Source organism: Nicotiana tabacum, chromosome 1 (assembly GCF_000715075.1).
Source record: "Nicotiana tabacum cultivar K326 chromosome 1, ASM71507v2, whole genome shotgun sequence".
NCBI classification, from domain to species: domain Eukaryota; kingdom Viridiplantae; phylum Streptophyta; class Magnoliopsida; order Solanales; family Solanaceae; genus Nicotiana; species Nicotiana tabacum.
Window position 1 is genome coordinate 89832894 of NC_134080.1, and position 72089 is coordinate 89904982.

General features: G+C 42.1%; 2 protein-coding genes across 2 annotated transcripts; both read right to left on the reverse strand.

The window, feature by feature from the left end:
- Nucleotides 1-45578: 45578 nt before the first annotated feature.
- On the reverse strand, nt 45579-46000 carry LOC142163026 (uncharacterized). Its single transcript, XM_075220277.1, has 2 exons — nt 45996-46000; nt 45579-45888 (listed from the first exon to the last, which is right to left on the reverse strand). The coding sequence occupies exons 1-2, from the start codon at nt 45998-46000 to the stop codon at nt 45579-45581; spliced, it is 315 nt and encodes a 104-aa protein (XP_075076378.1).
- Nucleotides 46001-48106: 2106 nt separating this feature from the next.
- Nucleotides 48107-48997, reverse strand: LOC142163034 (uncharacterized). Its single transcript, XM_075220284.1, has one exon. It carries the CDS (start codon nt 48995-48997, stop codon nt 48107-48109), a length of 891 nt encoding a protein of 296 aa, XP_075076385.1.
- Between the last annotated feature and the right edge of the window lie 23092 nt (nt 48998-72089).

Below are 72089 nucleotides of genomic sequence, written 5' to 3' on the forward strand. Positions count from 1 at the left end.
TTGGAGGACTCTCGATCTGTCTATCGGGACCTGCGGGCATGAAACCCAACGTTCCCAGGCAAAAGGGACATCAATACAAATAATGTACCGAGTATGTAAGGCACATAAAGAAGTATATGAAAGGCATGGAAGAAACATGGAGTAAATCATCAACGTATACCAGTTGATCATGTAGTGGTACGTATATATATATATATATATATACACACACACACACACATACACACACACACACACACACACACACACACACACACATATATATATATATATATATATATATATATGTGTGTGTGTGCCATTTGGTCATGGGTCAATGTAAATGAATGCAATGCATGAGAAGTACGTCAATAAAATCTTTCGGAGTAACATAAGACCATTATGCCTCTGATTAATATCATGAACTAGACTGTATCAACTTACGTATTTTTGAGACCTATTAACAGATGATAAAATAATAGGACACATGGGAAATCAAGAATATGAGCATCTCTAACATTTCTATGAATAGAGTCATTTATGGAAGTTGTGCATTTACTCATTTTGTTTGTCGTACAAATCATGCCAAAAGGAAAGAAGGGATAACCTTAACATACCTGAGTCAATTCTCTTGACAATCCCTCTAACACACGTCAATTGCGACAGCATGTAACGACGGATCAAATTATGGGGGAAATTCGTATAATATTCTTGAGAAAAATTGCAATGTGCTACCTTAGAATCGCAAAATCCCGTTGCTATTATGCAGTGTAACTTCGTATGAAAGTCTTTGAAGAAAATACCGTTGCCTAAGCTTTGTAAAGGATTTGTATACGACAAATTCGGGGAACCGATTTCCCCGTCATAAGGTCGTCTCGATATCATGCTCCTCGAAGTTCGAAGCCAAGTTCGAGACTCACCCTCGGGGGTCGTGAGGTACCGGTCCGGAGGGCATCGCATTCCAACGGCTATGGCAGGCTATAGCAGGCGAGAGGGGAGTTCCAAAGGCACGTGGCTTAACCTAACTGGAGTGACCTATTCGCGTCCTATTTCAAGATGTCATGTTCAGCCATCCTATCTCCACGCCTTTATAGCTAACACATTTTGTACTATAACAGATTTCCCTCTTATAAAAAGGGGATCCCCATCACTTTGTAGGGCTCGGCTGTTGCTCCAACTATTCGATACAAGATCAATAATATCTCTCTCTCGTTTCTCTCTTACTTGCTCGAGGCCACTCTTAACATTTATTGCTTTAATATTTGTTCTTCATTTATTGCTGGGTATTGGCCATAAAGAGACTTCCTTAATTATATTCTAAACTTTTATCCCTTTCCCGGTTACCCCCGATAGCTCAAGTTCGAGCCGGATATCAGCCCTGAGGCCCTTCATCGACCAGTCTGAAGCCCGGGTAGCAAGCCCCTCGGTTTGATTTCTACCCCGTTTTAGCTTGTATCTCTTCATTAAACTCCATATTTTTAGCATCAACTGCTCTAACAACTAGCATAAAAATAGATCATGTATTTTTAGAGTCCCATTTACAAATTTAATTGTTGTTACCATTTTCACAATAAACAGATTGGCGCCCACCGTGGGGCTAAAATTAATAGTGATTATTTTTTTACTGGTTTCATCACAAAAATGCAAGTCATCTTTTCAAGGCATCCAATAAGAATATAAAGAAGATACTTCGAAAAATGGTGGAAGGTTCTAGACAATGGCATGAGAAGTTAGCTTTCGCATTGTTGGTTTATCGCACTACTGTTCGTACGTCAGTAGGGGCCACTCCTTATTTATTGGTGTATGGCACGGAGGCAGTAATACCCGCAGAAAGTGAAATCCCATCCCTTCGGATTATCGCTGAGGCAAAAATTGATGACGTTGAATGGGTCAAAACCCGCTTGGAGCAATTAAGTCTGATTGATGAAAAGAGATTGGCAGCAGTATGTCACGGCCAATTGTACCAACCGAGAATGGCGAGGGAATATAAAAAGAAGGTACGTCCACGGAAGTTTGAAGTGGGTCAGTTAGTGTTGAGACGTATTTTGCCGCATCAGGCTGAAGCAGAAGGAAAGTTCGCCCCAAACTGGCAGGAACCATTTGTTGTATCCAGAGTATTGTCCAATGGCGCATTGTATTTGACAGATATAAAAGGTAAATGTGTAGAAATGGCTATCAATTCCGATGCAGTCAAAAGATACTATGTATGATTCTTCCTTTGATTGTACTTGTTTGTATTTGGCATATTTTGAAGATTGAAATGATGAAGGCGTTTTGTTCTGCTATCTAAACACTTTAACCTTTGTTACCCCCTTTTGAGCCTTATTTATTTTCTTCCATACCCCTCTTTCGGAATCAGCAGCGAATATCAGAAGCACAAGCATGAAAGAGAAAGAAAAGGAAAGAAAAAAAGGAAAGCAAAAGAGGAAAAAAAAAGAAGAAAAGAAGAAAAAAAAAAGAAAAAAAAGAGAGAAAAAGAGAAAGAGAAAAGCAAGAGAGAAACAAAAGAGAAGAAGAAAGAGAAAAGAAAAACAACAACAACAAAGTAATTCCTATGACATGAACTACGTTCGACCTGATTCCTTTTAAGGATACGTTGGCTGCCTCACGGTTCGGTACCATCAAAACCAAATCCAAAAGTCCCCATGCAAGAAACTGGGGCAGAAGTTGTGGTTGTTGTGAAACCTGATTCCGAAAGTTGTAATTTTAACCCAGTTGAATTGTTTTGATCCTTTTATACCCTTTCTTCCTAACCCTATCCAAAAGCTCGCATTACGGTCGAAAGAAAGACCTTCTGATCAGTCTTTGAGAAATGCCAAGTCGAGCAGGTAAATGTAATTCATGTCAGGGGCAACACTCTAGTTCAAGCAGGAAAAATAAAAATGAGAGAGTCTTATTGGTGAAAACCTTCATAGGCATCGTAAGGCGACGAGAGTTGAGAGAAATAAAAATGAGAGAGTCTTATTGGTGAAAACCTTCACAGGCACCGTAAGGCGACGGGAGTTTGAGAGAAAAAAATGAGAGAGTCTTATTGGTTAAAACCCTCACAGGCACCGTAAGGCGAAAGTGAGTTAAGAGATGAACGAATGAAAGAGGTCTGCTGGTGAAAACCTTTCAGGGCACCGCAGGATGAACAAGGTCAAGGGTTGGGTAAAGTAATCAGGTCATGGAAATCCTGAGGCAACAAAGTACGACAACTAAAAGTTGATTGGTTGGACAGATTAGGCCGATTAATCTGAAATGCATGTCATGATCATTGGTACTAGTTGTTCCACTCAGATAAGTTTCCTTTTCTTTTTTCTTTTGTAGCAGTCATCTGGTTTTGGATTCTTCTTATCCTTAACCTGCAAAGTCATTGCATTTCATTTTCTTTTGGGTATTTATCTAAAGATGTTTCAATGTCAGTCTTGTTCAAATCAAGGGAAAAGTATTTCAATGCTCACTACCAACTTCCAAAATTGCAAAGCACGGAGTGGTCAAATCATACTAAGGATAACATGATGTAAGAGAGGGGTACAAGGAATCACTGGAAGTTTCATCGGTGGAATGGATTGGTAATGTCATGGGAGATGCAAAGTTTCAGATAAAAGGTCAGAGGTAAAACAACAGCGGGGGTATAGAACACTCAGCTCGTCAAATGTCATGGGGTTTGAAAGTCTGTCAGAAAGTCAAAGCGGTTCAGGGCCAGTTCGGGGAAGCCAATCAGAACAAAACAATGCAGCGGAAAGATCTTCAGCAAGAATGCCATCGGCTAGCCACCATTTTAAACTGACAATTTTTCTTTGATTGGAACAGGGGAAGAAAAGTTCATTTGTTTCAGAGGAACTCTCCGTGGAGAAAGGCAGTCACCAAACAGGTTTGATTTTTGATATTCAGGACACTCCTGGAAAATGGGACCTAGTTTAAAGTTCAGAAATAGCATAATCTTGCATAAATGTATCCCAAAAGAATATAAGTTAGCTTAGAGTTTGCATGTTCGAGATAGGATTCAATTAGGAGTTTCCAGGACCCCCCTGAATAATGGGACTTAACTTTAAGATTTCGATTAGATAACAACATTTAGCGTAAATTCTGCCGTAGGGTAGTATAATTCAGACATGAAAGTTGTCACCCTTAAGATAAAGTTTGACCTTTGATTTTCAGGACCCTTCTGGATAACGGGGATTAGTTTAAAGATCCTCTTAGATAGCAAGATTTAGCAGAAGTCACACCTGTAGAATATACAACTTAGATTTTAAATTGTCGTTTCGTTAAGAGTTTTCATAACCCCCCTCTGAATAATGGGACCTAGCTTTCAAATCCTTAGTAATACTTGGTAATATGATTTAGTTTTACAATCACATCTGTCCCCAGCCGCCAAACTAGGGTAGAAAATTTTCTTTGTTTTTGTCAATTTTGTTGAAGTCAGGAGCCCGCCTGGAGAGCAGGGAATACATTTCAAGTTGAAGTCAGGAGATCGCCTGGAGAGCAGGGAATACATTTCAAGTCAGCAAGTAGGAGTCCTCCTAGAGAACAAGGGAGTACAATTTATGTTTTAGTTTTCAAATTCTTTGTTCTGTCTATGTTGAAGTCAGGAGCCCGCCTGGAGAGCAGGGAATACATTTCAAGTTGAAGTTAGGAGCCCGCCTGAAGAGCAAGGAATACTTTCAAGCGCAGTAGTCAGGAGCCCGCCTAGAGAACAAGGGAGTACAATTTAAGTTTTAGCTTTCAAATTCTTTGCTTTGTTTATTTTGAAGTCAGGAGCCCGCCTAAAGAGTAGGGAATACATTCCATGTGAGCAATCAGGACCCCTCCTGGAGAACAAGGGAGTACAATTTAAGTTTTAGCTTTATTATTCTTTGCTTTGTTTATTTTGAAGTCAGGAGCCCGCCTGAAGAGCAGGGAATACATTTCAAGTAAGCAATCAGGAGCCCGCCTGGAGAGCAAGGGAGTACAATTTAAGTTTTAGTTTTCAAATTCTTTGTTCTGTCTATGTTGAAGTCAGGAGCCCGCCTGAAGAGCAGGGAATACTTTCAAGCGCAGCAGTCAGGTGCCCGCCGGGAGAACAAGGGAGTACAATTTAAGTTTTAGCTTTCAAATTCTTTGTTTTGTTTATTTTGAAGTTAGGAGCCCGCTTGAAGAGCAGTGAATACATTTTAAGTCAGTAGCCAGGAGCCCGCCTGGATAGCATGGGAACACATTCACGTTTTGAAGTCAGGAGAACGCCTAGAAAGCAGGGAATACTTTCAAATGTAGCAGTCAGGAGCCCGCTTGAAGAGCTGGGAATACATTTCCAGTCAGTAGTCAACAGCTCGTCCGGATAGCATGGGAATACATTCACGTTTTGAAGTCAGGAGCCCTCCTAGATAGCATGGGAATACATATCAAGTTCAGCAGTCAGGCACCCACTTGAAGAAGGGGAAAACACCTCAGTTTACAATTCAAGGTGGCAACAAATAGATGTTTCCGAGAGAATGGAGGACAACAAGGCAACAAGAAACACAAGAGCAAGCTTGAAGATATAGATAGGACTTTTGTAATCCATAGATCATAGTCTAGTCTAGCTTCTTATTTTATTTTGACGGTGTAATAAGGGGTTCAGTGAGCAGCAGCAACAGCCATGAAATCACATCTCCATGGTAGTCCCAGCTACCAGACATTCCTGAACTATACTGACCTGATTCCTTTTTAGCCAAGGATATGTAGGCAACCTCGGAAGCAGGGTGCGGTCAAATCATTCAAAAATGCTTCCCACGTAGTATTCAAACGGGCAAAAATCGCTCGTATCTGCTCACTTATCTTTGCACAAAAACTCTTCGTGTTTCCGGGCAAAGAGGGGCAGCTGTGAGCACGTGATTTTTGCCCTATATGAATTACTCCAACAAATTCAAAACAAAATAATTTCTTTCAATATTTGCAATTTTGTTGGATTTTGTGACATTTTCTGTTAATTATTTGCATTTGTCTGTGCATGTTTATTTTATTTAATTCATGAAAAATACAAAAAATATATATGTTGCATCTGCATTTTGGATTTGATTTTATATTTTTAGATTAATTAGCAAATTAGTTTATTTTATAAAAATGAAAATCTCAAAAATAATTCATTTTGCATTTTACTTTTTAATTTTGAATTGTATAATTTTTCTTTAAATTTAGGATTTAATTAGTTATTGTAAATACCATGATGAGTGATTAATCTAATTGGGTAGGATAATTTAGTTTAAAAATTATTATTAATTAATTTAGGATTTATTTTAATTTTGGAAAAAGGTAAAGAATTGTGGAATTGAAAAAGAAAAAGAAAGAAATAAGAAGACCTAAATCTGGGCTCAAACCCAATCCAACCGTCCCAACCCAAATGGAAACTACCCAATACCCGGCCCAACCAACACCTGACTCGGTCCGGACCCCCCCCCCCCCCCAAACGAATTAACGTCGTTTCGATCAGTATTGATCTGAGCCGTTGATCTCCCCTTGATCAAACGGCTCAGAACTGACGCCCTGGGAGTATATAAATGTCTGAAACCTTCCCCCTTCCCCCCTCAGAACCCCTTCTGCCCAACACCCTCACCAGAACACCCCGAAACCCTACCTGAGCCACCCCCAAATACCTGGCCTCCGATGGCGGCACCACCTCCAAACGCCACCAAAATCACACCACCGAACGCCCATGATCCCCTCATACCAAATGCACAACTACTCTCCTTCGAATCTGCCCAGATCTCCGCGAATCTTGAATTTGAGATCAACCCCCAAAGTCAAAATCATTTTTTCATCAATCCTGGTAGCATGCATGTTCGGAGAGCGCTATTCTATCAAGATTTGAGGTTCGGACTCGGCAAAACGGATGTCGCTCAGTTGTTCTTGTCAAAGAACAAAGGATCGACATAAGTTTGGCTTAGCTCTTTGTGTCAGTCCAATTTCTTGTTTGATTGGTGAGTTTCTATCCCTCTGCGTGACCAATTGTGTTTTAGTTCACCTTTTCATCCCACTTCTTTTCTTTTCCTTTTCTCTGTTTGAAGATTTGACCTATTTTCCGATGTTTTGAATTGTTTTTTGTTCCCTCTATTTTTCTTTCAAATCCTTTTAAAAAAAATGTGTGTGTTCTTGATTTGTTGAGTTTTATTAAGGTTATAGTCAAGCCTCTGATTTTCTCCCGTTTTATGTTGGCCTCATTAATTTAGTTTAATTAGTTTATTCTGGTCTATTAATTGGGTTAGTTAATTCCTTGTTTGTTTGTGTTGGCTAATCAATAAATCAGTTTAGTTTTAAGAAATCGTTTGTGTGTTATTTTTGTTATTACCAATTTAGTTGGGTTTATTTAGCTGTTTGGGCTTTGGGTCTGTCCCATCTATAAAGGAAGGGCAGCACATTCACTTGGTTAAACCGCCGGGTCAATTCGACCCATGACTCATTTTGGGTTCAAAGTAATTTTCAGGGGTGAGAAGGGTAATATGGGTATTATAGGTAGGGGAATCTTATATAACTGAACTAGGAAGCTTCCTAGAAGCTGGGGTGGGGGCTATTTTGAAGTTCTATGGTTTACACTAGGGATTTCTAAGATAAAATAAAAATTTCAGAAGGTTTTAAGTGCAAATTTTGAACTCTTTGAGGCAGCCCTAGTAGCTTGCCTATAAAGGCATTGTTACTTGAGGCTCAATGGAGATTGGAGAAGAGAAAAAATCTAGAAAATAGAAAAAAAATCTACTGTTTCATTGAATTCCAGTGATTTTCTGATTCTTTTTCGAAAGTCTGAAAACAGTAGTTACTCATTGTGTGATTCAAAAGGGTTTAAGTTTGGGTTTATGAAAGGCTGGATTGAAGTCTGCTGGATTACAGCTTAATTGAAACTATTTTCGACCTGCTGTCTATCATTTCGATTTGAACTTGGTTTTCATTGTTACACTGCTGCTGTGAGCTGAAGCTTTGACCCTTAATCATCTCTCTTCTTTTGTTTTGACTGTTGTATCCAGGTATTCCCTTCACACCATGAATGAGAAATGAAGTTCTGGCTAAACTATGATGTTGTTTATGAATTCGAGTTGAGGAAGTCGATCAATGCTAACACTCTGTTACCTATTGGCTATGTGACCTTATCTTATTTTGGTTTGATGTCCATTTTTTATTTATTTAGCTTCTTAAGTGTAATCATTCATGTCACCTGTTCTGTTTTAAGTATTGGATTTGAGTTTGTTTGAGCATAGTCGCTTCAGGGACTATTTTAAACCTTTAAATGGTATTGTTCAAGGCTATTAAGCCTGCTATATTGTGGATCTTGAAGTGGACTCTTGTGTGTTGAAGTTCTTAATGAACATTATGCTTGAAAATTGCACTTCTTAGCTTCAGATTGATTATGCGTTCAACTAGTAGTGATTTTCCTCTGTTTTCTGTTTTTGCTTCTTAAGCTTTAGTGTTGTTTGGAAAACTCAAGTTTTACTAGGTGTTGAACATGCTGGTTTAATGCAAGTTTTTCTAGAAACTAGAAGACTGCTATGGCTAATGGTGTCTGTTGTTTTACTCTCAGCTTATCACTTCGATTCTTAAAGGTTGGGATGGGTTTAGTCGAAAAGGTTGATTACTTAGTTCAAAAATTGATGTTTCGTTATTGCTATCTTAATTAGTGCAATTTGTTGAATTCTTATGCTAATGGAGTAAAACTGAATTGGTTCACTCCTGTTACGTAATGCATTATTCCAATAACGCATTGAAGTGGTATTTGAGATCAGGTGTAGGGACTGGAATTTTGAAACTAACACTGAAGCTTGAAGGTAATAAATTTTGTAGAAATAGTGAAAAATGGATGACTAGTTTATCTTCTGTATAAACAACTGCCCAATGCAAACTGTTATCTTTATTGATGGGTTTAGCAATTGTACGATGGAAATTTCTGATGTAGAAGATGGAATTTAGAGGAGTAGAATTACCATTTTGTTCGTGGGCAGAGGGTACGCGGATTCACGCATCAATGCTTTAGAATTTAGGAATGCATGCAGTGTTTTCTTTTTAATTCATTTTTCTTGTTTGGCGTCAAGTTTAGAGAGCTTTTAGATCGTATTCTTGGTAATACGATCATGCTTGCTATTAAAGTATTTCACTGTTCAATTGCAATCTAAGAAGGACCACTACTATGGGTACGGTTCCTGCGACGTAGTCGCAATGATTAATTTCAAATTAGCTTTAAAAGTAAGTATTCATAGCTACTAAAATTAGTCGAATAGTTTTGAGGTGCACCGTGCCGAAAAAAATCTTAAAATACATAGCCCTCATTTGATTAATATTCAAATCTTTAGGAATCGAGGCGTGCCATTTAGTCGAATTTCTATGGCCCTCGCAAAGTTGCAACGCGAAACTGCTTTAAGCACGTTAGTTTAATAATATTATTTTTCTAAACTCGGGTGCACATTTCATGTGACCCAAATCCCAATCCTAAATGTTGAATAAGATGTGTTCCGGATTGCGGGTACATTTCATGTGGCGCAATCCAAAGGCACGTTTTAAACGACATTCAATCTTCTTTAAGAATCAATTAAAAGCGGTTAAAAGGTTAAGTTTGCACATAGGTTCAAAATGTTCTAAATTTAGATAATTAAGCCAATTATAACAGTTGAGCGACCATGCTAGAACCACGGAACTCGGAAATGCCTAACACCTTCTCCCGGGTTAACAGAATTCCTTACTCGGATTTTTGGTTCGCGGACTGTTAAACAGAGTCATATTTTTCTCGATTCGGGATTCAACCGGTGACTCGGGACACCATAAATCTCCCAAGTGGCGACTCTGAATCTTTTAACAATAAATCCTGTTTCGATTGTCCTTTAATTGGAAAAACTGATTTATATTTTAGCCCTTTATAGGGTGTAGGCAAAAAAGGAGGTGTGACACACTTGGAAATAGACACTTTTGGAGTTATCACCAACGTGTAACACATGTAAATCTGGAGATGATATAATCTATAGAAACCTACGTGTAAATCATCATAAATGTATTGGTAAAACACGTGCATAACACATGGCCGAGGCAAGAGATAATACATAGAAAATATTATCTAGTCAGTTCAAGGTCATTTGTAGATACTTAGATAAAAAATTGAGAATCAACAAGATAGTTGTTGCTCCCAAATGCATAGGCAAGTATACATGGTCGACAAGTAATATAGAATTGTTAGTCCATATATCGTACCCACAAGGACTTGTGATTAACTGTCAACTAAATTAAACCAAATAATTAATCTATTCAAGCAAATCCTAACGTATGAATATTTAACTAAAATTAATCTAGAGTAACAAATTAAGAAATTAAAGAAAACAAGTTGGTGAATTATAGAGACGAAATCAATATGAGTGACTATTCTAGAGCTATGGGTTAGCAAACAATCCCGTTGAGTATTCCACTTAAATTATCTAATTAATTTATCTGGTTTATTGGTTGACAGGGTTAATATTGCTCATAGCCTTCTCCCGAAGTACAACTCACCTATTCAAGCTAATCTAACACCTATATTCCTATGCAATTAGAAATAACAAGAACACATTAATAATTCCTATATTGTAATCAAGCAAGGCGATTAGGTATATTACTATCCTAACTGCAAATCCCCCCCCCCCCCCCGCTCAGAGTTAAGTTCTTGCTCTACTCAATCTTATATGCAATCTAGAATTCCCTCTCCCGAGTTCATTCCTAGATTCATAGATAGTATTCAATTGGTGTTCAAGAAATCAAATAATTAAGCGCAAGATTGAATAAATAAACCAATATGATAAAATAATAAGAACAATTCAAGCTTCAAACTACAATATTCATGTTGCACCATAAACTTTAGAACAAATAAACTATGAGATTAAAGGAAGAGAAGAGAAGAAAAACTAGTTAGAAGCCTCCTCCAAGCGTGGTGTGTGTTCTTCCACGTGAATTTCCCTTCAAAGTGTATTAGATATCTTCTAAAATAGGTTTAGAACTCCTTTTATACGAGTTGGAGAGGTCTTGGTCCGAAATAACCTTGTCCCGAACGAAGAAGGAAAATCTCGCAACATAGTGTCCAGGCCAGTAGTAGGCGCTGAACCTGGCGCTGAAAAAGTGTGATGTTTTAAACGTCAATACCACACAAGAGGGGGGGTGATTTGTGTTGTACCCAATTTTCAGTTAACTGATCTATAGAAGGACCTGGTTCTTTTATGTGTTCCAACTACTACTGTTTGCGGAATAATAAGTAAAGAAAATAAAGAACACAGAGATTTTTTCGTAGGAAACACCTGGCTCAAAATGTGAAAAAACCATGACCTACTACTCAGTAGGATTTTCCCAAACATCCACTAAAATCACTGAGCCAAAACAGCATTTACAAAACTCTTTGTAAACCTAAGGATTAACTCTAATCCCGTTGTGGCACACGCCCTCAACTACTGCGACAACTTCAAGTTAACTATAACTTGAACACTCTAGGTACTTAATACAATTGCATCTATAAAAGATGAAAGGTACAATGTAAAATTACCTACTACAATTGAACTAAAATAAAAGATAGATACTTGGAACTGGTTCTTCTATCTGGTTTAAGTAGCTTCGGGATTGCACACTCGAATCACACATAAATTGCTTGCAAAATCGCATTGATCTTTTGCTTTCAATTTAAGTTTAACTTATGCTTTTGTGCATCAACTATAAATGTGAAGAACACTGATATTTAAATGAGTTAGTAATTAGAGATTGACTAGGATTCAAATGCTACTCTTCTATCGTAGAAGAGTTCAAGGTGATCTCAAACTCTAACACTATCTTTCTTCGTAAACTATGTTCTCTTCATGTAAGGAGTCTTCCTCTCCTTATCCAATATGCAACCTTTTCGATCAGATCAGGAGATATTACGTCTTGATAAGTTAGATTTATCTCCTTCACGTGCATCTCACATGTACAAGTTGATCATGACTATGCTTCACAAGATGAACCTAGTCCATGTTTGAGTTCTTTTGTCAGTCTTCAAAACTTCACCTGTTCTTAGGCCAACAAATTCCCCCCTTTTGATGATGATAAACTCTGTGCTTTTTACTTACTTGGATCCTATAAGAACTCATCTTAACCATCAATATAAATTTTAGAAAATTCACTTATCATCAAGGACCAGGTTTATTAGGTTATAAATATCACTTATTCAGAATATGTAAAACATAATATCTCTTCCCCCTTTTGGCATAATCGAAAAGTTGCATACAAAGTATGAGTCTCATATTTTAATAAGAACTCATGGCCACTGGGACAACTTCAAGTGCAATCATGGTTTAATCATCAGTAATTAAGCAAACATATTTAAACTATCAAGGAAGATTAACATTGAACAAGAGCAAAAAACAGTAGATATCATTGATAGAAGATATGTTACTACCACAGTCCACAACCAAAAAGCAAAAAACATTTAAAACATGAGCAAAAAGAAAGAAAAATCCCTAATCCACGTCACTGAAGGTACTAGACAGGGTCAACAAATAGAGGCTAGAAATCCTATAGCTTAGGAGAGCTAGAGGGTTGATTTTGGGCTTGGAGAGGATTCAACATATTTTGAAGAATTCTATCATTCTTCTCCTTTTCCTTGGTAAGCACAGTTCTAAGAGCATCCCTCTCAGATTCCACCTCTGTCGCACGAGCCTTTAGCCTAGAAATCTCAGCATCCTTGGCTTCACGTTCCAGAACAAGAGCCCTGACTTTACTGTTGATAGGAGTCTTTTTGGATGAACCAGATTCATTTGGGATGGAATTGACTAAATAATCATAAGCCAGCAGAGTATTAATGCCAAAGTGGGCCTTGCTTGAGGCCTTTTCCCATTTCTTCAAAGGCACATTGCACCTATCCAGAACTATAGTTAGAATAAAGCCATAGGGGGTAGCATGAGCCTTGGAGCCATTGATGACCTTGTCCAGCAGCTTGATGATGAATGAAGGCCAATTAATTTTCCTTCCACTTTCCAGGCACTCCATCAGAACTAAGTCCATATAATTTGCAATATGCCTTCTCTCCTGCCTGGGCAATAGGCACTTGTTGACAAATTCAAACAAGACTTTGTGTTGTGGCCTCATTTTACTCTTCTAAATAGCCCTAGCCTTATTTACATCTGCATCATCATAGAACCTCCTGGTAATTTCAAGGGCAGTAGGAAGGGAGTCCAAACATGGACACATTTGCTTGTATAGTCATCAAACCCTTCAGAGGGTATGTCAAGGATCTCTCCCAGTTTTACTGCATCAAATGTCAGTTGAACTCCTTTCACCAGGATGCTAACTCTTCCATCCTTAGCCTCTGCATTTGCCATGAACTCAATGATCTCATTCCTATCTAACCTTACATCCATCTGAAGGACCATGTCCTTCTAGCCCTGAGCAGCTAAGGCATCCACCAGTCTCATCATTCTTGATTCTACCAGGTCTTTCAGCAATCCCTTCAAAATATTTCTTTTTCCAGACATGGCAACCTTGTCTTGGTCACCATTAGACTCACCTTCTTCTTCTTCCCCACTCTATTCCTCATCTTCAGAAATTCTAACTTGTTTATTTTTCACTGCAGACCTTGTGCTCTTGGATAATGAAGGTTCATCAGCCTCAGTCACAAAGGAATACTTATTGGAAGAAGTCTTGGGCTTTTTGGGCTTGGGGGTCTGAACATCCACTATTGTAACTTTTTCCTGATGGACTTGTTCCATCTCCTCAACTTCCACAGCTTCTAAGGACTCTGCAACCTTCCTTTTTCCTTTATCCATCATTTGTTTTCTTACTCTCAGCCAGAGCCTTTTGTTGATCACTCTCACTCTGTTTCACCCTGCTTCTTGTGGCTCTTCCCTTTCGCAAGGAAGTTTCAGTAGGTGTTAGGGATGAAGTCTTTCTTTTCTTGGAGGGTTTAGGAGCACTGGGGCTTTTGGTGTGGGCATTCTTCTTTTCTTTGGATCATAGCTTGCCCCAACCTTTTTTCAACAGGTTTGCTAGGGTCTCTTCAGTTGATGAACCAGGTTCATCTCCTTGTGCGCTTAGATTAACTAACCCTTCAGCAGCTTCACCAGAACCACGTCCCCCTGATTTCTTGCCACTCTCTTCAATATTTTCTTGTTCGACCCCACAAATAGCATGTATAGATAATTAGCAGTGGGTGAATGATCAACCACTCTTTTCCCTTTTCCCCTCTCGTCACCACATGCACCCTCTCTCTTTTTCTTTTTCAGATTTTTGTTTACCTCTACTCCTTCATAACTCAGGTAATTCCACATCCCTGATAGGCCCAACCAGAACAAACCCAGTTTCTAAATTCTCAGTCAAAGAAGAACTTACCTTAGAAGGGGATTCTTGAGCCTTCTCCGAGTCAGAAGACCCAAGTCCTTCCCTCTCACTAGCAGATTTGTACGACTTAGAATCATAGTTAGAGTAAGAGTCTTGGACTTGACTTGCCTTTAATGTTTCATTCAATTTCTTTGAAGGAGCCCGAGAAGCTATTATTTTTTTAGAAAGCATTTTTGTCCTTCTCAGCCTGGGTTTGGGAGATGTGCTAGGTGGAGGAGGGGTAGATTAATTTGAGGGAGTGGGTGGTGGAGGTGTTCCAGGGTTGTCTTGTGGTTTTGTCATTATCGCTGATTTCTTGAGAGAATTGGTGAGTTAGAACTTTGGAGAAGAAAGCAAGTGAAAGTAAAGAGGGGTTTTTGACAGTTTAGAATTATGAAGATGGTAGGAAGTAATGATGTATATTTAAAAAGAAATACACATTTAATGTATAACAGTAGCTTTAGTAGTGGTCAACTAGAAGTCTAATCAACCTGAAATTTCAGGTTTGAATGAACGGTTAGGCTTCCCTAGATTTTAGGAAATTTTTGTGGTTTAGAGTTCTAAGGCTGACAGAACCGGTTCAAAAACAAATGGATAAAAGTTTCTAAGGAGTTGAACAATTGTAAGACTTCTGCTCATGATTTAAATATTTATATTTCTAATTGTGCAGAATATAGAAAACATACCTTAGCATTCAGATGAACCCATATTGTTGAACTGGGTTCTTTGTTTAGAATTCTCTTGACCATGCCTCAATTTACCATAATAGAGAAAATTTTGTAAGAGATCAGTGAGTCATATTAACACATGTCACAGGAGTGTACTAATTACAGTATGAAGCTAAGTAAAAATTAATCTAGATATTTACGCAAGTTCTGATTTCCTAGCCAAAACATTTTTTTTTCATTTTTCATATATTTTTTTTAATTTTTTTCATTGTGCATTCTAAGCTGGTCCTATTAGGTGATCTTAATCATCTCTAACTCCAACCTGTTCCCCTCAAAGTTTTCTCTACTCAGCGCTTTAGTAAAGATGTCAGCAATTTGTTTATCAGTAGCACAAAAATCTATGGAGATCAATCCTTTCTCATAGTTATCTCTTAAGAAGTAGTGTCTAACATCTATGTGCTTAGTCCTCTTATGATGAACAAGGTTATTTTTCATACTTATAGCACTAGTGTTATCACAGAAGATAGGAATGCAACCAACTTTAATGTTAATATCTATCAGTTGCTGTTTGATCCACAGTAATTGAGCACAAGAAGAGGCAGCAACAACATATTCAACCTCAGTAGTGGATAAGGCCACTGAATTCTGCTTTTTAGTAGCCCATGCTACAAGACATGAACCAAGAAAATGAGTCATACCTGAGGTGCTCTTCCTGACCACAAGGAAACCTGCATAATCAGCATAAGCATACCCTACTAGATTGAGATTACTACCTTTAGGGTACCAAAGACACAGATCAATAATGCCTTTCAAATATCTCAGTATCCTCTTGAGAACGGTCAAGTGAGATTCCTTTGGATTAGCCTGAAAACGAGCATAAAGCCCTACACTGAAAACTATGTCAGGTCTACTGGAAGTAAGGTACAAAAGTGATAAAATCATACCCCTATACAACTTCTAATCATTAGATGAACCAGGTTCATCTATGTCTAATTTAGTGGCAGTTGTAATGAGGGTGTCTATTTCCTTTGATTCATCCATTTTAATATTTTTAATCAACTCTTTTGCATATTGTTGCTGATTGGATCATGCTTATATTTGGGTTTATTTGACCTGTAAGCCTAAGAAAAAGTTATGCTCACCCATCACACTCATTTCAAACTCACTCCCTATTAATTTGGCAAAATCCTTACTTAGTTCGTCAATGGTTTCCCCAAAAATTATGTCATCAACATATATTTGCACCACAAGAAGATCCTTACCCTTTTCTTTCATGAATAGAGTGCTATCAATTTTACCTCTTTTGTAGCCATGTTCAAGCAGGAATTTGGACAATCGTTCATACCATGTTCTAGGAGCCTACATGAGTCCATAGAGAGCCTTGTCTAATTTGTACACATGTTCAGGACATTCCTTGCTCTCAAACCCTGGAGGTTGTTTAACAAACACTTCTTCTTTTAGGTAGCCATTCAGGAAGGCATTTTTGACATCCATCTCATGAAGACTGAATTGCATGTGTGATGTAAAGGATATGAGGAGTCTTATTGCCTCCAATCTTGCAACTGGAGCAAAGGTCTCATCATAATCTATACCCTCCTCTTGGCTATAACCTTGGACCACAAGTCTTTCCTTGTTTCTTTGTAACTGTTCCATCTTCATCAACTTGTTTCTGAAGACCCATTTTCTGCCAATTACTGATATGTTCTTTTGTCTTGGAAGTAGATGCCAAACTTCACTTCTCTCGAACTGATTGAGTTCATCTTGCAATGCATTTACCCAATCTGCATCCTGCAAAGGCTCAACAACATTTTTAGGTCCAATAAGGGATAAGAAAGCATCAAAAGCACAAATATTCTTTAATTGTGATCTAGTTTTAACTCCAAAGGTTGGATCAATAATTATGTTCTTAATAGGATGAGAACTTTGATACATATGAGTATATGCGGCGAAATCAGAGGGCTTAATTTCTTGCTATCAAAGCCACTTTGGAAGAATATCTCGGACCCCAGGACGTGGACTTGAGACCAATTCCCCTCCCCCGGGACTCGTCGAGGCCCGACTCAAAGAAGTCTAAGATCGTGGCTGGAATAAAAAGCGGAATTCCCAAGGGGCGTGGGTAAGTCTCACAAAGCCAGCCTACCTAGAGCATGTGTCGAGGCATCACATCTAGCCATCCCATCTCCATGCCTTTACAATTAATATAAGTTGTACTATAACCGGATTCCCCTCCTATAAAGAAGGAATTTACACCACTTTGTAAACGGTGGTTGTTTCTCCAAGTATTCTACACAAGATCAATAATATCTTTCTCTCTCTCTCTCTCTCTCTCTTTCTCTCTTTCTTCTCTCTAACTTACTCGCTCGAGGCCACTCTTAGCGTTTATTGATTTCATACTTGTTCTTCATTTATTGCTTGGTATTGGCCATAAAGAGCCTTCTCTAATTATATTCAAATTGTTATCCCTCTCTTGGTTACCCTCGATAACTCGAGCTCGAGCCAGATATCGACCCCGAGGCCCCTCATCGACCATTTCGAAGCCCGGTTGGCAAGCCCCTCGGTTTGATTACTGTCCTTTTTTAGCTCGTATCTCATCATTAAAATTCACATTCTTAGCATCAACTACTCTAACAACTAGCATAAAATAGATCACGTATTTTTAGAATCCCATTTACAAATTTAATTGTTGCTATAATTTTCACGGTAAATAATTTGGTGCCCACCGTAGGTCTCAAAATAATAGTGATTATTTTCTTGCTAGTTTCATTGCACAAACGCAAGTTATCTTTCACAATTTTTCTTGTGTAAGATCTCTTGATTTCAGGTCGAAATTTCTGGCTCGATAAACAGGGTTGGGAACGACTTCCTCCAAAATCACGGCGAAAACGGTGTGGTCGTTCCAGTCGTTGGCGCGCCATTGCAGAACCCCGATAACGCACCTGGATCGATTCTAGCGGACGCATGTTCGCAAAACACGCAGCAGGTCGACGAAACCTCACACACCAATGGAAGCATATAGCATGGCGACCAATAGGAAGCCCAAAACACCGCGGCTTGGGAAGCACAAGAAGTTTGTCTTCATGATATTTTTGAAATGTCGCAGGCAAAGGAATCGGCTATAGCCCGGTGCATAGCCACCCGACGACTCCCAGCACAGTAGTGCCGAAAACTATTCCCCCAGCCGAACAAATACTGGAAAGGTCAAGCAACGACGGATCAGTAGCCGATCCTTCCATCGTGAAAATGGTGGAGGACCTCACCAAAAGGATTGAGTCAGGCGAGAAAATGATAGCAGCCAACGATAAGAAGGTCGAAACTTACAACTTCTGAGTCGACCAAATCCCAGGCGCGCCCCCGATTTAGAAGGATATAGATTCGTGGAAGTTCGTACAACCACCATTCCCCAAGGAAGTAGCCCCAAAAACCATTCCAAAGAAGTTCAGAACACCGGAACTCCCTAAGTACAATGGGACCTCAGATCCCAACGAACACATCACTGCCTATACGTGCACAGTAAAAGGCAATGACCCAAAAATCGATGAGATCGAGTCTATCTTATTGAAGAGGTTCATGGAAACACTCTTTCAAGGGGTCATGATGTGGCATCATAACCTAGAGCCCAACCCCATAAACTCACTTACCGTACCGGCAGATTTCTCCATAAAGGAACATGTCGGTGCCATCAAAGCAACGGCGAGAATGCCCGACACATCCAGGATCGAGCAAAAGGATAATGAAATGCTGCGAGAATTCGCATCCCATTCCCAGATGGAACAAACGGGATTACCCCCTATCTTGGATGATCGGGCGGCACAGGCCTTCACCCAAAGCCTAAACAAACCAAGCCCGATGATTTCAAGGCAGTTGAAACAAAACTTGATCGGGTACTCAGCCGAGATCTGGTCGAATGCCCATATCCGGCACCAGTAACAAACTAGGGTCATGGATGACCATCCAGGAGCCCCCTGGGGCTCAGTATACCCGAGCAGGCTCCTAGCAAAAAAACCAATGCCAAACAGAGAAAGGTACTGCCTGTACACCGCAGATAGGAGGAATGCCCCGAGATGCAATCTACCTCGCAAAGATCAGAGAATGGATTGAGGACAATATCCTCGAGGAATCGTTAATAGAGACATATTTTACGGAGACACGAGACTGGCGAGGGTGCCTCGCTCGTCGGGATACAATTTCAACATCGATGTATCAGACATCATGTTCACCGTCAGCAAAACTAGGGATACCAGATGGCCCAAACCTATTCAACAGAATCCCTCTCAGAGGAATCACAGCTTGGTGTGTGAACTGTATAACACACATAGCCACGGGGCCAAAAATGGCCACCAGCTCAGAAGGAAAATGGTCAGGCTACTTAATAAAAATCACCGCCGAGAACTATCGAGCGATCAAGCTCGAGTTCAGTTCCGAGTAAGGAAGGAGGCCAAGAAGGACGAAGCAAATGAGACGCGTCATATTGCCACGATAGTGGATGAGCGACGACACTCTCCAAGAAGTCATAAAAAGGAGAGTAAAAATGCTCGTCACCCGAGAAAAATGGATATGGGGATATATTCCCGAGGATGCCCTCACACTGAGCAAAAAGGACACCGAGACCCCGTCTCGGCCTCACACTAACGCATTGGTAACCTTCTTCCTTATTCCATTTATTTCAAATGAAATGTATGCTCATGAATTTAGGTGGCTCGATCGACAATGTCGGGCCGAGGATGATAGGGCGGTTCGGACCGCCTGGTCGAAACACGACCACCTCTCGAATCTTTGGCGGATTCCAAATGGCAATCGCAACGATAAGGAGAAAGACTATTCTCTCAGTATAGAATGACTAGCCCAGATTGGAGCACCGAGTTCCATATCATCAAAGGAGGTGCATGACACGGATGCCTTATTCAAACAACCGCGGACGCACCGCGTGTCACGCCCCAAAATAGAGGAGCGTGACCGGCGCTCAACCGAGTAAACCCGACTGAGCAAGCCTGTTAGATTTCATTCTACCCAAAGTCATCCTTGAATAAAGAGGAGATATACTTCATTATTCAAACTCTGAAAATATTTCATTAACAACTTTAACTTTGGTTCTATTAGCAGTTTCAACCATAATATCAAAAATATTAGAAATATATAGTTTCTTTAACAACACATGATTTCGAAATACCAACATTTCTACTTAAATCCCCAACATCAAACACCATCCACAATCTATCTACGGAGCCTCTAAGTAAAATTGAAGGTTAATATGGAAATACCGGCAACAAGGCTCTGGCTATACCTCAAAATATAATGTACATGATAAACAGATAAAACATGACCCCAAAACGGAGTGAGGCTCACCAGGTCAGCTGAAAGGATGATGAGGCACTAGCTGCGACCAACTAAACACCATCTCGTTAGAAAGAACTTTCATACAAGAATAAAGAGGAAATCATAAAGACAATGAATTTTTAAATAAGCACCATGTCAACAATATAAGGAGGTTCATATGATTTTCACATAGTTTCTAAAATTTTAGATTGGAGCATCCCACACTGTTGCATCATTATTCACTTTGCCACCGGTTCCTTAAGCGGAGTCCGATCACGGCCCGATCGGCTAAGCCATCTCCCGAAGAAGTTACCATTATTTAATTCACACTTTCCAGTTTCAATCATCAATACATTACCACCATGGGTATATATCATGGCGTCCGATCACGGCCCGATCGGCTAAGCCGCCTCCCCAAGACGTTACCATTTTCCGTTATTCGTCTCATTTCACATATATCAGTTCATAGGCACTTGGGGCCACAATTATCACATCATACTTGGCACTAGGGCACATTTCATAGTTCAAACTCTTTTCCTCCACATCTCACATCAATGTCAATTTCAACATAAAGCCTTTCAACCCAAGATGTCAAGTACACATGAGAGGAATCATGAATCATGGGCATATACACTATTTCGGAAATCATACACCTTAAGTTTATTAGCAATGGAACTTTAAACACAACAGATTCTTCCAAAAGGGAGGGGACACACCAAACCACAATAGAAACACATATCAAAGGCCTAAACAAGCAATTACACCATTTATTCTTGAATTATTATTTTCCAATCATGACAATATATAATTTCAACATCGAAGTATGTAACAACTTCGATCATATTGAATGGACTTATAAGGCAAAATATTATATCGAACAACCGCTTATGGGAATAAATTGTGTACAAAGCCTTTAAGGCACTTTATTATTGAAGTCATTTATGGAAATCAGAGGCAAGGCTCATTTCATAATCTGTTTCATATTTTCTCATGGCATAGGCATCACCATGTACAATTATAATTCAAGTTCGGCACATTGGCCACACTTTATTTCCCAAATTCATTTGATGACTTCAACCATCTCTATACACAAGGGATTTCACATAGTTTGGCATAATCTATGCAACTCAAAACTCAATTTAAGGTCTTAGCATATCAATACATGATTCATATTCCTTGCACCCTTTTTAAGTTATCAAGAATAGCACATTGATCATATTGGAATGCATCTTTCACAAATATAGGGTCACATCACCAATTTAAGTAAAGCATCAATCAAATCAAGAAACCAAAGTTCAGTCTTACCACATTTACACAAACATCAATAGAGCTCAATTTCTAAAAGACGAAGTTTTAGCCATACATACCTGAAATTTGCCCCTTAATGATACTACAATGATCAAATACACTTAATCAACTTAAATCTACAATACAACATTCAATAGGGCCAATATTAGTAATAAATTCCACAACTCATGCCATTTAGGCATATTATCAAACACCTTGTAGGTATAGATCTTTACATCTCATAACTATAGTATTGGTTCATCCAACTATCACCATTAACCAACAATTCAGCCCACCATTATTCTTTAACAATTTATAACTTCCAACAACATATGTATGACCATCCATTCACACCCAACCATCAACCTCCTTAATTAACCCATTTCACAATCTCTACAACACCAACACAACCTAGGTTAGGCACTTATGGCTTCCAATCACCATCCCATGAGTTGTAACATATATATCATACATAAATAATCACCATATAGTTAGAGATCTTCTACTAGCGCGCCCGCGCTCAGAGGCAGAATACTTCCCTATATGCGCGGTCACGCTTCCGCCACGCACCTGGGAGCACATATGATACATGCCCAGTAAAATGGTCGTAACTTTCTGTATAAACCTCCAAATGACGAACGGTTTGATGCGTCAAAAACTAGACTCAAAGAGATTTAATTTGATAGGGTGTGCATCACACACTACCTTATATAACTGGAGATATGATTTTCCAAAGTGAGGTCTTGTGCGTGCTCATTTAGAACTTTAGTCTATTATGAAATTTTTCTAGCTTGGCTTAGACTTCGACCTCTACATAGACTCCAAATCACTTATAATATGAAGTATACACTTTTTAACATATCCAATTGATATCCATTATATCACGAATCCTAACTTGCACACAAAATAAAATAATTAGCCTACCTTGGCACCACGAAATATTAAATTACTTAGCAAAATTTTCTGGGGCTTTACACCGCGCGAGGGCAGTACTGTCCCCCTTTGTCAAAAAGATGGAATTCCACGCAAAAGATGGACTTAAAACTATCAGCAGAAAGCAACACATGGCAATGGGAAAGTTCGCATCGCGTAACGCATCGTCGGCACCAATATCTCCATTGTCGAAAAAATCAAAGGGTAAACGAACCATGTTTTCGGCCGATCCCGATTAAACACAATGGAGGACTATACTAGAGTCCTTGCTCCAAAATGGCAGGGACATATCAGTCGTCGGAACATCGCCTGCGCACTCTGTGGTAAGGTAAAACTGCACCCCCTTCTTCGTTATTTTACACTAACCTGTATGCAGACACCCGGCCAAGACGTCCAAAAGTGTTAACTCCACCCAAAGATCCCAAGGCTATAACAGCACCCGTCGAACTCTTTCCCCTCGGCCGAACTTCCGCCCCGAAGAGGTTCTCGCCAGCGAGGTTCTTAGCAGAGCAACATGCCTCATGGGAACGATTCAACAATCCTACCGGACTTTCTTCGCAATCAACCTCATACCGGGAAATAACAAACGAGGTTCTAATAGGAAATGATGTACCGGGCCAAACGGTCGAACAAACCTTATCCATATCTGTCGGGCTTACGGCAACCCAACGGAAAGTATTCACGCCAAGAAATCAAAGAATATCTTTCACCAAAAGCATCTCGTACTCCATAAGAAAGTTCAGCATGCTCACGGCAGGGGTCCCTCCACCAAATATGTACCAAAATACTCGGAGACTTAGCATCAACAATTTGGCACCCACACAACCTCAAGGTAGGAACTCCAGACTCATAACGCCCCAATGAGGAAATTCCGAACTCACGAGTAATGGTCTTCGGGCCTAAGCAAACTCGATGACTCGGAGATTGTCGTCAATTGCCATACACTAGAAACCTGAGGCCGTAAGACCCCGAGCGGGCAGCCTCGGTCTAGCCTGATCTATTTCACATAGCAACAAAAACTATTAAACTTCAACAGGCATGACAAACTGTAAGACCTCAACAGGTATGACAAACTGTAAGACCTCAACAAGCATGAAAATTTTGTAAGACCTTACTATAAGCATAAAACTCAATCCCGAAGTTTAGGCTATATGTCGCATTTGTAAGACTCCCGAAAGGGCTACCCTTGATGTAGACACCTAAACTATTGCTCGGGATCAAAAACTGCTCCGACCAAACACATATGACTACGGTCAAAATGGCTGCACCAGCCAAATTAATGTGACTCGGGGACGCTCGACCGTCGCTAACAAAATCACAGGACATTACTTCGAATCTACTTTGGAAAAAACCGGTTAAAATAGGCTACCCTCAATAGTCAAACGAGCTTCGACCATGTCAGCCCCAAATCACAAGGCTTCTAGCTACTCAGCCTACGAGCTAAACCTTCCGAGGTGCTCGAACATTGCCGCTAATGACTTGAATCGAGGTTATTCCCGAACCTACGACGGGTCAGGCAAAATTATTTCAAAAAGACCTTAACGAGAGGAAAACAAAGCCTACAATATGCCCACAGGAAAAAGCGTAAGAGCCATTGTCGCCAGCCAAATGAGCCTCCAGGTTGTACACTAAAAGGTCGCAATGACCAACAGCTTAAGAGCCACTGTCGCCAGCTTGAAAATTGAAAACATGAGGAAACGAGCTCGAGTCGTAACCCTATTCGGAGACCGGATCCAAAATAGTTAACTACACATGCCTAAGGGTTCAACGTAAGTACCATTGTCGCCAGCCAGACGAGCCTCAAGGCCACACATTTAAAAGGTCGCTTCGACCGAAGGCATATAAAAGTCATTTTTGTCCACCCATGCAGGCACAAAAAACATGAGGATAATTAATCTCAAGTCGCAACACGACTCGGAGACTGAACCCAAAACAGTTAAAATGCAAATGCCCAAGGGCAAGGGGCAAGAACCGTTACCGTCCGCCCGTACAAGCACGGGGGATTGAAGGTCAGGTAATCTCGATTCAAAGCCTAACTTAGAGACTAAACCCAAAACAGCTGGGCAAAGCACAAAATCTCTAACTCCTACTCGTGCTAAAAATCACACTTCACTGAGCATGAAAGAGCCTCCGAACCTGTCTAATGAGCTCCAGATCCGTAGGGCTCCCACAAAACGTTGTAACCAACCCGTTTGGTCGAAAGCAATGCAGAAAGAGATACAAAAGAGATAAAGCTTCAAGTATTCTTTTATTCACATACGCAAAAGGTGCATCCTCCATCTACAAACATGCTTTGCAAATGTCAAATACAAAATGGCGAAATCTACGCTCTGCTCCAAAAGGCTATGACCTACCAGCCCTAGCTTCGCCCTCCGTGAAATCGGCAAGAAGTGACCGAGCATAACACTCGTCCGCCCGCTCGAGCCAACTCTTCTAAGAGGACAAAACCCCTGGAGCCAATCTCTTCGAGTATCTCTCTTCGGGATCTGCAACGAACATATTGCTCGATCCTTTTTTCACGATCGAGGGCCCGCTTCAACTCGGCTTGGGCATCAGTAGCGTCCTTCAAATGAATCGCCATCTGCTGATCAGCCTTTGTCCGACTCAATGCTGCTTCAACCCGAGCATCGATTATCTCAGCCCTGACCTTCGAGATATCGGACTCGAGCTTCGCAATAATATCCAATTGAACTGAAGTGTTGTCATGAGCCAAGCGTAGTTGGGCCTCGAAGGCGGGAACTCTAAAGCTTGAGCCTACACTTGAGCCCTCAGTTCACCACAAGAATTCCTAACTCGGCCGACTTCGCCCCTAAGGTACTCCAGAGCCTCCATCTTTTTCTACAACTATGATAGGCAAAAGGATTAACCTTAAGGGTCAAAAAGGCAAAACGCATACTACGAGTGATTTCCTGCTCCATCAAATAGAACTCGTAATTCGAGCTCCAGTACGCCTCATATCACCAATGCATCAACTCAACCTCCTTCTCCCTGATGAGGAGCCTATGGGACTCACCCTCATCCAGAGCTTTCCGGAGCCTAGCCCTATGACAGAGCAGCTCAGACCTGAGCCTATCTAAGGCCTACCGAAAAAAAATTCAAAAAGAAAAGGAAGACGTGAAATGCGGAAGGGCTACGTCGAAACATGCCGCGAAGTGAAGACAACGGACTTCCTCGAAGGCCAAGCACACCCCTATTGGTTCGTCCCCTCCGGCATTGGAAGAACAAACCTCAGTTGAGGTATAATCACTCGGAGGAACCACTACCCCAAAACCAAATACTTCAGGAATAACAGGCTTGGGCGATGTCCTTTCCTCGAAGACACAGGCTCATTTAGCCCCGTGAAAAGCTCCATCGCACTGCGAGTGTAAGTCCCTTTTACCACCATCGTCCCTTGGCTCTAAAGCCGACTCCTCCTCCCCATCTCCGGAGGAACACAGCCTCGCCCCAAAGGACTGCCTGATACTTGCGATGGCAAAGCCAGTACAAAAGAAAGGGGAATATGTCATCTCAAATATATGAAGACCAAGATAAAAGCAGCGTACGCGCATACCTTGATATTCCACTTCCCACCTGCCATAGGACACAACTCGCCACCCACGCTCGTTGCAAGTCGAATGGCTCGCCAACCTCCTGACCCAGCCGGGCAGATCGGGAACTTCACCCGGCGTCCATGAAGTTGCTGCAGAAAAGGAGGAAACAAAATTCCTCAACTGGTTTTCGCTATAAGCAAATCTAAGAAAGCATGAGACAATCCAATCACGCGCGTAATTCCATCCCTCGGGAAATGGCATGAGCTCCACGGGGATAATGTTAGCCGTCCAAACCCGAACGAATCGACTGACCCACTCTTGATCCTCATCTTCCTCATCATCAACAACTAAGGGCGTGGACAAATGGCACCGCAAGGTTAGTAGGCCTCGATGATGAAAGGGCTGGTACAGCCTGGCGAGGTGGTTAAGCGTGAATTCAAGCCTGACCTTCTCCGCAAAGAATCTCATCATCAGCATTATTCACCAAAATGACGGGAGTATCTACACTAAAGTAACCCGATACTTCAGGAATAAATCAAGTATGACCCTATCAAGGGGGCTTAGTGCGAAAGTGTATAAGTATACATTCAGGAATCCATCAGCGGAGTCCGTAATACTCTCATCCGGGGAAAGCGCCTGCAACGCTAACCCTTCTCCCATCCGCAATATCTCTTCACCATCTCCAGATGTTCCTCTCTTATCAAAGACATAGTCTTTAGAGTAAACTCCTACGGATCCTGAGCACTGGGAGTGGAATTCTCCCCTCCCTGCCGGGCCATCCCTGAAGTAGCGGCCATGGTTATGGTAGAATTGGCAGACTGAAGTAGGGGACTACACCAACACTTTTACGCTTATGATAACGAAGGACCAGATACCACGGTAGAAGGATAACTACCTAAAATAATGGGATCTTTCAAAAAAGCAAGAGCCACCCCACATATATATGGGAAAAAGCAATGACTCGCCTATCCAGGGTAAGCCCTGGGAGGGAAACGACCTCGGTACAAATCCCGGGGTGGTACCCGACCCTAGAGACCACCATCAACAAGAAGTCAGGCTTCAAGGAGCCAACTGCATCATCTCTAGTTCCGAGGTGGTGCCCAACCTCGAGGACCTCCACCAAAAAGAAGTCAGGCGTCGGAAAGCCTTCAATGCCATCATAGATCTTGGGGCAGTACCCGATCTCATGGATTTCCCTTCTAAAAAGAAAAATAAGCACTTCAAGCTCTGCCCAGGATTGTTCGACCGCAGAAAATCACCTAAGTACGAATAGCCCCTTCCTTAGAAGCCTACCTACAACATCTCAAAAGGTTAATTGCGCCAAGCTCAAAGTAAAAACTCCGAGTGCATGAAGTTGACTTTCGCTTCGGTGCTCTATCTCCATGGGTCTCAAAGGCCCCGATGATCCAGGCTTATCGGACCACTTTGGGCTTGATTCCGGGAATAGCGATGAGCTTTGAAAGGTGCCATTTCTATCGACCAAAGGCCGAAAAATATAGGCAACCCCTTACTGGAAGTCTATCCACTACGCTTTAAAAGGCTATCTACATCAAGTTCAAAGTAAACCCTCAGGTACCCGAAGCTGACCTTCGCTCAGGATACCGCTCTCAAAAACTTCAAACTCAGTGTACTATCTCCGTGAAACTCGAAGGACCCGATGGCTCGAATACATCGGACCAATTCAGGCTTGTTCCGAGGTACGTCAATAGGATCAGAAAAGAGCCAAGCCAATCGACAGAAGATCGGAAAGAATGCTCGCATCCGAGTTATATATCAACAATCAACAAAAAAGGAAAACATTCAAAAGCCTCGGAGCACACAAGAACATACAATAATAGAGAAAGTATCAAAAACAGGAATCAAGGAAGTATCTCTATATTCATGTACAACGGCCCTCGAGGGGCCCTCTCATATGATTACAAAAGCCTACAGAGGATGTCTACACAAAAATGGAGAAGCAGAAAGATGTACATATGATGAAAACCGAAGAACCCAGTCCATCCTCGAAGGTCCATCTCCGGTATCAGCATCCTCGAGCACCACCTCCTCGAGCTCGCATCCTCGAAGGCAATTCCTTCAGCCACCATCTCCTCTAGGTTCCCAGCTCAATCCCGTGGAAGGGCCTCGCAGAGGGAAATAATGAAGATAAGGAAAAGGAGGCGATGTGGAGGAGGCAGATAAAAGAGACATAACCCACCGAAGTCAAAGGTTGAATATTTGGTGGCCCCCAGCCTCAACGACCAGGGGTTCCAATTTATCCCTTAGGAAAGGAAAAATCCAAGGGATGAAGTGCCACACCATGCCTTGGTAGGAGAGTGAGCAGCGGTGCATAGTTCGAATGACTGTCTACAAAAGGGGAGAATAGATTACCCGACTATCATCGTCTTGGGCCAATGGGGACAGCGGCGGCGAACGCAATAACAACTGCAACAACAACGGAACAACACAGTCAAGTTCCGGCAAAGGGCCACAACATAGCCTATCGAAACAATGCCAAACGACCTTGAGGCCGTAAACTCCAAACATGGTGATCAACAATAGTGGAAGATGATAAGGAGAAGTGGGCGAATGAGTAGATGAAGGTACTTGGATGAAGAAAAACAACACTAGAGCACACCTATTTATAAGGGGCAACGACGTGTTCATCGATGCTTTGGAAGACTGACTGGCAGATACAATTATTGCATTCATGAAGAACTGAATCGACGATGGTACTTTCGCCTTGAAGAATGAGAATCAACAGTGCATTGAATGATGTCAAATACACAAGTTCATGGGACATCCCGGTTGTCACAAAAACTCATGCCAAAGGTTGCATCATCGATATGATGTCACTGCGAGAAGCTCGTGGAGTCAGGTGTCAGAATCATTTCCCATCACTTCGTTCGGGGAAATGCGGAGACTATCTGTATGAAGTGAAATGAGATGGCTTAATTTCTTGTTATCAAAGACACTTCAGAAGAATATCTTGATACCCCAAGGACGTGGAGTTGCGACCGAGTCCCCTCCCTCGGAGCTCGTCGAGGCCTGACTCAAAAAAGATGAAGATCGAGGCTAGAACAAAAAAGGGAATTCCCAAGGCATGCGGCTAAGTCTGATAGAGCCAGCCTATCCAGAGCCTACGTCGAGGCGTCACATCTAGCCGTCCCATCTCCATGCTTATACAATTAATATATGTTGTACTATAACTGAATTCCCTTCCTATATAGAGGGAATTTACACCAGTTTCTAAGGGGCGGATGTTGCTCCAACTATTCTACATAAGATCAATAATATCTCTCTCTATTTCTTCTCTCTAACTTAATCGCTCGAGGCCACTCTTAGCGTTTATAGCTTTCATGCTTGTTCTTCATTTATTGCTTAGTATTCACCATAAAGAGTCTTCTATAATTATATTCTAACTATTATCCCTCTTCAGGTTACCCCCGCTCGAGCCAGATATCGACCGCGAGGCCCCTCATCGACCATTCCGAATCCTGGGCGGCAAGCCCCTTGGTTTGATTACTGCCCTGTTTTAGCTTGTATATCATCGTTAAACTTCACATTCTTAACATCAACTGCTCTAACAACTAGCATAAAAATAGATCACGTATTTTTAGAAACCCATTTACAAATTTAATTGTTGTTACCATTTTCACGGTAAACAGTGAGGTTTCACAACCATCTGATTTCTACTTAATGTTTCTCCCATGTTCTGTTGCTAAGGAACAGGGTCATGAACAGGTTCCTTTAGGGGATTGGTTTTAGTTCCTCTATGATTAGTTCTCCTTATCAGGTTGCCCTGGATGGAAGAACATGTTCCATCACCTCTTCCTTCTTTTGGTGCCACTTTAGCTTGATCTGAGACTTCACTCAAATCTTTTACCAACACAATAGCTTCATATTCATGTTCCCGTCTCTCAGAAAGAATGTTAGTTTCATAAAAAACTACATGTACACTTTCTTCTACACACAATGTTCTTTTATTGAACACTTTATAAGCTTTGCTATGTGAAGAATATCCCAAGAATACTCCCTCATCACTTTTGGCATCAAACTTACCTATGGGGTCCTTTCCATTATTGTGCACAAAGAACTTGCATCCAAATGCCCTAAGATGGGATATATTTGGTTTTCTCCCTTTAAGTAACTCATAGGGAGTCTTCTCTTGAAGAGGTCTAGTTATGCATCTATTAATGATATAACATGCAGTGTTTACAGCCTTTTCCCAGAGCTTTGTGGCAGTTTACTAGAAAGAAGCATAGTCCTAGGCATATCTTCAAGAGTCCTATTCTTTTTTTCAACTACTTCATTTTGTTGAGGAGTCCTAGGGGCAGATAAATTATGATCTATACCATGCTCATGACAAAATTGAGCAAACTTGGAATTTTCAAATTCAATTCCATGATTAGACCTGATTGATGCAAGTTGATTACCTAGTTGTTTCTGAGTTTTTCTAACAAAGGCAGTAAACATGTCAAATGCTTCATCCTTAAATGATAAGAATAGTACCCAGGTAAACCTAGAATAACCATCAAAAAATACCATCACATATTTCTTACCACCTATACTTAATGTTCTCATTAGACCACAGAGATCCATATGAACCAGTTCCAACATCCCTATTGTGCTTACCATTTTCTTGCTTTTAAAGGATGATCTTACCTACTTCCCCCTTGCACAGGTCTCACAAACTTTGTCTTCCTTGAATTTAATGTTAGGTAACCCTATTACCAAGTCATTGGAGACTAATTTGTTGAGTTGATTCACACTTGTATGACCAAGTTTCTTGTGCCACAGGAGGGGATCATTGTCCAACACACTCAAGCAAGTGAGTTCATTTTCTAAAAGAGTGGAAAAATCTATAAAATAAATATTGTTAACTCTTTTTCCCTGCAAAATGATCTTGTTAGTGGTAAGATTAATCACAAAGCATTGGGTAGAGGTAAATGCTACAAATTTACCTTTGACATACAGTTTTGATACACTGATTAGGCTATATTTCAAGCCATCTATCAAGTAGACATTCTCAATGGAGTGTGAGTGTCTTACCTACTTTTCCAACCCCAATAATATCGGTTTACCATGAAAATCGTAAAAACAATTAAATTTGTAAATGGGACTCTAACAATATGTGATCTATTTTTATACTAGCTATTAGAGCAAATGATGCTAGACATATGAAGTTTAATCGATGAAATACAAGCTAAAATGGAGTAGTAATCAAACCAAGAGGGCTGCTACCTAGGCCTTGGACTGATCGATGAAAGGCCTCGAGGTCGATGCTTGGGCTCGAGCTCGAGCTATCAGGGGTAACCGGGAAAGGAACAAAAGTTAGGATATAATTAAAGAAGGCTCTTTATGGCTAGTATCAAGCAATAAAAGAAGATCAAGCATGAAAGCAATAAATGGAAAGAGTCTCCTCGAGCGAGTAAGTTAGAGAGAAAAGAGAGAGAGTTATTATTGATATTGTCTAGAATGGTTGGAGCAACGGTAGCCCTTTACAAAGTGATGGGGATTCCCTTTATATAGGAGGGGAATCTTGTTATAGTACAACGTATATTGATTGCAAAAGCATGGAGATGGGACGGCTAGATGCGACGCCTCGATACAGGCTCTGGGTAGGCCGACTTTGTCAGACTTAGCTATGTGCCTTGGGAATTCCACATTTTGCTCTAGCCTCGATCTTTTTCTTCTTTTAGTCGGGCCTGAACGAGCCCCGAGGGAGGGAACTCGGTCGCAACAACATGTCCTCGGGGTCTCGAGACATTCTTCTGAAGTCACTTGATAGCAAGAAATTAGGCCCTCTGATTTTTCTGCATACAAATAGTCTCTGCATTTCTCAGAAATAATCAATGGGAAATGACTCTGACACCCGATTTCTTGGGCTTCTCGTGATGACGTAATGCCGATGACGCAACCTATGGCGTGATTTTTTGCAATAATCGGGATATCCCATGGACTTGTGTTTTCGACATCATTTAATGCACTGTCGATTCTCGTTATCCAAGGTGAAAGTACCGGCATTGATTCAGTTCTTCAAGAATGCAGTAATTGCATCCATCGATCTGTCTTCCAAAAGCCTCGATGACCCTGTCGTTATCTCCTATAAATGGGGGCATTCTTGCATTGTTTTTCTATCTAAGTGTCTTCATCAGCCCATTCACCCTTTTCTCCTTACCATCTTCCTCTATTGTTGATCACCATGTTTGGAGTCTACGGCCTTAGGGTTGTTTGGCAGCGTTCCAATAGACCGTGTCGTGGCCCTTTGCCTGAGATCCTCTTTGTTGAGCACAATTATGTTGTTCTGTCGCTATTGTGGTTGTTGTTACGTCTATTGTCGCTATCCCTATTGGCTCGAGATGATGACATACGAGGTTCGACTTTCCTTGCTCGTAAAAAGTTCTTCAGATTATATACTGCTTCTCACAAGAGGTCGCAAATTATACACTATTGCTCACCTTCATACCCCAGCTCGACGTGGTGCTTTTCCCCAAGCTGGTAGCTTACACAGCTCAATGTTCCAAGAAGTGGATTCAAAGTAGCCGTGCAAGTAAGGCCGACAGCGGGTTATGGCATTTTTTCATCCCTTGCTGTTTCTCGACCTATCCTTTATGGATATCAGGGCGGAAGGCCGAGATGAGGCTTCTGAGGATGCACTCCTAGAGGCATTTGTTGCAGGAGGTGGACCTTCGAGAATAGGCTAGGCTCTAGGCTTTTACCTCGTGTGTGCATCCCTGTGCTTTTTTGTTTCTGTATAAGGACCCCTTGCGGGCATTTGTAATTGTATATAAGGACCCCCCCTCCCTGAGGGCAGTTGTAAACCAATATTTATGAAATATGAAGACATGTTCTTTACTTCTTCTTTTGATTTTTGTTGTGTTTTTGTATACTCTAGTGCGTTTGTGGAGATTTTTAGTGTATGCCTCTGTTGACGATTGTCAATATTCCTTCCGGTCTTTGGTCGACATAAATGGCTCCTTTCTGAGCTTATCATTGTTCCCGGGATTAAGCCTGAAGCTGTCCGATAAACTTGGATCATCGTGGCCCTCGAGCCTCGTGGAGGTAGAGTACCGAAGTGAAAGTCAACTTCGGGCACTTGGAGTTTTTACTTTGATCTTATGTAGATAACCCTTTAAGGTGTTGTAGGGGGGTTTGAGGAGGGGCTATTCGTACTTAGGCGACTTCCTGAGGTCGAGCCCTCGTTGACAGAGCTCGAAGTGCTCATTTTTCTTCTTAAGAAAAAATCTCGAGGTCGGGTGCCACCTTGGAACTGGATACGATGTCGCTGATCTTTTGGGGCCTAACGTTCTTCTGATCGAGGCCCTCTGGGTCAAGCACCACCTCGTGATCTGTACCGAAGTCGTTGGCCTCCCCGGGACTATCCTGGGTAGGCGAATCGTTGTTGTTCCCCATACATATATGGGATGGCTCCTACTTCTTAGAAGATCCTATTATTTTAGGAAGTTATCCTCCTGCCCTGCCGTCGAGTCCTTCGTTACCTTAAGCGCAAAAGCATTCGCATAGGTTCCTACTTCAGTTTGCTAGTTCTATCATAGCTATGGCTACTACTTCAGGGCCTGCTCGATAAGGAGGGGAGAGCTCCACTCTCAGTGCTCAGGATCCATGGGAGTTTATCCCGAAGACCATGTCTTCGATAAGAGAGGAACATCTGGAGATACCGAGGAGAGATTGCGGATGGGGGAAGGGGGTACCGTTGCAGGCGCTTTCCACGGATAAGGGAATTACGGACCCCGCTGATGGATTCCTAGACGTATATTTGTACCCTTTAGCAGTAGGCCCCCTTGATAGGGTTGTGCATGATTTCTTCTTGAAGTATCAGGTTACTTTGGGGCAGATACATCCGTCATTTTGGCAAATACTGTTGATGATGAGATTCTTTGCGGAGAAGGCTGGGCTTTAATTCACGCTTAGGAACCTCGTCAGGTTGTATTGGTCCTTTCATCATCGAGGCCTGCTAACCTTGTATTGCCATTTGTCCACACCCTTTTAAGTTGATGATGAGGAAGATGGGGATCGAGAGTGGGTCAGTCAATTCGTCCGGGTCCGAACTACTGACATTATCCCCGTGGAACTCATGCCATTTCTTGAGGAATGAAATTATGCGTGTGAGTAGAGTGTCTCGTGCTTTCATAGATTCTCTTGTAGCAAACACCAGTTTAGTAATTGTGTTTCCTTCTTTTCTGTAGCAACTTCGTGGGCACCGGGTGAAGTTCCCGACTCGCCCGGTTGGGTTCGGAGGTTGGTGACCCATTCGACTTGCGACGAGCGTAGGTGGCGAGCAGTGTCCCATGGCAGATGGGAAGAGAAATACCAATGTATGTGTGTACGCTTATTTTACCTTGGTCTTCATATATTTGAGATGGAATTTTTATCTTTCTTTTGTACTGGCCTTGCCGTCGTAGGTATCGGAAGGTCCTTAGGGGTGAGGTTGTGCTCCTCCGAAGAGGGGGAGGAGTTGTTGGCTTCCGAGCTAAGGGACAACGGTGATAAACAAGATGTCCGCTCGCAGTGCGATAGAGCTTTTAGCAGGGTCAAATGGGTCCGTGTCTTCGAGGAGAAATCATCGCCCAAGCCTGCTGCTCCTGAAGTCTTTAGTTTCGGAATGGCGGTTCCTTTGAGTGATCATGCTTCGATCGAGGTTGGTTCTTCAGGGCCGAGGGGGATGGACCAACAGGAGTGTGCTCGGCCTTTGAGGAAGTCCGTCGTCTTCATTTCATGGTGAGTTTTGGCATAGTCCTTCTGCATCTCGTGTCTTCCCTTCCTTATCAAGTTTTCCTTCTGTAATCCTTTGATAGGCTCAGGTCTGAGCTTCTCCATCATGGGGTTGGGCTTCGAAAAGCTCTGGATGAGGGTAGGTCCTTTAGACTCCTCTATAAGGAGATGGAGGTTGAGTTGATGCACTGGCGATATGAGGCGTACTGGAGCTCGAATTATGAGAGCTGTTTGATGGAGCAAGTAACCTCTCGTAGTACAATTTTCACTTTTTAACCTTTAAGGTTAATCTTTTTGCCTATCTCAGTTGCAGAAAAAGACAGAGGCTCTAGAGCACCTTAAGGGTAAACCTGACCGAGTTAGGAATGACTGTGGCGAACTAATAGCTCAAGTGCAGGCTCAAGCCTCAGAGAAGAAGGGTTCCTTGGATAAAGTTTCTGCCTTCGAGGCCCAAATCCGCTTGGCTCATGACAACGCTTTAGTTCAAGTGGATATGATTGCGAAGCTCGAGTCCGAACATTCAAAGGTCAGGGCTGAAATCGTTGATGCTCGGGCTGAAGCAGCATTGAGTCGGACTAGGCCTGACCAGGAGATAGCAATTCATTTGAAGGATTCTACTGATGCCCAAGTCGAGTTGAAGAGGGCCCTCGATCATGAAAAGAGGTTCGAGGAATATGTTTATTGCAGATCCCGAAGAGAGGTATTCGAAGAGATCGGGGCCAGGGGTTTTATTCTCCCGGAAGAGCTGGCTCAAGCGAGGGTGGACTAGCGCGATGCTCGGCAGAGAGTGAAGATGAGGCTAGTAGGTCGTAGCCTTCTGAAGTGGAGCGTAGACTTTGCCATTTTGTATGTGGTATTCACAGAGCGCATTTGTAGATGTAGAACGCACCTTTTTGCGAATGTAAATATATGAAATCCTAAATTTTTATCTCTTATGTATCCCTTTCTACTTTTCTTTTGACCAGGCAGGCTGGTTTCGGAGTTGGCAAGAATCCTTAGATTCGTAATACGGTTTCGGAGCTCATCAGGCAGTCCCGGAGGCTCTTTCATGCTCGGTTAATGCAGCTTTCAACGCAAGCTGGCGTTAGAGCTCTTATGCTTTGCTCATCTATTTTTGGTTTAGTCTCCGAGTCAAGTTTTGACTCCAGCCTACTTGACCTTCAAGATTTTGTGCCTGCATGGGCGGATGACAATGGCTCTTATGCCTTGCCCTTGGGCATTTGCATTTTAACTATTTTGGGCTCAATCTTCGAGTCGAGTTGAGACTCGAAGCGACCCTTTAGGTATGTGGCCCTGAGGCTCGTCAAGCTGGTGACGATGGCTCTTACGCTGTGCCCTTAGGCATGTATAGTTAACTATTTTTGATTCGTTCTCCGAATCGGGTTATGAATCGAGCTCATTATAATCCTCAAGTTTTCAAATTTTAAGCTGGCCACAGTGGCTCTTATGCTTTTTGTCGTTGCAACCTTTTAGTGTGTGGCCATAAGGATCATTTGGCTGGCGACAATGACTCTTACGCTTTTGCCTAAGGGCATATGTAGGCTTTGTTTTCCTCTCGTTAAGGACTTTTTGAATTGATTTTGCCTGACCCGTCGTCGGTTCGGGAAGAACCTCCATTTCAAGTTATTAGCGGTGATGTTCGAGCACCTCGGATGATTTAGCTTGTAGGCTGAGTAGCTCGAAGCTTTGTGATTTGTAGCTAACATGGTCGATGGTCGTTTGCCTAATAACAGTTCTTTTCGTAGTAGATTCGATGTAATGGCCTATGATTTTGTTAGCGACGGTCGGGCATCCCCGAGTCGTGTTAATTTGGCTGGTGCAACTGTTTTGACCATAGTAATATGTGTTTGGCCGGAGCCGTTTTTATCCCGAGTGTCTTAGTTTAGGCATCTACATCGAGGGTATGTCCTTTCGAGAGTCTTACAAATGCGACACATAGCCTAAACTTCAGGATTCATTTTTATGCCTGTAGTAAGGTCTTACAAAATTTTCATGTCTGTTGAGGTCTTACAGTTTTTTATGCCTATTGATGTCTTTTAGTTTTTTTCATGCCTGTTGAGGTATTACATGTTTTTGTTGTTATGTAAAATAGATCTGGCTAGACCGAGTTTGCCCGCTTGGGGTCTTACGACCTCGAGTTTTTTAGCGAATGGGGATTGACGACAGTCTCCGAGTCATCGAGGTTGTTTAGGATAGAAGGTCGTTACTCGTGAGCTCGGAATTGCATAGTTGGGGCCTTGTGAGGATGGAGTTCTGACCCTGAGGTCATGTGGTTATCAAATTGTTGACGCGATGCACTCGATAGAGGGATCCTTTCTATGAATATGCTGAATTTTATTCGGAGTGCGAGATGCTTTTTGGTGAAAGACATTCTTTGATTGCTTGGTGTTAGTACATATTGTTTTGTTGCCGTGAGCTCGGCCTGCGCAGACATGACTCTTTTGACAGTTTGGCCCAATTCACTATTTCCTTTCGGAACCTAGTCTTTTGGCCCCCTGTTTTTCCGAGCGGATGGTGTCTCAAAAAAAGGGGGGTGCACTCAAGTGTTTGGGTTAATTTCCAAAGAAACCCTTCAAGCTTGTCGGATCCTTCTTTAGGCGGCTCGTTGCCCTGCTAAGAATTTTGCCGACAAAACCCTCTTCGAGACAAAAGCTCAGCCAAGGGAAAAGAGTGCGACGGGCGCCATTAAGGCCTTGGGATCTTTGGGTTGGATTAATACTTCCAAACGCCCCGTCCGGGTGTCTGCATACGGGTTAGTGTAAAATACCGAAGAAGGGAGGTGGCCTTACATCATCGCATGGTGCGCAAGCAATGTTCTGAGGCCCGATGTGTCCTTACTATTTAAGAGTGAGGATTCTGCACAGCTCTCCCCTGTGTTTAATCAGGCTTGGCCGAAGTCATGGTTTGATTACAATAGGCCCAGCATAGTCACCGCGATTGCCACTGCGGTCCGCTCCGCGGTTGGAGTCAGTGTTCTCCGCGGTCAGCGCCGCGGTCGACGCCGCGGCCGCGGAGGCATGTTCACAGTCTAGAAATTTAAGGGGCCAAAGTGTCAATTTAGGAAAACTTTTGTAAAACCCTTATAAGATGTAGGAAACTCGCCCAAGAAAAGGGAGGCTTATTTTGAGAGTACCTTTGCAAGAAGAAGAAGTGTGAGAGATCACCCAAAAATATCATAGTTCTTATTCTCTTCTATCTTTCTTGCAATTTTCCATTATGAATATTTTCGTAGTTTATTCTTACATTGTCATGAGTAGCTAAATACTTTAATCTAAGGTTTTGGTGAAACCCGTTGGGGATGACTTGGTTGTTATATTAATATAGTTTGAATTGGTTGTTAATCTCTATTTGTTCATCTACATTTTGATTGTGGTTAGTTGAAAGGGCCCTCAATTATCCGTTCCTATTTATTATGTATCTTCTTGAGAGAGAGTGCATATTGAGGTAGTTGTTTGAACAACATCACTCCCGGAGTATAGACGAGAGTCATAACCGAGGGTTTAGAGATTGTATTAGAGATAACGATACGTCAGGTGCAATCTAAAAGAACGGTAATGTGAATCTCGCTAGCGTAGCTTGAGAGAGTGCGTCTAGTAAATTATCATAATTGCTTGAGAGAGATTTATGATAGCCAGAGAGTTCTTGATTGATAGAGACAACTAAGGCATCGCTATAAGAAACGTACAACCAAGGAAATCACCAACGGGGGAAACCATTACCTTAGACCTTATTCCAACTGTTTACACATCAAGCATAGTTAATTTTCAGCTGTTAATTATTTTCAGACTTTAGTTGCTAGAAATATCATCAATTGTGAATTACAAGTTTGGGGAAATTGATTCTTTGAATTTAGTAAATCCGTCAAAAGTAATTGATAGGTTAATTCTCTATGGTTCGACTCTGGGCAAAATTACTCAGATTATATTTTCTACGTCCGTGTGTGTCTTTGTATAAGGGATAGTTTGGCGTTATCAAAACTTCCATGAGATCATGATACATTTTCGTAAAACCTGAGGGCACGGAATACCTGGAAGTGTGAGCTTCTGCCATGATCCTTTCTGGGAGACCGTCAATATCCAGAACACATAGAAGGCCTTGGTACCATAGGATACCATCATCCATGCCAAGGAAAAAAGTTGTGGTCTTGTGTTTATGAATCCCCTATTTCAGTTTTGCTAACAATGGATCGTTGAATTGCTTCTCTTTCACTTCCCTCACAAGCGATGATTCAGCCCTATTCTGCACAATCATACCTCCTTCATTAGAGTCGGATACGCTCAAATTACACTTTAATAAACAGTGTAAGGCGGTGGGTGTCAAATATAATAACCCAACAAGGTTGGGGTCGAATCCCACAGGGAATAGGTGTGAAAAGGTTACTCTTATAGTGTGTTGCTCGACTAAAGTCGTATCTCTATTCGGTTAACAGTAACAAGAGAATGGTTTTATAGTAACAAGAGTATGAATTGAGTTTGTTTGGAAGTATCAACTAATTGGAATATTTATAGAGTAATTAATTGGATTAAAGAAACCAAGGTTGTGTCCCCTTTAATGGAGTGTAATGCTTATCGGTGTTAATATGATATATTTCTAATGGAAGGTTCTTTTGATATGCAAATGATGTCTAAGTGACTACCCAATATTTTCTAATAGTTGAGTAGTATTTCCTCTTTATAATTTTCCCAAATATAAAATAGTTGCATTTTAGAACCATCAATATATGCCAAGTAAAACCCACTTATTCCTAAGCGATTCTATTAAAGAAGGTTTAAAGCCTTGAGTCATTGATATTTACTTCTACCAAATTCTAACCCACTTTCCTAAGCAAAGCAAGAATTTAATGGCACTTGTTAATGTTTGCAACCACCAACAATAAATGAAGAATGAGAAGTAAATAAATATCAACCAACCATTATATATATATATTAAATATTAAACACCCATTTAGGGTCCACAACCTTAGTATTTAAAGTTAGCTACTCATACTACAATACAAAAACCAAAGAGTATTTAATGTCATAAAATCATACAAAGTAGAGAATCTTCCCCCAAAAGCTTCCAAAATTGAGGAATATTAATGTCTTGGAATGTGGTTCAAAGACTAGACAAGATGAGCCCACAAAGACATCATAAAGCTACTTATAGTGGACTCACAATCGAGACAGAAAACGGACAAAAATGCCCTTTCAGGTATGATATGCGTTCGCATTCTTGTCGTAGAGCACGTATACGGTCTGCATCTTGAACATACTCATCGCAGACTGGAACACTAGTTTACATTCATCGCATTCCAATTATGCGGATCGCATTGTAGAAATGCGATCGCATTTTGCATCGCATCTTCGTCCTTCAGTGACCTTCATGGTTGGTTTGCGAGTCACTCTGCGGCTCGCATGTTGGTTCTGCAATCGCATAATGAACCGCATTCTTGACTTGAGATTTAACCCAGTTCTCTGCTTTTGTCTGCGATTTGACGTGCATTCTGCGGCTCGCATGTTGGTTCTGCGGTCGCATAATGGACCGCATTCTTGACTTGAGATTTAACCCAGATCTCTACTTTTGTCTGCGATTTGACGTGCATTCTGCGGCTCGCATGTCTGATCTGCGATCGCATAGTGTATCGCAGACTTTGCTCTTTTCTTGCCTTTTTGCTTCCATTTCCATGTTTTTGGGTTCTCAGTCCTTATGTACTATAGAAACAACAAAACTACATAAGTAACGGAGATAATTGCATTAAAACAAGCTAAAATCTAAGCAATTAGTATTGAAATGTGCCGAAATTCTCCGCCACATCAACACCCCCAACTTTAAATCTTGCTTGTCCTCAAGCAACTAAAACAAACTTATCTTATTCTAGACTTTATTTACAAAACATGAAATGATAATGACTACGGGTGGTGTTCATTGCTAGTACTTCAAGCATGCATCTATAATTGTTTTACCCTTCCTGAACTGATAGTATATACAAGGAATACTAATCAACTTGTGAACCTTGAGCCTCAGACATTGCGACAAAATGTTACCCTCAGCTGAGTGCAATTGCATTTGACTCAAAAGCTCAACTTTTGTTTAACTCCACAGTTCATGTACCCTCACTAGAAATAAGGTCCCAAAATCATAATATTTACAAGGACAAATAAAAGGGACAGTTTACAAATACACTCACTCTCAGAAAGAACTTCAAGTGTTACAACATTTCATACTATAAGCTTGCCCTTATTTTAATTCACCGCTTATTCAAGAATATTCGGTTGGAGGTCTCATAAGGAATTTTTAAGCTTGTAATGTAGGTTTCGGGAAGGGTTGGATAGACATTTGGGTACAAGTGACTTCACCCTCCTTGAACACTACTCACAATATTCCATTTTTTTTACTTTGCTTCTTTTCAAACCCTCATAGCCTCATTTGCGTCTAGTTTCCAATATAGAACCACCTTACATACCTCTTCTAAATTTATTCAAGGCTCCATACTTTATATACATACACATATTTTCTCTTTTTTTTTCTTTTTTTTTGGAGCATGAATAATCTAAAACAAACACTTTTGAGGCATGTGGTCCTAACTCAACGTACAACCTTACCAATCTCCACTGCGACACCACCCCCAACTTAGGCTTTTAGACTCGTTCTCAATGTTCAAGGAGGGACGGGTTCAAGAGAGAGGATTATTTTCCAAAAAAAATGGAGAGGTTTGTAATGAGTTGGCCAAAGAAAAGGCCTCAGGGCTCAAATTGGGTACGAGTGATATTATTTATGTACAGGTCGGCTTAAAAGGCTACAGAGGTCTAGAAAATAAGAAAAAGAATGCCTAAGATCATCCCTCCAACCAAACATACTATCATTAGCATTGAAAAACCAACCGGGCATGTTCTAGATGATAGAAGTCAACAAGAGAGTTATATACACACAGAGAACTCACACACACATGGTACACGAATATTTCATTCACATAATTTGACGCTTTCGAGTCAACACATGTATAACTCTAGGTCGCCATAGAGTCACAGAGCGAGCCTCACGTTCACAAAGTTGATCACAAAGACTAATTCCCTTAAGAAAGTTGTCAATCTATCCATCAACGGGAAAAGTCGACAAAAACAATATTTTTTTAATTGTGGAAGGGTATATGCTATGTACAGACACACATGCTTGATACTAGGAAATTACACCAAACCGGTCAAAATGATTCATTCTACGATCCTGGTTCTACTATTACACCCTTGGAAAAGAACCGGGAGAAGAAAAACCAAGAAGAATTGATTCCTAATTACTATCTACTTGTTTTTGTTGTTTTTCTTTTATATGGACAACGGTATCATATTTACACAACGCTATTATGAACACATAACAAACATTAATATTAACATCATCACGAATTTCATAACACAACTCATGTACCGAAGTCATACTAACATATACAGAACACAAAATACACATAAGTACAAAAGTCTGATAGTAACATAAAGATATGCATATGTACAACAGTTTCCAATATCAAAAATATATCTACAATGCTACCCTTCACCCCCAACTAAAAGCATGCATTGTCCCCAATGCATAAAAACAGAGAGATGAGTTTGAGAGGGGCTCCCTGAGGCACACTAAGTGCTATGGGAGTCAGTAGCTGGCTGAGTACTGGAGGGGTCACCCTCGGATGTGGAAGCTGGGACCGATAAGAGCTCGGTCTAAGGAGTGACCTCTCCTGATGGAGTAATGCTCTCAGGCTGGTCCAAAGCAAGAGTTAGAGCTGGAGCTGGAGCTGGTGCTGGATCCTTTGAGCTGCTACTCTCTCCCACTAATGGCGGTGTGAATGATGGAGCTATAGGGCTGGCCATGTCTACTAGAGACCTTTGGATCATTGTCTGCATATCTACTTGTTCCACTTCTGCAATAGAAGCCTCCTCAATAATAGCATCCTCGACAGAGGCATCCACAATTCGCTTTCCTTTATCCTGAGGGCCATCATTGCTTGAATATCCAGAACTTTCCTCATCCTCGTTGCCATCTTTCTCCTCATCTTCTGATTTACCAGAACCTCCGGACTCCTCCCTATAATGGATCACAATATGGGCTGGAGGGGCTTTAAGTCCGGAGGTGCTGTGCCTGTCACCTGATCACCATCTGTGGGAAGGAGGGATGATAGATAGAACTCCAAGTTCTGCATATTTTTGAGCTCGGTCTACATAGAAGCAACCTCCTTCTTGAGTCCAGGCAACCCACTAAATTTACCCCACTATATCTTCTCCACCCTCAACTCAAGTTGTTGTAGACGATCCTCATATCTTGACTGTTGCTATTGGAGGGCTGTCACTGAGGATTGCATGGGCGTCAGGGCTTGTTTGATTATATTTGGCAATGTCTTCAAAAGCTGATCTACTTTGGCATTGGCATGCTAAGCTAGTAGACCAAGCTTCGAGATAGCAGGAATGGTGATGGCAGGCTGGACAGTGGTGGATTGAGAAGCAGGCTCAGAAGTGGAAGTGGGGGCCACTATAACCTGAGGAGTCACTGTGTCTGAGAGTCACTATGCTCTAGATCAATCGGATCTTGGACCTGAACCTGTGATGGGGCAGCAGCAACAGTGATACGAGAGATATCCATTATACGTGTGATATCAATATCCCTCGTTTCCTTTCCAGTTTTATCAGTTGGCAGGATGGGAACTTTCACAACTTTACACATAGCTGTGATCAGGCAAGGGAAAGGAAGTGAAGTTGCATGCTGCATTGCTCGGATCCCTATTTCTTGGAAGATCAATGCTCCCACATCTATCTTGATACCAGTCATGATGCAAGCAATCAGAAGGGCCTTCTCGATGGCTATTTCAGTTTCATTTTGAGTTGGTACCAACCGAGAAGTGACAAAACTGAGCCAGTAGCGACCCTTTCTCGTGAGATCTTCCGTATATATCTTGTGCTGAGGATCGACACAAGTGGGAGTCCCTTTTGCTATCACTGAGGCAATCCATCCACATTCATTCTCTTTATTTTTGAATTTTTCAGTGTACTCATTTGTGCCTGCTCTCCATCCTTTGACGTAGAACTCATTAAGGGCCTCAATGTTGCAGAAAACAGTCCTTCCCCAAACAAGCACTTGGTCGGTGAAAACATTGTTGCGTTTGTGGTATTTCGTTCTGGAGGCCCCATAGGATGCATAGAATTCCCTCACAACGGTCTCATTGTACTCCGTGGGTGGCTCAGTGAAGTTCTCCCATCCCCGTGTTTTTATGTTTTCCAGGATATGGGGGTATTTGTCTTTGAGCCCGTTCAAGCTCAATTGTTTCTCGCCCAGGATTTTGCGCTTTGTGAGCCCTTTTATAAATACCTCCCCGGACCCATCAACCCAAAATCGGAGCTGGAAATCTTCACCTCGTTTTCTTCTCTCTTCAGCCTCTATATTGATTGAGGGCCTGAGCTCCTCCGCCTCAGACTGAGAGGGGCTCGACATATTGTCCTCTATCCGCGATTGCTTACTGGTGGAAGCCCGCTTTGATGAGCGTCTCTTTTGACCCATATATGCACAATGGTGAAGAGTGAGTGACATCATTAACAATACGGAGAAGATACAGACGAATCAAAAGCAAGAAAGAAAATATGATCTGGTCTACGATCGCAAAACCATAATGCGGACCGCAGACTGTCACAGATCTTGTAGTCTCAACTGGTGGTCTCATTCTACGGTGAGTTATGCGGTCACATAGACACCGCATTTCATCATCTTCTTCATAAGATTTAGGGTTTAGTTGTGCGGCCAAAATGCGGACCGCATTTTCACAATGCGGGCCACAGATGCCTTCTTCTACACAGGTTTACCAAGCTTTCAACAATGGCAGTCCTATTTCATTCTACCCCGTAACCCAAATTATTTTCAACCCAAAAGCATCTACACTACAGAGAAGCAACTACACAAGCATCTAAACACATTTTTGCACATGATTTAAACGAAAAAGATCTGAACCTACAGTAGAAATCAAAGATAAAACGATGGAGAAATGGGTACATACCAGCAGAGTTTGATGATTAGGACAATGAGTGTGACAAATGGAGTCCTTTGGTTGCATAAAATTTGAGCTTGATTTGGTTCGAAGTTCGTTCGTGTTCTTCCCCCATTTTTCGTTTTTTTGTTTTGTTTTAAGTGAGTGAGAGACGAGAGGGTTATGCGGACTTACCTTGTCGATTCTGCGATAGATTATACACCGCATAACACACAGTGCGACCTCATGTGTGTTATGCGATGAGGTTAAGGACCAAGCTGAAGGGAGGCAAATGCGGTCGCATAAATTAAATGCGGACCACATAATGTACCACCTCACCGCATTTTCAACCACAATTTTAACCCAAATCTCTGCTTAGGTCTGCGATCAGAGTGCGGTCCGCATAGCTAAAATGCGACTGCATTTGTGCAGCAGAATTCACCTAGTGGTTTTTCTTCCACTTTTTATGCATTCGTACCAATTGTTGTGAACTTTTGACCCCCCTGCACTCTGACACACACTTTAAATTGCTCAAATAAATCTATCTATCAAAAACTAAAAATTCATAGAACAAAAGAGTGTTACCACACATGGGTTGCCTCCCATGAAGCGCTTGATTTAACGTCGCGGCATGACGAAGTTGATGTTCCTTTGGTTTCACTCAATGGTCGGGCATGGACCATCTTTGAGAGCCAGCTGCTCTACCAAATGTTTTTCTCCATCAGTGCCCAAGTAGTGCTTGATGCGTTAGCCATTTACCTTGAATGTCCGGGACCTATCTGTTGATTCTAATTCCACCGCTCCATAAGGAGAGGCATTGACCACTTTGAATGGACCGGACCATTTTGATTTAAGCTTGCCCGAAAACAATTTGAGCCTTTAGTTAAAGAGCAAGACCAAATCACTCTACTTGAACTCTCTTTTCAAGATCTTTTTGTCATGGACAAACTTCATCCGTTCTTTGTACACAGCTGCACTTTCATAAGCATGGAACCGGAATTCCTCCATTTCATTGAGTTGTGTTAACCTCAAATTTGCAGCTTCAGCCCAATCTAAGTTCAGCCTTTTCAACGCCCACATAGCTTTGTGTTCCAATTCCATGGGTAGATAAAATGCTTTACCAAAGACTAGCCGATAAGGAGAAGTACCAATAGGGGTTTTGTAGGCTGTGCGGTATGCCCATAATGCATCATCTAGCTTCCTTGACCAGTCAGTCCTATTTGCGTTCACAGTTTTTGCTAGAATGCTCTTGATCTCCCGGTTGGAAACCTCAACTTGACCACTTGACTGCGGATGATAAGGTGTGGCCACCTTGTGCTTTACGCCATACTTCTCAAGCAGCCCCGAGAATGCCTTGTTACAAAAATGAGATCCACTGTCACTAAGGATGGCTCTAGGAGTGCCAAACCGATTGAATATGTTTTTCTTCAAGAAGGCGGTCACACTCCTTGCCTCATTGTTTGGTAAGGCAACTGCTTCAACCCATTTGGACACGTAGTCCACAGCTACCAAGATGTATTTCATCCCGCAAGAACTTACAAAGGGGCCCATGAAGTCAATTCCCCACACGTCAAAGATCTCTATCTCCATCACAAAGTATATTGGCATTTCATGCCTCTTGGAGATTGAACCTTGTCGTTGACATTGGTCGCAAGCCTTGACCATTTGATTGACATCATGGTAGATGGAAGGCCAATAATACCCACATTCAAGAACTTTAGCTGTCATCCGATTTCCTCCATGATGACCCCCAACCGGTGAGTCATGGCATGCCTTGAGAATTGGCATAACCTCTTCTTCAGGAACACACCTTCTGATAATATTGTTAGCACAAACATGGAACAAGTATGGTTCCTCCCAATAATATTGCCGACAGTCTTTCAGAAACTTCTTTCTTTGATAAGATTCCAATCCGTCCGGGATAAGGTCACTAACCAAGTAGTTAGCAAATGATCAGGGAATGCATCTTAGATTTAAAGATCTCCCTGTGGTCTCCCTGCTTCCTCGAGCCTTGACAAATGATCCGCCACTTGATTTTGAGTTCCCTTGCGATCGTTGACTTCGAAGTCAAATTCTTGCAACAACAAGACCCATCGAATTAATCGAGGCTTTGCATCCTTCTTTGCCATGAGATATCGAAGAGCCACATGATCAGTGTATTCCACCACCTTGGACCCCAACAAATAAGCCCAAAATTTTTCAAAAGCATACACAATAGCAAGAAACTCTTGCTCAGTTACCATGTAGTTCATTTGTTCCCCATTGAGAGTTTTACTTGCATAGTACACCGGGTGGAGAACTTTGTTGTGATGTTGGCCAAGCATTGCTCTAATGGATACACCACCGACGGCACACATGAGCTCGAAAGGAAGTGACCAATCGGGTGTGACAATAATGTGTGCCGTGGTGAGCCTTTGCTTTAGCTCCTCAAAAGCTTTAAGACAGTTCTCATCAAACACAAACTTGGCATCCTTTTCGAGGAGTTTGCACATGGGGTTAGCAATCTTGGAGAAGTCCTTGATGAAGCGCCCGTAAAACCCGGCATGCCCTAGAAAACTTCTAACACCTTTCACGGAGGTTGGTAGAGGAAGCTTAGAAATAATCTCAACCTTTGCCCGGTCGACTTCAATACCATGCTTTGAAATTTTCTGCCCAAGCACAATGCTTTCGTCAACCATGAAGTGATACTTCTCCAAATTTAGCACAAGGTTGGTCTCTTCGCATCGCTTAAGCACTTGTCTAAGATTGTTAAGATAGTGCCCAAACGAATAACGAAACACCGAGAAATCATCCATGAAGACTTCAAGAAAGTCCTCAACCATGTCGGGGAAGATGGACATCATACACCTTTGTAAAGTGTCCGGAGCATTGCACAAGCCAAATGGCATCCGGCTAAAAGCAAAAGTGCCATACGGGCAAGTGAACGTAGTTTTCTCTTGATCTTCCAAAGTGATGTTGATTTGATTGTAGCCGTAGTAACCATCAAGGAAACAATAAAATGACCTCCCCGCTACCTGATCAAGCATTTGAACAATAAAAGGCATAGGGAAGTGGTCCTTGCAAGTAGCACTGTTAAGTTTCTGATAGTCCATACAAACTCGCCATCCGGTCACAATTCGCGTTGGAATGAGCTCATTCTTCTCATTTTCGATCACGGTCATGCCGCCCTTTTTTGGCACACATTGTACTGGGCTCACCCACGAACTGTCGGCAATGGGGTAAACTATCCCGGCATCTAACCACTTGATAATCTCCTTCTTTACTACCTCTTGCATTGATGGGTTCAACCGCCTTTGATGTTCCACGCTTGGCTTTGTTTCGCTATCCAATTGGATTTTATGTTCACAAATTCCCGCGGGGATTTCACGAATGTCCAAAATGGTCCATCAAATGGCTTGTCTATGTTCTTTCAATACTTCCAACAATTGGTTTACCTACACATCATTTAGCAAAGACGAAACGATTACGGGTAAAGTATCATTAGAGCTAAGAAATTTATACCTTAAGTGCGGCGGGAGAGGCTTGAGCTCTAGTTGTGGTGGCTCAATGATAGATGGCTTGGCGGGAGGTATGGCCCTATTCTCCAAGTCAAGAGAAAGCTTTGTTGAAGTGTAAGTATAGGATCCAAGACCCTCCAATGCATTTACCGACTCCATGTACCCATCCATGTCCTTACCATCAAAGTTTACCAAGATAGCCGCCAATGCCACAGCAAGGCATTGTTCTTCCATTTTCAATTCGACGACATCTTCAACCTCATCAACCACATCTATCAATGAAATTCTCTCATACTCATGGGGTAATTTCATACCCTTGCTCGCTTGAAATGTGACTTCTTCATCATTCACCCGGAACTTAATTTCATTTTGCTCTGAATCCATAAGTGCTCTTCCCGTGGCTAGGAATGGTCTCCCCAAGATGATAGGGATCTCTTTATCAACAACACAGTCAAGAACTACAAAGTCGGCGGGCAAATGTAATTTTCTAACTTTCACAATCACATCATCAATAATTCCTACCGGTCGCTTAATAGATCGATCGGCTATTTGTAACCTCATGCTTGTTGGCCTCGGCATCCCTAATCCCGCTTGCTTGTAGATAGCAAGTGGCATCAAGTTGATGCTAGCCCCATTGTCATAAAGGGCTTTTGCAAAGTCACGCTCTCCGATAGTGCATGGAATAGTAAATGCTCTTGGGTCCTCTTTCTTTTGGACAGGGCTTGTGGCAATAATAGAGCTAACCCGGTGAGTCATGTTTACCACCTCTTTCTTTGTGGTCCTCTTTTTGGTGATCAAATCCTTCAAATATTTGGCAAACCCCGGCATTTCTTGAAAAGCCTCCAAGAATGGAATGTTCACCGACAATTGCTTTAGAATATCATAGAATCTCTCAAGCTTGCTATCATCAACCCTTCTAATAAGTCTTTAAGGAAAAGGCGGAGGAGGTCTAGGAATAGGAGGTGGAGCTTTTGATGTCTCCTTCTCCTTTTCCTTCACCCCTTCTTGGTTCACTTCTTGCACCTTCTCTTTTTCCGACACCCTTTCAACTTCAACAACCCCTTGCTCTTCTGCATCAACTTCTTGTTCGGCTTCTTCCCCAACAACCTCTTGCTCAATGTCACCTTGTAAAACCTTCCCAATTCTAGTAGTTATTGCCATGACGTGAGAAGTTGAGCCACTTCCACCACTCTTCGGGTTCGCAATGGTATCACTAGGAAGTTGCCCTTTTTGCTTTGGGTTTTGCTCTCTTGAAAGGTCTCTCATTTGCATCTCTAACTTTTGGATAGATGCGGTGTGAGAGCCAACAACTTCGGTCATGTTTCTCATGGACGCGTCAGACTTTTCTTGGTTTTGCAATACTCTTTCAAGCAAGCTTTCTAACTTTGACTCACTTGACGACCCTTGATTATCATAATGACCTTTTGGGGAACATACAGGTTGGAGCTCCGATTTGCAAAGTTGTTGTTGTTTTTCCAATTTCATTGATGCGAGTTACCTTGATCATTTCTCCATTGTTGGTTGCCTTTCCCTTGCGGGTTTGGCCTCCACTGGCTTTGTTGCCCTTGACCATGGTAGGGTTGCCTTTGATACCCTCCTTGAGGGTTGTTGATATAATTTGCTTCCTCAAAATTTTCATCTAAGATGGGTTGGACATCTTCCACTGCATTCACTTTCTTTGTGTGATTCTCGGTAAACATCTTCGTCAGCACATTTACATTTGTTGCAAGACCGGCAATCACTTGATCCCTCTCTTGATTTTCCTTGATTAAGTTGCTCAAGGAAGGAGAGCCATATGAGATTCCTCCGGTAGTATCCTCTGAATGCCATGCTTGGTTGTGCTTTGCCATTTTGTCCAGGATTTGTGTCACTCTTGCAAATGATCTTTCCATGAAAGATCCGCCAGCTGCATTCTTGGCTATGGCTTGGTTTATGGGATCCAAACCCATATAAAAAATTTCCAACAACATGGAATCCAGAAAACAATAGTTTGGAGACCTCACCAAGTATAATTTCAAGCGATCCCATGCCTCATGCAACTTCTCTCCCTGTATCTGCTTGAAAAAGAAAATCTTATCCCGCAACTCAGACTTTTTGCTCTACTGGAACCATTTGGACAAAAATGCCCGGACAAGTTTGGGCCAAGAATGGATAGATTTGGGTGGCAGATTCTGGAGCCATTTCCTCGCATCCCCAGCTAGAGAATACTTGAAGCAGCTCAACCTCAGGGCATCGTCAGAGACATTGTTTTGCTTGTGCATTACACACACACCCAAGAAATTCCTAAGGTGTTGTGTTGGATCATCATCTGTAGAATTTCTGAAAAATCCTTCTGCCTTGAGCATCAGAATTAGACCGTGTTCCACTTTAAATGTTGCAACACCAATAGCTGGTGGTACAATGGCGTTAGTATCCTCAATGTACTCCTCGATGTCTGCAAAAGGATTCTCTCCCATTTCTGTCTCCACATCATCACCATATTCAGACATGTTTTCCTATCAACACCAAGCAAAGAAAGCAAAGTGTGATGGAATAGAAATAGACTTTAAGGAAAGTACACACTAAATAGTAATCTCAAAACCGTATTCCCTGGCAATGGCGCCAAAATTTGATACGCTCAAATTACACTTTAATAAATAGTGTAAGGTGGTCAGTGTCAAATATAATAACCCAACAAGGTTGGGATCGAATCTCACATGGAATAGGTGTGAAAAGGTTACTCTTATAGTGTGTTACTCGACTAAAGTCGTATCTCTATTCGGTTAACAATAACAAGAGAATGGTTTTATAGTAACAAGAGTATGAATAGAGTTTGTTTGGAAGTATCAACTAATTGGAATACTTATAAAGAAATTAATTGGATTAAATAAACCAAGGTTGTTCCCCTTTAATGGAGTGTAATGCTTATCGGTGTTAATATGATATATTTCTAATGGAAGGTTCTTTTGATATGCAAATGATGTCTAAGTGACTACCCAATATTTCCCAATAGTTGAGTAGTATTTCCTCTTTATAATTTTCCCAAATATAAAAGAGTTGAAATTTAGAACCATCAATATATGCCAAGTAAAACCCACTTATTCCTAAGCGATTCTATTAAATAAGGTTTAAAGCCTTGAGTCATTGATATTTACTTCTACTAAATTCTAACCCACTTTCCCAAGTAAAGCAAGAATTTAATGGCTCTTGTTAATGTTTGCAACCACCAACACTAAATGAAGAATGAGAAGTAAATAAATATCAATCAACCATTATATATATATTCAATGTTAAACACCCATTAGCATAACACCCATTTAGGGTCCACAACCTTAGTATTTAAAGTTAGCTACTCATACTACAATACAAAAACCAAAGAGTATTTAATGTCATAAAAGCTTACAAAGTAGAGAATCTTCCTTCAAAAGCTTCCAAAAGCGAGAAATATTAATGTCTTGGAATGTGGTTCAAAGACTAGACAAGATGAGCCCACAAAGACATCATAAAACTACTTATAGTAGACTCAAAATCGGGACAGAAAACGGACAAAAATGCCCTTTTAGGTCTGATATGTGATCGCATTCTTGTCGTAGAGCACGTATGTGGTCCGCATCTTGAACCTCCTCATCACAGACTGGAACCCTAGTTTACATTCTTCGCATTCCAATTATGCGGATCGCATTGCAGAAATGCGATCGCATTTTGCATCGCATCTTCATCCTTCAGTGACCTTCATGGTTGGTTTGCGGTTCACTCTGCGGCTCGCATGTTGGTTCTGTGGTCGCATAATGGACTGCATTCTTTACTTGAGATTTAACCCAATTCTCTGCTTTTGTCTACGATTTGACGTGCATTCTGCGGCTCGCATGTTGGTTCTGCGGTCGCATAATGGACCGCATTCTTGACTTGAGATTTACCCCAGATCTCTGCTTTTGTCTGTGATTTGACGTGCATTCTGCAGCTCACATGTCTGATCTACGATCGCATAGTGTATCGCAGACCAGCATTTTTGCTATATTTTGCTCTTTTCTTGTCTTGTCGCTTCCGTTTCCATTTTCTTAGGTTTTCAGTCCTTATGTACTGTAGAAACAACAAAACTACATAAGTAACGGAGATAATTGCATTAAAACAAGCTAAAATCTAAACAATTAATATTGAAATGTGCCGAAATTCTCCGGCACATCAGAGTCCGCCAGGCGAACTCCCAAACTAGCCAACTGGTGAACCTCCCTGGCCAACGGCCTCTGATATGCCTCTAAATGAGCCAAGCTCCCCATAGATTTTCGACTAAGAGCATCCGCTACAACATTAGCCTTTCCCGGGTGATAGAGAATATTAATGTCATAGTCCTTGGGTAACTCTAGCCATCTTCTTTGTCTCAGATTCAACTCCTTCTACTTGAAAATAAATTGAAGGCTCTTGTGGTCCGTAAATACATCCACATGCACCCCATACAAATAATGTCATCAAATCTTTAGTGCAAACACCACTACCGCAAGCTCTAAGTTATGGGTTGGATAGTTCTTTTCATGGGTTTTGAGTTGCCTAGGAGCGTATGCTATAACCTTGTTATGTTACATTAACACACACCCAAGCCTGATCCTTGAAGCATCGCAATACACCACAAATCCATCTGTATCCTCTAGCAGGGTTAATACCGGCGCTGTAGTCAGTCTTGATTTCAATTAATGGAAAATCCTTTCACAAGCATCGGACCATTAGAATTTAACTACTTTCTAGGTCAATTTAGTCAATGGAGAGGCAAGAGTAGAAAACCCCTCCACAAATCTCCTGTAGTACCCAGCCAAACCCAAGAAACTCCGAATCTCTGTTGGAGTGGTAGGTCTGGCCAATTCCTTACTGCTGCAATCTTTTTAGGATCAACCATAATTCCTTCCCTGGAGATTACATGACCCAAGAACGCGACGGATTCAAGCCACAATTCGCATTTCAAAAATTTCGAATATAATTGATGTTGCTGAAGAGTCTACCGAACTGCCCTGAGATGGTTAGCATGATCTTCTCGACTTTGAGAATATACAAGAATATCATCAATGAACACTATCACAAAAGAGTCTAGAAAAGGCTTGAAGACTAGATTCATAAGATCCATGAAAGCTGCCGGGGCATTTGTTAGCCCAAAAGACATCACCATAAATTCAAAGTGCCCATACTGAGTCCTGGAAGCTATTTTTGGAATATCCAGTTCCCTTATCTTCAATTGATGATACCCAGACCGCAAGTCAATTTTTGAGAAACACGTAGCACCTTGCAATTGATCAAACAAGTCATTTATCCCTTGTAGAGGATATTTATTTTTGATTGTGACCTTGTTGAGTTGCTGGTAGTCAATACACATCCGTAGCAACCCATATTTCTTCCTTACAAACAAGATTGGTGCGCCCCATGGTGACACAATCGGCTGGATGAAACCCTTTTCTAGCAAATCCATCAATTGTTCATTTAGCTCTTTCAATTCTGTCGGTGCCATTCTGTAAGGTGGAATTGATATAGGCTCTGTGCCTGGAATCACATCGATCCCAAAATCAATCTCCCTATATGGAAGAATTCCAGGGAGTTCATCTAGGAAGACATCCGAAAACTCATTCACAACTGGCACGGACTCAAGGCTAGGAACCTCGGCATTGGTTTCCGCAACCCAAACTAAATGATAGATACAACCCTTCTTGATCATCTTCGCGGCCTTAAGGTAAGAAATATACCGACCTTTAGGCACTACATTGTCTCCCTTCCACTCAACAACGGGCCCATTAGGAAATTCAAGCTTTATAGTTCTAGTCCAACAATCAAGTTTGGCAAACCATGAATAAAGCCAATCCATTCCAATTATTACATCAAAATCAACCATATCTAATTCAATAAGATCGGTTGTGGTATCCCTACCCTGTACTGTAACAACACAACCTCTATAAACACGAGCAGTCGTAATAGACTCACCCAGCGGAGTAGACACCGAAAATGGCTCATGAAGTTGATCCAGTTCTATCCCAAATTCCATAGCAACAAAAGAGGTAACATAGGACAAGGTGGAACCGAGGTCAATAAATTAATACACATCATGAGATTTGACAGTCATAATACCTGTAACAATATCTGGAGAAGCCTCTACAGTATGGCAACCACTCATAGCATAGAACCAGTTAGGTCCTCCTAAACTCTGTTCACCACCCCTAGCTATACCATGCCTTGCGGGTGCTAGGGCACCTCGAGCTGGAGAGGGGGCTGAGGATGTAGCAGCTGCTGGACTGGATGACTGTGCTATGCCCCTACCCGCTCCTTGGCGGGATGTATGACATTGCCTCTGAATGTGGCCCCTTATCCCGCATCCATAACATACGGGTAACTCCATGTAGCAAACCCCTTAGTGCATCTTCCCGCACTTGGGGCACGGAGACCTCTGTTGCTGCTGGGATCTCTCTCTTAACCGACCCCGCTGATAGGATCTTTTGTTGCCCTGACGAGGCCTGAAACGACTCCCCTGTTACGGTGCACTGGCTGAAGACTGTGCAACAGACTGGGACGACCCTGATGATCCTCCCCTAAAAGCTGATCTTTCCCCCACTGAATGACTTACCCATGTTTCTTGTAGACCGGGTCTTTCTGTTACCCTCTCTCTCCGTTATGTTCATTAATTTACGATTCTCTGTGGCCTGAGCAAATGCCACCATCTTCACATAATTCATGTCAGAATTCAATGCAGCTGTAGAAGCCTCATTAATAGTTAAAGGATTGAGACCCTGAAGAAACCGATGCACCCTAGCCCCTATTTTGGACAACATATGAATAGAATATTTAGACAGGCGAGCAAACTCCATATGGTACTCCCATACGCTTCTGCTACCCTGCTTCAGATTTTCAAACTCTGCTGCATGGGCTGCCCGTGTCTCGACATGTAGGAAATGATCTATAAAGGCATTATCAAACTCGCTCCACCTCGCCGAAGGGCTCCCCTCCTCACGGGAATCTTCAACTACTCAAACCATGAATAGGCCACCTCTTTCAGACGGTAGGTAGCCAACTCTACTCCCTCTGTCTCAGTTGCACGCATAACCTTGAGGGTCTTGTGCATCTCATCAATAAAATCCTGAGGGTATTCTTCTTGATTGGCACCCGTAAATATTGAAGGGTCTAACTGAAGAAATCTGTTCACCCTAGAACTGGTGGAATCCCCTTGCTGGTTGGATGAACTAGGCGCAACATTGACCTTTAGTTCTGAGAGGCCACTAGATGGGTAAACATTTGAATATCTCCCCTAAGATCCCCATCAGAAATACCAGAACCGGAAGCTGGTGCTGGAGGTGGAGTAGGAGTATTAATGAGAGGGATAGTTGTACCCTCCGTAGGTGTAGGAACTGGGGTAGTATTCTCTAGAATAGAAGAACCAGGCAGGGTGATAGCAGGGTGACTACCCTCACCCGCAGTGTCAAGCAATGAATCATCAGGGCTTCTTGGCTAGTTCTCACTTTCTTCTTAGGTGCCATTTACTTAAAGATAGGACAATGCACCAATTAGAGAGGGAATAGTTTCATAACAAGTTGTACTGCACTATCTAGAATATCAAAGAAGGGTGTTATTCCTAAATGCCCAAGTAGCCTCCAACTTATAGATGTGGTCGACTACACACCGATAAGAAGGACTCTACTAGGCACGGCTCCGAGACATCCTAGGACACCTTAAAACCTTAGGCTCTGATACCAAGTTTGTCACGCCCCAATCTCGGGAGGCGCGACTGATGCTCAATCGAGTGAACCCAACTGAGCAAGACTTATCAAACACTTTCTAACCCATCTCAATATGAATAAGGAAGCCATGCTTTCATTTATTTAGACCATAGGAAAGATAGTAAATCAACATGGTTAGTTCATTTTATATCACAACCTTAAACCGTAGTTAAGTTTCCATACAATTACACTTTAGAAAAGCGCGAGCTAGAATTACAACATAAATCGTAGACCCATACAACACCCATACATAACTCACACATATGTCTACGGAGCCTCTAAGGATGCAAAAGACAAGTAGGATAATGCTAGAAACAAGGCCCGACTATACCTCAAAAGTGTATATCTATAGAAAAAGATGTACAACATAATCCCCTTGAAGGAGAAAGGGGCTCACCAAGACTTTGAGAGGAGGATTCTCCGTTACGCGTGATCAGCACTATCCGCTATAGAGCCACCTACATTCATTTAAAAAGATATAGCGCCCCTGGCAAAAGGGACGTTAGTACCATGGAATAGTACTAGTATGTATAACTAAACACCATCCAATTAGAAAGAACAACCATACAAGAGTAAAAGAAATCATAAGGACAACAAAGCTTCAAATAAGCATCACATCAATAATATAAGAGGTTCACATAGTTTTCACATAATTTTTGAAATTTTTGGTTGGGGAATTCCTTATCGTTGCATCATCATCCACATTACCACCGCTTCCTTGACTGGAGTCCGATCACGGCCCGATTGGCTAAACCGTCTTACGAAGACGTTACTCTTATTTCATTCTCACTTTTCAGTTTCAATTATCAATACATTACCACCATGTGTGTTAAAATGGCATCCGATCACGGTCCGATCGGCTAAGCCGTCTTACCAAGACGTTACCCTTTTCCATTAATCATCTCACTTCAATCTTTGGATTCACATGAATTAGTTTCTCGGCACTTGGGACCACAATTACCACCATAACTCACATTTCGCATTATTCCCATTTTCAACATTTATCATGCCATTTAGGATCATAGGCACATACAAAAGCAATTTAAGTTAAAAACATAGAGAGAAATTCATCTAATTCGGCATATTAATCACAATGTAACCTTGACTTGACATTTAGGCATTTAGGACATAGCTCATGTTTTTCCACACATCCTTAATTTACAAAGAATAACACACTAAACACATGGAGAAACATCTTCCACATACATTTTCGCAACAACAATTTATTTGACATAACAAGTACCACATCAATCAAATTCTGGGCTTACAACATTTGCACGGGCACCATGGAGGCTCAATTTCTAAAAGGAAAGAGTTTTATCCATACATACCTTGTTTAAGCTTTCCTTAAGTTACTACGACATTCCAAAATTTCTAGCAATCCCAATCTACTTGAGACATAACACAATTGAACAGAAATTAGGAAGGTATTCATGGTTTCTTCTCATTTGAGCATTTTATTAAAAACTAGTTGAGCATCTTGATTTCAAATCTCTTTTACAAGATTTCCTTCATTCCCCAATCCAATCTTTACTTATTTATGTTCAACAATCTTCCCACAAACCTAATTTGTACATGCATGTATACATAATACTATTACATCCAAGAATCATAACTCAATAACCCATCTCACAATCTCTACAACACCAACACAACCTAGGTTAGGAACTTATGGCTTCCAATCACCATCACTTGAGTTCTAACGTATATATTATACATAAATAATCACCATAGAGTAGTTAGAGATGATACTCATACCTCTTGTAGTAAGAATCTTGAGAATCCCCACTTGTAGTGTTTTTTATCAATTTCGGAATTTGAATTGGAATCTATTGATTTTCAAGATCAATCCTTGTTAATATAAGTGTTTAGGAGTAGTAATCAACTCACAATACTCAAAAAACATTACCTTAGATCATTTGAGGGAAGTATGGGACGGATTCCCCTTGATAGAGCAAGCCCTAGCTTAAAAAAATGACTTAGAGACTCTCCATACCCGGTCTTGGGGTATTTATAGGGCTGCTAGGTGCACGACCGCGGTCAAACCGTGCCTGGGACGTGGTGGCCACGCTCGTACTGCGCTCAAAGGCAGAAACATCCAGTTTTCCTGCGGACGCGCGTCTGACTCAAATCCGGTAAAATGGTCATAACTTTCTGTATACACCTCCAAACGACAAACGGTTTGATACGTTGGAAACTACACTCAAAGTGTTTTAATTTTATAGGTTGTTCATTTCACAACATCCCCACTTGTGCGTACTCATTTACAACTTTAGTCTATTATGAAATTTTCCAACTTGGCTTGGACTTAGGCCTCTCTTTAGACCCCAAATAACTTATAATATGACTTATATGCATATTAAAATATCCAATTAATATCAATTATATCATGAATCCTCATTTGCATGCAAGATAAAATAATTAGCCTACCTTGGCACCACGAAATCTTAAATTACATAGCATAATTTTCTGGGGCTTTACACTTGCGGTGTCGTTCGTCCACGCCTTTTGTTGTTGATGATGAGGAAGATGGGGATCGAGAGTGGGTCAAGTAATTCATCCGGGTCCAGACAACGGACATTATCCTCGTGGAACTCATGCCATTTCTTGAGGAATGGAATTATGCGCGTGAGTGGGCACCGGGCAAAGTTCCCGATTTGCCCGGCTGGGTCCAAAGGATGGCAACCAATTCGACTTGCGATGAGCGTAGGTGGAAAGATGTGTCCTGGGGCAGATGGGAAGTGAAATACCAGGGTATGTGCGTACACTGCTTTTACCTTGGTCTTTGTATATTTGAGATGACATTTTCCTCTTTCTTTTGTACTGGCCTTGCCGTCGTAGGTATCTAAAGGTCCCTAGAGGTGAGGCTGCTCCTCCGGAGAGGGGGAGGAGTTGTCGGCTTCCGAGCGAAGGGATGATGGTAATAAATGGGATGTCCCCTCGCAGTGCGATGGAGCTTTTAGCAGGGCCAAACGGGTCCGTGTCTTCAAGGAGAAAACATCGCCCGAGCCTGTTGTTCCTAAAGTCTTTGGTTCCGAAATGGTGGTTCCTCCAAGTGATCATGCTTCGACCAAGGGTTGTTGTTCCAAAGCCCAGGGGGCTGGACCAAGAGGAGTGTGCTCGGCCTTCGAGGAAGTCCGCCGGCTACACTTCGCGGTGAGTTCCGGCATAGTCCTTCCGCATCATGTCTGAGATGCTCCGTCATGGGGTTAGGCTTCTGAAAGCTCTAGATGAGGGTAGGTCCCTCAGACTCTTCTACGAGGAGAAGGAGGTTAAGTTAATGCACTGGAGATGTGAGGCGTACCAGAACTCGAATTACGAGAGATATTTGATGGAGCAGGTAACCTCTCGTAGCACGTGTTTCTCTTTTTAACCTTTAAGGTTAATCCTTTTGCCCATCTCAGTTGCAGAGAAAGACGGAGGCTCTGGAGCACCTTAGGGGTGAAGCCGACCGAATTAGGAATGGCTGTGGCGATTTAAGAGCTTAGGTGCAGGCTCAAGCTTCAGAGGAGAAGGGTGCCTTGGCTAAAGTTAACACCTTCGAGGCCCAACTCCGCTTGGCTCATTAAAATGCTTCAGTTCAAGCAGATATGATCGCGAAGCTAGAGTCCAAACATTCATAGGTCAGGGCTAAAATTGTTGATGCTTGGGCTGAAGCAACATTGAGTCAGACTAGGGCTGATCAGGAGATGGCGATTCATTTGAAGGATTCTACTGATGCCCAAGTCGAGTTGAAGAGGTCCCTCGATCGTGAAAAGAGGATGGAGGAATATGTTCATTGCAGATCCCGTAGAGCGGTGTTTGAAAAGATGGGCGCTAGGGGTTTTATTCTCCCGGAAGGGCTGGCCCAAGTATTGGCGGACGAGCGTGATGCTCGATCACTTCTTGCCAATGCCGTGGAGAGTGAAGATGAGACTGGTAGGTTGTAGCCTTCTAAAGCGGAGTGTAGACTTTGCCATTTTGTATGTGATATTCGCAGAGCGCATTTGTAGATAGAGAATGCACATTTTTGCGTATGTAAATAGATGAAAACCTAAATTTTTATCTCATATATATCCCTTTCTGCTTTACTTTTGACCAGGAGGGCTGGTTTAGGAGTTGGAAAGAATCCTTAGATTCCTAATACAGTTCTAAAGCTCATCAAGCAGGCCTGGAGGCTCCTTCATGCTCCGTTAAAGCGACATTGAATGCAAGCTGACGTTAGAGCTCTTATGCTTAGCTCAACTGTTTTGGGTTTAGTCTCCGAGTTAGGTTTTGACTCCAACCTACTTGACCTTCAAGATTTTGTGTCTGCATGGGCGGATGACAATGACTTTTACACCTTTCCCTTGGGAATTTGCATTTTAACTATTTTGGGCTCAGTCTCTTAGTCGGGTTGCGACTCGAAGCGACCTTTTAGGTATGTGGCCTTGAGGCTCGTCAAGCTGGCGATGATGGCTCTTACGTTGTGCCCTTAGGCAAGTATAGTTAACTATTTTGGATCTGGTCTCCGAATCGTGTTATGACTCGAGCTCATTTTAATCCTCAACTTTTCAAATCTTAAGCAGTCGATAGTGGCTCTTATGCTTTTCGTTGTCGCGACCTTTTAGTGTGTGGCCCTGAGGCTCATTTGGCTGGCAACAATGGCTCTTACGCTTTTGCCTGTGGGCATATGTAGGCTTCATTTTCCTCTCGTTAAGAACTTTTTGAAATGATTTTGCCTGACCCATCATCGGTTCGGGAAGAACCTCGATTTCAAGTCATTAGCGGTGATGTTTGAGTACCTCGGAAGGTTTAGCTCGTACGCTGGGTAGCTCGAAGCCTTGTGATTTGGAGCTAACATGGTCGAAGCTCGTTTGCCTGTTAACCAGTTCTTTTCTAAGTAGATTCAATGTAATGGCCTGTTATTTTGTTAGCAACAGCCTGTGATTTTGTTAGCGACGCTGGTGCAGCCATTTTGACCCTAGTCATATGTGTTTGGCTAGTGCCATTTTTGATCCCGAGTGTGTTAGTTTAGGCATCTATATCGAGGGTATGCCCTTTCGGGAGTCTTACAAATGCGACACATAACCTAAACTTCAGGATTCAATTTTATGCCTGTAGTGAGGTTTTACAAAATTTTCATGCATGTTGAGGTCTTATAGTTTTTCATGACTGTTGATGTCTTACAGTTTTTTCATGCCTATTGAGGTCTTACAGTTTTTTTCATGCCTGTTAAGGTCTTACAGTTTTTTGTTGTTGTGTAAAATAGATTTGTCTAGATAGAGTTTGCCTGCTCGGGGTCTTATGGCCTCGGGTTTTTTAGCGAATGGTGATTGCTGACAGTGTTTGAGTTATCGAGTTTGCTTAGGCTCGAAGGCCATTACTTGTGAGCTTGAAATTGCCTCGTTGGGGCCTTACGAGCATGGATTTCTAACCCTGAGGTCAAGTGGGTATCAAATTATTGACGCTAAGTCTCCGAGTTTTTTGGAACGCACTCGATGGAGGGATCCTTGCCGTGAATATGCTGAATTTTATTTGGAGAGCTATATGCTTTTTGGTGAAAGCCATTCTTTGATTTCTTGGTGTTTGTACATGTTGTTTTGTTGCCGTGAGATCAGCCTGCGCGGACACGACTCTTTTGACCGTTTGTCCCGGTTCATTATTTCCGTTCAGAACTTAGTCTGTTATTCCGCAATTCTTTCGAGTGGACGGCATCTCAAAAAGGGGGGGGGGGGTGCCCTCCAGTGTTCGGGGTTGATTGCCAAAGAAACCCTTCTAGCTTGTCGGATCCTTCTTTAGGCGGCGGGTTGCCCCGCTAAGAATTTTGCCGGCGAAACCCTCTTCTGGATGAAAGCTCGGCTGAGGGGAAAGAGTGCAATGAGCGCAATTAAGGACTTGGGATATTTGGGTTGTATTAATACTTCTGAATGCCCTGGTCGGGTGTCTGTATACAGGTTAGTGTAAAATATCGAAGGAGAGAGGTGGCCTAACCTCATCGCGGGGTGCGCAGGCCATGCTGACTGAGAGAATGGTCTTTCTTTTTATCATTTTGATCGCCGTATGGAATCCTCCAAAGATTAGAGAGGCGGACGTGATTTGGTCTGGCGGTCTGAGCTGCCCCATCATCCTCGGCCCGACAATGTTGATCGAGCCACCTGAATTCATGAGCACATGTTTTATTGGAAATGGATAGAATGAGCAAGAAGGTTACAAGTGCGTCAGTGTGAGGTTAAGACAAGGTCTCGGTATCCTCTTCGCTGAATGTGAGGGCGTCCTTGGGAATATATCCCCGGATCCACTTTTCTCTTGTGACGGGCATTTTTACCCTCCTCTTTATAAGTTCCTGGAGAGTGTCGTCGCTCCTCCACTATCATGGTAATATGTCACAGCCCATTTGCTCCGTTCTTCTTGGCCGCGTTTCTCACTCGCAACTGAACTCTAGCCCGATCGCTAGATAGTTCTCGGTGGTGATTTTTATTGAGTAGCTTGCCTATTATCCTTCGGAGTTTGTGGACATTTTTAGCCCCATGGCCATGCGTATTATACAGTTCATACACCAAGATCTGATTCCTCTAAGAAGGATTCGACTGAATAGGCCTAGGCCACTTGGCATCCTTGGTTTTGCTGATGGTGAACACGATGTTTGATATAGTGATGTTGAAATTGTAACTTGATAGGCGAGGTGCCCCCGTTGGCCCCATGTCCTCGTCGAAGCCACCTTTGTTGAGAGGTCCCCGAGGGTATTGTCCTTTATGCAATAATTGATCATTGTAGGGCGGATTGTGTCTCGGGGAATTCCTCCTATCTGCGACGTACGGGTGGTATCTTTCTTTGTTTGGCATCAGTTTCTTTGCCAGGAGACTGCTTGGTTATACTGATCCCGAGGGAGCTCCTAGCTGGTCATCAACGACCCTAATTTGCGACAGGTGCCGGATGTGGGCTTCCGACCAGGTCTTGGCTGGATACCCGATCAAGTATTGTTTCAACTGCCTTGAAATCACAGGGCTTTATTCGTTTAGGCTTTGAGTGAAGCCTGCACCGCCCACTCGTCTGAGACCAGGGGTAGCTCCATTCGTTCCATCTGGGAAAGAGATGTAAATTCTCGCAGCATTTCATTCTCGTTTTGCTTAATTTCGGATGCGTCGGGCTTTCTCGTCGTTGCTTCGATGGCACTGCCATGTGCCTTTACGAAGGAATCTGTCAGTATGGTAAGTGATTTTATGGGGTTGGGATTTAGGCAATGATGCCACATCATGGCCCCCTTCGAGAGCATTTCTCTGAACCTCTTTAACAAGACGGACACAATCTCATCGTCTTTTGTGTCATTGCCTTTCACCGTGCATGTATAGGTAGTGATGGGTTCATTGGGATATGAGGTCCTGTTGTACATTGGGAGTTCTGTCATTCCGAAGTTATTTGGAATGGGTTTCGGGGCCACTTTCTTTAGGGGGGTTGCTACCCGGGCATCGAACTGATCGATGAAAGGCCTCAAGGTCAATGTCTGGGCTTAAGCTCGAGCTATCGGGGGTAACCAGGAGAGGAATAACACTTAGGATATAATTAAAGAAGGCTCTTTATGACCAGTATCAAGCAATAAAAGAAGAACAAGTATGAAAGCAATAAATGGAGAGAGTTGCCTCGAGCGAGTAAGTTAGAGAGAAAAGAGGGAGAGTTATTATTGATCTTGTGTAGAATGGTTGGAGCAATGACAGCCCTTTACAAAGTGGTGAGGATTCCCTTTATATAGGAGGGGAATCTTGTTATAGTACAACATACATTGATTGCAAAACCATAGAGATGGGACGGCTAAATGCGACGCCTCGATACAGGCTCTGGGTAGGCCGACTCTGTCAGACTTAGCCGTGTGCCTTGGGAATTCCCCTTTTTGCTCTATCCTCGATCTTCGTCTTCTTTGAGTCGGGCCTTGACGAGTCCCGAGGGAGGGAACTCAGTCGCAACACCATGATCGGGTCTCGAGACATTCTTCTAAAGTGACTTGATAGCAAGAAATTAGGCCCTCTGATTTCGCCACATACAATCTCACCTTTCTTCCTATTTCCAAAGGAGACATTACCTCCTTTTAAGTCCTCAAGTAAAAGAAACCAAGTAGGCTAGTTTCGGAGTTGAGAATCCTTAGATTCGTAATATAATTCCGGAGCTCATCAGGCAGGCTCGGAGGCTCTTGCATGCTCGGTAGATGCGGCTTTTAGTGCATGCTAGCATTAAAGCTTTTACGCTTTGCTGAGCTATTTTGGGTTTAGTCTCCGAGTCAGGTTTTGACTTGAGCCTACTTGACCTTCAATCTTTTGTGCCTGCATGGGCGGATGACAATGGCTCTTACGCCTTGCCCTTGGGCATTTGTATTTTAGTTATTTTGCGTTTAGTCTCCGAGTCGGGTTGCGACTCGAGCTTAATTAACCCTCAAGTTTTTTTTTGGTTGCGACTATGGCTCTTTTGCCTTGGGTTGAAGCAACCTTTTAGGTATATGGCCCTGAGTCTCGTGAAGCTGGCGACGATGGCTCTTACGTTGTGCCCTTAGGCATGTATAGTAAACTATTTTGGATCCAATCTCCGAATCTGGCTACGACTCGAGCTCATTTTAATCCTCAAGTTTTCAATTTTTAAGTTGGCGACAGTGGCTCTTACGCTTTTGGTCGCTGTGACCTTTTAGTGTGTGGCCCTGAGGTTCGTTTGACTGGCGACAATGGCCCTTACGCTTTTGCCCGTGGACATATGTAGGCTTTGTTTTGCTCTCGTTAAGGACTTTCTGAAATGATTTTGCCTGACCCATCATCAGTTTGGGATGAACCTTGATTTCAAGTCGTTAGCAGCGATGTTCGAGCAGCTCGAAAGGTTTAACTCGTAGGCTGAGTTGCTGGAAGCTTTGTGATTTAGAGCTGACATGGTCGAAGCTCGTTTTCCTGTTGAGGGTAGCCTGTTTTAAGCGGTTCTTTTCGAAGTAGATTCAAAGTAATGGCCTGTGATTTTGTTAGCGACGGTCGGGCGTCCCCGAGTCGCGTTAATTTGGCTGGTGCAGCTGTATTGACCGTAGTCATTTGTGTTTGGCTGGAGCCATTTTTGATCCCGAGTGTGGCAGTTTAGGCGTCTATATTGAGAGTATTCCCTTTCGGGAGTCTTACAAATGCGACATATAGCCTGAACTTCGGAATCGAGTTTTATGCCTATAGTAAGGTCTTACAATTTTTTCATGCCTGTTGAGGTCTTAAAGCTTTTTCTTGCCTGTTGAGGTCATACAGTTTTTTCATGCCTGTTGAGGTCTTACAGCTTTTTCATTCCTGTTAAGGTCTTACAGTTTTTTCAGGCCTGTTGAGGTCTTACAGCCTTTTCATGCCTGTTGAGGTCTTACAGTTTTTTTTGTTTTTATGTAAAATAGATCTTGCTAGACCGAGTTTTCCTTCTCGGGGTCTTATAGCCTCGGTTTTTTCAGTGAATGGCGATTGACGACAGTCTCCGAGTCATCGAGTTTGCTTAGGCTCAAAAGCCGTTACTCGTGAGCTTAGAATTGCCTCGTTGCTGTCTTACGAGCACGGAGTTCCAACCATGAGGTCATGTGGGTATCAAATTGTTGATGCTAAGTCTTCGAGTATTTCAGGACGTACTCGATGAAGGGATCCCTGCCGTGAGTATGCTCAATTTTCTTTGGAGTACGAGATGATTTTGGCAAAAGATATTCTTTGATTGCTTAGCATAACTACATGTTGTTTCTTTGCCGTGAGTTCGGCCTGCGCGTGCACGACTCTTTTGACCGTCTGGCCCGGTACATTATTTCCTATTGGAACTTAGTCTGTCGTTCCCCGGCCCTTCCGAGCGGACGACGTCTTCAAGGGGGGTGCCTTCCAGCGTTCGGGGTTGATTGCAAAAGAAGCCCTGCGAGCTTGTCGGATCCTCCTTAAGAGGAACATTGCCCCGCTAAGAACCTTACTGGCGAGACCCTCTTCGGGGCGAAAGCTCGGCCTAGGGGAAAGAGTGCGATAGGTGCCATTAAGGCCTTGGGATCTTCGGGTATCGTTAACACTTCCGAACGCCCTGGTCGGGTGTCTGCATACGGGTTAATGTAAAATAACGAAGGAAGGAGGTGGTCTTACCTTATCACGGAGTGCACAAGTGATGTTCCGAGGCCCGATATGTCCCTGTTATTTTGGAGCGAGGACTCTATACAGTCCTCCATTGTGCTTAATAAGGCTTGGCTGGAGACATGGTTTGATTACCCTTTCTATTTCGAGAGTGGAGATATTGGTGCCGGCAATACGTTATGTGATGCGAACATTCCCCTTGCCGCGTGTTGCTTCCTGCCGACGGTTTTAATTCCGTCCCTTGCAGGGTATTTCATCCTTTAGCAAAGAGGGGACGTTACTGCCTTCACCCAGTGCGTCTGCGGCCATTTGAATTAGGCGTTCATGCCTTGCACCTCCTTTAATGATACGGAACTTGGCGTTTCGGTCTGCGCCAGCCATGCTGATTGAGAGAATGGTCTTTCTTCTCATCATCTCAATCCTCGTGTGGAATTTGCCAAAGAATCGAGAGACAGGCATGATTTGGTCCGGTGGTCCGAGCCGCCCTATCATCCTCGGCCCGACAATGTTGATCAAGCCACCTGAATTCATAAGCACATGTTTTATTTGAAATGGATCGAATGAGAAAAAAAGTTACCAGTGTGTCAGTGTGTGGCAAAGACAAGGTCTCGGTGTCCTCTTCGCTGAATGTGAGGGTGTCCTTGGGAATATATCCCCGGATCTGCTTTTCTCTAGTGACGAGCATTTTTACCCTCCCCTTTATAAGTTCTTGGAAAGTGCCATCGCTCCTCAACTATCATTGTAATATGTCATGACCCATTTTCTTCGTTCTTCTTGGTCGCTTTCCTTACTCGAAACTGAACTTGAGCCCGATTGCTCGACAGTTCTCGGCGGTGATTTTTATTGAGTAGCTTGGCATTTTTCTTTCGGAGTGGGTGGCCATATTCGGCCCTATGGCTGTGCGTATTATATAGTTCATACACCAAGCTATGATTCCTCTGAGAGGGATTTGACTGAATAGACCTGGGCCATTTGGCATCCCTAGTTTTGCTAACGGTAAACACGATGTCTGATATAGCGATGTTGAAATTGTATCCTGATAGGCGAGGCGCCCTCGCTGGCCTGTGTCCCCTCGAATCTAGCTCTGTTGACGATTCTTTGAGGATATTGTCCTCGATCCATTCTCCGATCGTTCCAAGGTAGGTTGCGTCTCAGGGCATTCCTCTTATCTGTGGTGTACGACCGATATCTCTCTTTGTTTGGCATCGGTTTCTTTTCTAAGAGCCTGTTTGGGTATATTGAGCCCGAGGGTGATCCCAACTGGTCATCCACAACACTGATTTGTGAATGGTGCCAGATGTGGGCGTCCGTACAGATCTTGGCTGGATAACCTATCAAGTTTTGTTTCAACTACCTTGAAATCACTTGGCTTTGTTTGTTTAGGCTTTGAGTGAAGGCCTGCATTGCCCAGTCGTCTGAGACCGGGGGTAGTTCCGGTCGTTCCATCTGGGAACAAGATGCAAATTCTTGCAGCATTTCATTCTCCCTTTGCTTAATCTCAGATGCGTTGGGATTTCTCGTTGTTGCTTCAATCCGCCAGTATGGTAAGTGAGTTTATCGGGTTGGGAGCTAGGCTATGATTCCACATCATGGCCCCCTTCGAGTGCATTTCTCCGAACCTCTTCAATAAGATGGACTCGATCTCATCATATTTTGTGTCATTGCCTTTCACCGCGCAGGCATTGATGTTTTCATTGGGATTTGAGGTCCCGTTGCACTTTGGGAGTTCTGTCATTGCAGACTTCTTTGGAATGGGTTTTGGGGTCGCTTTTTCAGGGAACGACCTTTGTATGAACTTCTTTGAATCCAAGCCCTTGAGGACCGGGGGTGCACCCGGTATTTTTACTATGGCAGGGTCGGTTATCGATCAGTTATTGCTCGATCTCCCGCGCACATGTTCGTTTGGGGGAGCTGTTTCTAGTGCTACAATGCTGGGAGTCTTCGGGTGGTTTTGCAACTGAGTGATAGCCAACTGTTGTGCCTGTAACATTTCGAAAATAATATGAAGACTAACTTCCTATTTTTCCCGAGCTAGGATTTTTTGGGCTTCCTGTTGGTTGACATGACGTATGCTCCTATTGGTGTGTGAGGTTTCGTCGACCTACTGTACGTCCTGCGAATCTGCGTCCGCTGAAATCTGTTCGGGCACGTTATCAGGATTTTGTGGTGGCGCGCTGACGACTAGAACAGCAACACCATTTTTCTCGTGGTTTTCGAGGTTGTCGTTCTCAATTCTGTTTACTAAGCCAGACAATTTTGTCCTGAAATCAAAAGATCTTGTACAAGAAAAAGCGTGAAAGATAACTCGCGTTGTGTAATAAAACCAACCAGAAATAATCATTATTATTAAGCCCCACGATGGGCGTCAAACTGTTTACCGTGAAAATGGTAACAAAAATTATATTTGTAAATGGAACTCTAAAAGTATGTGATCTATTTTTATGCTGGTTGTTAGAGCAGTTGATGCTAGGCGTATGAAGTTTAATGACAAAGTGCAAGCTAAAACGGTGAAGTAATCAAACTGAGGGACTTGCCAGCTGGGCTTCTAACTGATCGATGAAAGTCCTCGAGGTCGATACCCGGGTCGAGCTCGAGCTATCGGGGGTAGTCGGAAAGGGAATAATAGTTAGGATTTAATTAAAGAAGGCTCTTTATGGCCAATATCAAGCAAGAAAAGAAAAACAAGTATGAAAGCAATAAATGGAAAGAGTCGCCTCGAGCGAGTAAGTTAGAGACAAAAGGGACAGAGAGTTATTATTGATCTTGTGTAGAATGGTTGGGGCAACAGCAACCCTTTACAAAGTGGTGAGGATTCCCTTTATATAGGAGGGGGAATCCTGTTATAGTACAACGTACATTAATTGTAAAAGCATGGAGATGGGACGGCTAGACGCGACGCCTCGACACTGGCTCTGGGTAGGTCGGTTCTGTCAAACTTAGCCGTGTGCCTTGGGAATTCCCCATTTTGCTCTAGCCTCGATCTTTGTCTTCTTTAAGTCGGACCTTGACGAGCCCCGAGGGAGGGAACTCGGTCGCAACTCCACGTACTAGGGCTCTAGAGACATTCTTCTGAAGTGACTTGATGGGAAGAAATTTTTTCCCTCCGATTTCGCCCCATACAATAGGAAAATGGTTAAATAATATTCCTTTTGGCCCACCCAGGTAGCCTATTTTTCTCTTGAACAAAGGTTTTGTTCTTTTGACTGGCCTTTTCTTTTGCATTACATTCATTTTTGTAATGACCAGTCTTGCCACATTGTGTACAGATATTGTTTTCAGGAAGAGTGATGTACTTGCTTTTGGTGTCCCACTTAGGTGCTTGGGTCCCATAGCCAAGTCCTCTTTTGTTGCTGCTGTGATATTCTTGTAACCAGGATAGTGCATCAAAAGCCTTATTCCATTTGCAAGTTCTATCTAGTTCATGATTTACCTTCCATAAGTCTTCTTTTAATACTCTTATCTGCTTATCTTTCTTGTACAACTCATCCTTCATTTTTCCTAGATTTTCTTCTAAGGTGAGAGGTGTGTGATTAGATTTCTTCTTACCTGTTCCTAATTTTAGTTTTAAATTTTCAGACCTAAGTTCTAAGACATTTGTGTCAAGTTCAAGAACCTGGTTCTTCAACGCAACATTTTCATTGTCACTCTCATTTGCCCTAGATTCTAGATTTTTGCATTTGGCTTTTAAGATCACACACTCCCTAGACAATTGTTCTTTCTCATTGTTAATTACCTCAAACTCATCAATGAAGTCTAGCAATAGTTCCGATAACTTTTCTTTAGATAGAAATTTAATCTTATTTTGAGATGAATCACATTTACCTCTTGTTTATCATCTGATTCTCCGATGGCCATAAGTGTTTGTTCATCTCCAGCTTCATCTTCTGAATCCTCATCTGATGTTTCTCCCCAAGCAGCAACCATAGCTTTTGTTGATCCTTTGTTCCTTTTGGGTTGAACATGTTCCTTCCATTCTATTTCCCACTGAGGACAATTCTTGATCATGTGGTCCGTCTTGCCACATTTGTAGCAGCCCTCATTTGTCTTCTTCTCAGGAGCCCTTAGTTTGTTGAAGTGGACCCTTTCCTCTCATCAGGTACTTCTTGAAATCCTTTGTGATCATGGTCATTTCATCGTCCTCCAGATCTACACTTTCAGGTATTCTGAGAGCCAACCTCCTTTCCTTCTTGGGTGCATCCATTTTCATGGTTTGCCTTCTCAGTTCATAGGCAGTGAGATTTCCAATCACTTCTTCTAACTTGAGAGTAGCAATGTTCTTTGATTCCTGAATGGCAGTGATTTTGCTTTCAAAAGTTACTGGTAAGACCCTTATTAAGATTTTTTCAACCTTGTCTTCTTCAAGGATAATTCTCCCAAGAGATTTAAGTTCATTTGTTAGTGTTGTGAACCTTGTGTACCTCTCCTAGATACTTTCTCCTTCCTACATAGTGAAATTCTCATATTGAGAATATAGCAGTGTTCCTCTTGATCTCTTTACTTGAGGAGTTCCTTCATGAGCCACTTGTAAAGTGTCCCATATCTCCTTAGCATTGGTACAACTTTGAATTCTGTTGTACTCATCTGAACCTAGTCCACACACATGTCATTTCTTGGCCTTGGCATTCTTTTCCCATTTATTTAAGTGTTCAGCACTACAGTCAGCTCTTGTCTTTGCCACGTCCACTCCTTCATCATTCTTCTTTGTAGTAGCCAGGGGACCATCAGTGACTATGTCCCGGAGTTTATAGTCTTCTCCTATGATGTGATCTCTAATCATGTTCTTCCACCAAGAATAGTACTGACCATTAATGAGTGGAGGCCTATCAGTGGATTGCCCTTCCTAGTTTTCAGGTGCTGTACTCTTCTTGATCTTTTCCTAAGGTGTTAACCTCTTCAAGGATAACCCTCTCTGATACCAATTGATGTTTTAAAATGTCAATACCACACAGGGGGGGGTGATTTGTGTGGTACCCAATTTTTGCTTAACTAAACTATAGAAGGACTTGCTTCTTCTATGTGTTCCAACTACTACTGTTTATGGAATAATAAGTAAAGAAAATAAAGAACACAAAGATTTTTACGTGGAAAACACCTGGCTTAAAAGGTGAAAAAAGTACGACCTACTACTCTGTAGGATTTTTCCAAACTTCCACTAAAATCACTGAGCCAAAATACCATTTACAAAACTCTTTGTAAACCTAAGGATTCACTCTAATCCTGTTGTGGCACACAGCCTCAACTGTTGTGACAACTTCAATTTAACTCTATCTTAAACACTCTAGGCACCTAATACAATTGTTTCTATGAAAGCTGAAAGGTACAATGTAAAATTACCTACTACAATTGAACTTGAATAAAAGATAGACACTTGGAACTGGTTCTTCTATCTGGTTCAAGTAGCTTCAGGATTGCACACTCGAATCACACATAAATTGTTTGCAAAATCGCCTTGCTCTTTAGCTCTCAATTTAAGTTTAACTTCTTCTTATGTGCATTACCTGTAAAAGAGAACAACATTGATATTTAAATGAGTTAGTAATTAGAGATTGACTAGGATTCAAATGCTACTCTTCTATCGTAGAAGAGTTCAAGGTGATCTCAAACTCTAACACTATCTTCTTCCTAAACTGTGTTCTCTTCATGTAAGGAGTCTTCCTCTCCGTATCCAATATGAAACCTTTTCGATCAGATCAAGAGATATTGCCTCTTGATAAGTTAGATTTATCTCCTTCATGTGCATCTCACATGTACAAGTTGATCATGACTGTGCTTCACAAGATGGACCTAGTCCATGTCTGAGTTCTTTTGTCAGTCTTCAAAACTTCACCTGTTCTTGGGCCAACATAGTGACATCTTCACGTTCCAATTCATTCTTTCACTTCAATTCACTTCTTTGTGTTTGTTGTTTATTTAGTAAGTAATCATGAGGATAATGATGATGTCCTCCTTTTTTGTCTAATCTATTTTTTTAATTCTTTTTTTCTTCCATGTTTTATTTAATTTTGCTCTAAATCTCTTCATCTTCACACCGCTTTATTCCTACACAGTTAAAATATATTAGTAAGCACAAAGTAATATAATTAACACTCAAAATATGATTAAAAGTACTACAATATGAGATAACAATGGGTAAATATATGCATT

Bases quoted from the DNA above. Each gene is read 5' to 3' on its own strand.
- LOC142163034 (XM_075220284.1), bottom strand. From the start codon at position 48,997: ATGCCGGGGTTTGCCAAATATTTGAAGGATTTGATCACCAAAAAGAGG.